At 39.2% G+C, this 54,127-nt stretch overlaps 3 protein-coding genes and 1 long non-coding RNA gene across 8 annotated transcripts; 1 reads left to right on the top strand and 3 right to left on the bottom strand.

Annotated features, from left to right (window-relative positions):
- The first annotated feature begins 12,410 nt into the window (after positions 1-12,410).
- On the top strand, positions 12,411-15,729 carry LOC125312683. The gene is made up of 3 exons (XR_007196771.1): positions 12,411-12,468; positions 13,593-13,604; positions 15,687-15,729. It is a non-coding gene; the product is annotated as an uncharacterized LOC125312683 (long non-coding RNA).
- A 13,722-nt stretch (positions 15,730-29,451) lies between these two features.
- LOC115749225 (CBL-interacting protein kinase 2-like) lies at positions 29,452-32,365 on the bottom strand. 4 transcript variants are annotated; one of them, XR_004016305.2, is made up of 3 exons: positions 32,279-32,365; positions 29,556-31,490; positions 29,452-29,522 (listed from the first exon to the last, which is right to left on the bottom strand). XR_004016305.2 is itself a non-coding variant. In XM_030685954.2 (2 exons), exon 2 carries the CDS (start codon positions 31,071-31,073, stop codon positions 29,640-29,642), a length of 1,434 nt encoding a protein of 477 aa, XP_030541814.2. In that variant the 5' UTR covers positions 31,074-31,490; positions 32,279-32,365; the 3' UTR covers positions 29,452-29,639. The 4 variants fall into 4 exon arrangements, 2 of the variants coding, with proteins under 2 accessions (XP_030541814.2, XP_048141973.1); XR_007199836.1 differs by having other exon boundaries at positions 29,452-29,553; positions 29,587-31,490; XM_030685954.2 differs by having other exon boundaries at positions 29,452-31,490.
- Positions 32,366-37,201: 4,836 nt separating this feature from the next.
- On the bottom strand, positions 37,202-43,291 carry LOC115749226 (prosaposin-like). Of its 2 annotated transcripts, none has more exons than XM_030685956.2 (6): positions 43,134-43,291; positions 41,703-41,798; positions 40,802-40,950; positions 39,505-39,702; positions 38,218-38,277; positions 37,202-37,589 (listed from the first exon to the last, which is right to left on the bottom strand). In XM_030685956.2, exons 2-6 carry the CDS (start codon positions 41,791-41,793, stop codon positions 37,431-37,433), a joined length of 657 nt encoding a protein of 218 aa, XP_030541816.2. In that variant the 5' UTR covers positions 41,794-41,798; positions 43,134-43,291; the 3' UTR covers positions 37,202-37,430. The 2 variants fall into 2 exon arrangements, with proteins under 2 accessions (XP_030541816.2, XP_048141974.1); XM_048286017.1 differs by having other exon boundaries at positions 41,703-41,800; positions 43,139-43,281.
- Positions 43,292-45,192: 1,901 nt separating this feature from the next.
- On the bottom strand, positions 45,193-48,049 carry LOC115749224 (WEB family protein At2g38370-like). Its single transcript, XM_030685953.2, is given in 3 exon segments — positions 45,193-45,794; positions 45,796-46,955; positions 47,660-48,049. Coding segments are annotated over 3 exon segments (1,686 nt in total). The 5' UTR covers positions 47,867-48,049; the 3' UTR covers positions 45,193-45,475.
- Between the last annotated feature and the right edge of the window lie 6,078 nt (positions 48,050-54,127).

Raw genomic sequence — 54,127 nt, 5'->3', positions numbered from 1 at the left:
ATTTAAAGAGTCAACACAGAAATTGATAATATATATCTCCCGTCCTCCCGGTTGACTCCCCCCACCCACCTTCTATGAACAACAAATAAGATTTAAATAAATCTCCAGTGTTAACATAATTGATATATGTAGATTCAAAGAATTAAATGATGAATTTAAATGTTCTTTCGTTGTTGTCAATTCTGCAATGTTGCATACAAATTTGAGCATTAAAAGTTTAAACTAAATTCGAGACGTGAGGACCAACTCAAAGCCCAGAATAAGATTATTACGGACAAAGATCATTCGATCTGAAACATGAAGTAGAAACAAATCAAAACTTGCCAACATGCTTAGATTTCTCTTATAAAATATTGGTCTTAAATCAAGAAATAGGTTGCAATGAGTGTGGACAGCCGGTAAAAATCTTTCTAGCGAGACAAAAGGAAGGTCTGAAATCAACTATTTCCGATAATATTATATATGCACATATATATGTATTTGCAGTTTTTGATTTTTCACAGGTCAGTATGTTGAAGATATGAGGTTTACGAAGTAGTAAAGCTTATCTTTTCAGTATTGCAAAAGCATTTGAGCGCCTTTAAGGGATGCACTGATTGATCCATAAATTTGTTAGTTATTTATCTATTTATTTTGATGTTTTACTTCATTATTACTTCATATAATCCATGTTCACTTGTTCCATATGCACAACAAAAGTGAATTTGATCTGTAAGTTTTTCTGCTTTGTCTCGGTGGAGTCACTGTTTGATGGAGCCTCTGGATTTTGGTGATAAGACCTCTGGATTTCGAAATCGTCTTAAAATTCTAGTTTGGATAATTATTCCGTTATAATGATATGATTCTCGCAATTTCCTCAAAATCACCATGAAAGTTATTAGTTTGATAATTTCTTAAATTAGGTGGGACATCAATTTAGGATGCTTAATGAGTTCAGGGATACTACTTATTCAGAATGAACTTCTGCCATAACAAAGATAGCAGAGGTTCCACCCCTCCTAGAATTTTTCGAAATGGGGAAACGAAATTCATGGGTGTGAAGTTTCTGGGAAAGTGATTGGCTTTGTATTCATTGGGTACTTGCATGCGCCTAGTAGTAGGAGTTGGGACTACTAGCATAGAAATTCTCTATTCTTTAAAACAATCAATGAGAATTTCGAAATTTGTAGAAATATTCAAATTGTGTGAACCAAGAAAATGTTGAATAATTGGCTAACCTAACTATTTTGTACATGAAATTAATACGTGCATATTCAAGTCTTAATACGATGGATACATCTGATTTAGGGGTCCAGTCAGAAATGCATGCAACTGATTTTTCTGAAAAAAAAAAAAAGAGCAATGTATTATCATGTTGGTAGTCATTAAGTATTCGTTGCTAAACCTATTACATTTGTTTTAATTAATTGCAAGTTTTCTATGGTTGACCATGGTATTAATTGTTCCTTTTAAGAGAAAAGTGTCGGAAAAGTCCTAGACATAGTGCATTTGTATCAATTTAGTCCTAAATATTTTGACCTAGAGTCAATTTAGTCCTTCCGACTAACTTTGGCCGGATATTGCTGACATAGATATTCTTTAATATTGATTCAACAATTTTTTTAAATTTTTATTTTTATTGTTCTATCTTTTTTTTCCCGTTTTGTTCCAATGGCCGGTGAGGGCGAACGAAGGCGAGGCCGATCCCCGTCGGTGGCAACTACCTAAGGAAAGAGACAAAGAAGATAGAAAAAAAAAAAAAGAATTGAAAATTTATAAAATATTATTGAAAAATATCCACATCAGCGCTAGCCGTGCCACATCGGCCGTCCAGCATCTACCTCAGCAATCTCTGACCACAATTAGTTGAAATGACTAAATTGACTCTAGGTCAAAAGGTTTGGGATGAAATTTGCACCATTAAAAAGTTTATGACTAAATTGGCACCAATACAATAGGTTTAAGACTTTTATGACACTTTTCTCATTACTTTAACCTTAAATTGGAATTGCTGCCTAAACGTTTTGCTTGCCTAGCTTATGTTAGATCCCATACATGGATGACTATATTACAATTTTATTCTAGATGTTAAGGAAGAGAACATCCGATGGGATTCCGACATTCCTATCAAAGAGTTGCCTATGACCTAGATATAGGTATTTATATATTTCTTCGTTTAATAACGTAAACTCTTGGAGCATACCTCCTTTAGCATCATCATAAGCCAAACTACCTTAGTGACATTTACTAATTCAAATTATTATTTAGAAAAAAAACATAAATGGTCTCCAAACTGTGGTCTCATTCATAACGTCGTCCCTAAACTTTTAATGTTTGCTACGGGGTAATGCTTTTCAAGACTGCTAGGGGTTAGGAATTTATTTAATAAGGTCCTTAAACTATTGGTATAAGTTCAATCTAATCTATAGGCCATATGAAAATGTTTAATATTGTCACTTTATTAATTTAAGTTGATAAGGTCCTTAAACTATTGGTCGGGAATTTATTCAACAAGGTTCTTCCATTTTTCCAACTTTGACACCTGCTAGACTTTTGTTTTTATTTACCATATCAAGACAAATACGGAGAGTTTGCAGCTTAAAGGTGAAACCCGGATTTTAACTCCTCAGGCTAGGAAGACCGAAACTCATGAATTTCTATTCACGAGTGACGGGCATCTTACAAAGGAACTCAACTTAGTCATGCATATGAATGGTTTCCCCTTTTGGATCCCGACTATGCTTCAAAGCAATTAATCGGGTTAAGAATACCATGAGTGCCATAACTTGTGTACGATGTTTACTTGAGTGCTATAACTTTCAAAACGTTCACCTAAGTGCCATAACTTTCAAAAATCGTTCACTTGAGAGCCATGTCGGAGCAAAATCGTTCACTTGAATGCTACAAGAACTTTTCCGGTCTGCCACGTTAGCTTTCCGGTTGCTACGTCGCCTTTTCCGGCATCTATGTCAACATGGCACTCAAGTGAATGATTTTTGAAAATTATGACACTTAAGTGAACGTTTTGAAAGTTATGATACTCAAGTGAATGCTATACAAAAGTTATGGCACTTCTAGTGTACTTTTCCCCAAACAATTAGTCAAATCATCTACAAAACCAAGAGAACGAAAACAGTTGCTTAAATTTGACCATTTGAAGGACATAGTATTTCCTATGTAGCTGCTCCCGAGTGCATCCCTCATCGCATTGCTTGGAAATTATAGGCTCTAGAAATCGGGTATGGTCCGGTCCAGTTCGGTAGCCACCCCTTTTTACCAAAAGACATAACATAGAAACCTATTGATTCTTTCTTAAATCCTTTTAGTCTACCATCTCTAAAAACCTTTGCAATCCGTCCAAAATAATAATTATCGGGAGATCGAGCTTTTCAATGTACATTGTTTATTTCCTTCATTTCGTTCTTCGATTATTTCCTTTTCTCTGTTGGTCCATGTTTTTCTTTTCTCTATCTTTACATTCGTTGACAACCCTTTTCGGATATTTTCAATCTTATTTGGACAATGCCAATCTTTGTAGAGACATTTGACTCATGCCGAGGTTTTCGTGGCACTACCGGTAGATCCCATGGCCAAGAAAGACCCCAAGACTTGCCGTGTCTAAGGGTTTCTTAAGGTTTTCTAGGACTCTCTAGAATATTTTCAAGGGAGGACAATATTGTAATTAGCTCCATCTCTTTAGAAGTTTTCTATTTATTGTCGGTGGTTAGATAGATGGAGATGCGATCTTAGCCATCGGATCAAATAAAGATCAATGGTTGTAATCCAAAGCCCTCTATTATATAAAGAGGTGTCATCCTCTTCAGTTGATCATCCACAAAAATAAATACAAAGTGCATTCCTCCCATAGTATTTCTACCGGATCCAGAAAAGGATTAGGTTAGGCGTTGATACAAAGGAAGCCTAAGTCGCCGCACGGGACGACCCCAGATTCAAAATCATATTCCCTAATAATCGAAAACAAGTTGACACTATGGGATCAAATATTCAACTAAGCATTAAGTAAGAAAAATATTTGCCAAGACCCAATTCCATTGCTGTTTTACAAATCAAAAACATGCGGGCAAACTTTTAGTGTTGACTATTGAGGAATCTAGACTAGGTATTCAAGTCATGTAAAGATGTACAATACTAATCTCAATCTAGTCAAATTAGTATCCATCTTTCCAGAAGGAAAAACTCTTCACGTAACCAATGTACTCAACCCACTATAACTAACTACCATAGGTCGGCACCTATAACTAGAAAAAGTTCAATCAAACAATTAACTCTATGAACCAACTCTTTAATTGAATTATATCTTTCAACCTTCATCATCCTAGAATGGGCATCCCACATGACAACGAGGATGAAATGGATCTCTAGCAATCATGAACCTAAAGCACAATGCAACAAACAGAATAGATAAAACATCATCGCATCTACTATTAGCCTCTTGCCTTGGGAAAGTTCTTGTTCATTGTAATAAAAATCGGCTCCGCATTTATCCACCTCTGCTTTTCGAAACCATTAAGTTGTTAATTCAAGAGTAACACGACTTGAACAACAAGACGAGAGTATATCACCCCAATAGGTGGCTCTATGTAATAAAAAAACGGCACCGTATTTATCCGCCTCTTGTTTCACAACCCCGAACTCACTATACGGGTTATTTAGGATGTATTTACACCCAATCCAGTAGCCACCCCTTTTACCAAGAGACATAACATAGAAACCTGTCGATTGATTCTTTCTCAAACCCTTTTAGTCTACCATCTCTAATAATCTTTGCAGTCCGTCCAAAATAATAATCATCATGAGATCGAACTTTTCAATGTACATTGTTTATTTCTTTCATTTTATTCTTGGATTATTTCCTGCTCTCTATTGGTCCACGTTTTTCTTCACTCTATCTTCACCTTTGTTGACAACCCTCTTCGAATATTTTCAATTTGATTCGGACAATGCAAATGCTTTAGACATGTGATACGTGCCGAGGTTTTTGGGGCACGACCGGTCGATCCCAAGGCTAAGAAGGACCCCAAGACTTGTCGTGTCCGAGGGTTTCTTAAGGTTTTCTAGGACTTTCTAGAATATTTTCAAGGGAGGCCGATATTGTAATTGTCCCTCTATCTAGAAGCTTTCTTTTTATTATCGGTGATTAGATAGATGGAGATGCGATCTTAGCCATCAGATCAAATAAAGATCAACGGTTGTAATCCGAGGCCCTATATTATATAAAGAGGTGTCCTCCTCTTCATTTGATCATCCACAAAAAAAAAAAAAAAAAAAAGTGCATTCATCCTAGAGTTTCTCTACCGGATCCGGAAAAGGATAAGGTTAGGCGCCGATACAAAGGAAACCAAAGTCGCCACACGGGTCGATCCCAAATTCAAAACCATATTCCCTAATAATCGAAATCAAGTTTAAATTGTGAGATGGAATATTCAATCAAGCATTTAGTAAGGAAAATATTTGCCAAAACCCAATTCCATTGTAGTTTTACAAACCAAAAACATGCGGGTAAACTTTTAGTGTTGACTATTGAGGAATCTAAACTAGGTACCCAAGTCATGTAAAGATGCACAATACTAATCTAAATCCAGTCAAATTAGTACCTATCTTTTCAAGAGGAAAAACTCTTCACGTAACCAATGTACTCAAGCTCCACTATAACTTACTTCCATTTGTCGGCACCTCTATTCAGAAAAAGTTCAATCAAACAATTAACTCTATCATGAGCACGTTGTATTCCTCTTTTAATTGAATTCATGATCTTTCGACATCTCCATCTTCCCTGGAATATAGGTATTCCCCACTATGACTACTGCGGAGGGATGGAAAGGGATTACCCTTGACACCAAATCCGTAGTCATCAACCTAAAACATCAACGCATTAGAAATCAAGAATAGATAAAACACAGTACTCATTTCTAACATCTAGCATTATCCTCTCGGCCTTGGGAAAGTTCTTGTTCATTGTTTTCACAGGTTCATCCGGAGTGGTAGATGTCGATCGAGCCCGCCGCAGGCGCTCTAATTCGTTGTGCGGCGCTTCGACGTACGATCTTTTTCCTAAATCAAGGAGCAAAAAACATATTAAACTATTAATTCAAAGGTAACACAACTTGAACTATAAGATGAGAGTACATCACCTCAACAGGTAGGTCTATGTAATAAAAAGCGGTGCCACATTTATCCTACTCTTGTTTGGCTACTCCCGAACTTACTATATGGGTCATTTAAGATGTATTTACGTCCGGTTCAGTAGCCACCCCTTTTACCAAGAGACATAACACATAAACCTATTAATTGATTCTTTTTAAAATCCTTTTAGTCTACCATCTCTAAAAACCTTTGTAATCAGTCTAAAATAATAATCATCATGAGATCGAACTTTTCAATGTACATTGTTTATTTTCTTCATTTCGTTATTGGATTATTTCTTTCTCTCTATTGGTTCTTGTTTTTCTTCTCTCTATCTTCACCTTTGTTGACAACCCTCTTTAGATATTTTCAATCTTATTTGGACAATGCCAATGTCTTAGGCATGTGACACGTGCCAAGGTTTTCGTGGCACTATCGGTAAATCCCATGGCCAAAAAGGACCCGAAGACTTGCCATGTCTAAGGGTTTCTTAAGGTTTTTTAGAACTCTCTAAAATATTTTCAAGGGAGGGCGGTATTGTAATTATCCCTCTCTCTAAAAGCTTTCTATCTTTTATCGGTGGTTAGATAGATGGAGATGGGATCTTAGCCATCGGATCAAATAAAGATCAATAGTTGTAATCCGAGGCCATCTATTATATAAAGAGGTGTTCATCCTATTCATTTGATCATCCACAAAAACAAATACAAAGTGCATTTCACCTAGAGTTTTTCTAACCGATCCGGAAAAGGATTAGGTTAGGCGCCGATACAAAGGAAGCATAAGTCGCCACACGAGATGACCCCATATTCAAAATCATATTCCCTAATAATCGAAATCAAGTTGACACTATGGGATGGAATATTCAACTAAGCATTAAGTAAGAAAAATATTTGCCAAGACCCAATTCCATTGCAGTTTTACAAATTAGAAACATGCAGACAAACTTTTAGTGTTGACTATTGATGAATCTAGACTAAGTACCCAAGTCATGTAAAAATGCACAATACTAATCACAATCTAGTCAAATTAGTACCCATCTTTTCAAAGGAAAAACTCTTCACGTAACCAATGTACTCAAGCTCTACTATAACTAACTGCCGTAAGTTGGCACCTCTCTTCAAAAAAAGTTTAATCAAACAATTAACTCTGTCATGAACATGTTGAATTCATCTTTTAATTGAATTCATGATCTTTCAATAGCTCCATCATCCCCGGAATGTGGGCATTCCCCACTATGACTACCGCGGAGGGATGGAAAGGGATCACCCTTGACAGCAGATCCGCGATCATGAACCTAAAACATCAACGCATTAGAAATCAAGAATTGATAAAACACAGTACTCATTTCTAGAATCTACTATTATCCTCTTTGCCTTGGGAAAGTTCTTGTTCATCGTCTTCACAAGTTCATCCGGAGCGGTAGATGCCGATCGGGCCTACCGCAGGCGCTCTAATTCGTAGTTTAGCGCTTGGGTGCACAGTCTTTTTGCGTAAATCGAGGAGCAAAAAACATATTATGTTATTAATTCAAGAGTAATACAACTAGAACAACAAGACGATGAGTACATCGCCCCAATAGGTGGGTCTATGTAATAAAAATTGACTCCGCATTTATCCACCTCTCGTTTTGCTACCCCGAACTCACTATACGGGTCATTTAGGATGTATTTATGCCTAGTCCAGTAGTGAACCCTTTTACCAAGAGACATAACATAAAAACCTATCGATTGATTCTTTCTCAAATCCTTTTAGTCAACCATCTCTAAAAACCTTTGCAGTCCATTCAAAATAATAATCATCATGAGATCGAACTTTTTAATGTACATTGTTTATTTCCTTCATTTCATTCTTGGATTATTTCCTTCTCTTTGTTGGTCCATGTTTTTCCTCTCTCTATTTTCACCTTTGTTGACAAGCCTCTTTAGATATTTTCAATCCGATTTGGACAATACCAATGCTTTAGACATGTGACATATCCCGAGGTTTTCGTGACACGATCGATAGATCCCATGGCCAAGAAGGACCCCAAGACTTGCCGTGTTTGAGGGTTTCTTAAGGTTTTTTAGGACTTTTTAGAATATTTTCAAGGGAGGACGATATTGTAATTGTCCCTCTATTCTAGAAGCTTTTTATTTATTATCGGTGATTAGATAGATGGAGATGCGATCTTAACCATCGGATCAAATAAAGATCAACGGTTGTAATCCGAGGTCCTCTATTATATAAAGAGGTGCCCTCCTCTTCATTTGGTCATCCACAAAAAAAAAAAAAAAATACAAAGTGCATTCCTCCTAGAGTTTCTTTACTGAATCCGGAAAAGGATTAGGTTAGGCAATAATACAAAAGAAGCCAAAGTCGCCGCATGGGTCGATCCCAGATTCAAAACCAAATTCCCTAATAATCAAAATCAAGTTTAAACTGTGGGATCGAATATTCAACTAAGCATTTAGTAAGAAAAATATTTGCCAAGATCCAATTATATTGTAGTTTTACAAATCAGAAAGATGCGGGTAAACTTTTAGTGTCGACTATTGAGGAATCTAGACTATGTACCCAAGTCATGTAAAGATGCACAATACTAATCTAAATCCAGTCAAATTAGTACCCATCTTTCCGGAGGAAAAACTCTTTACGTAACAAATGTACTCAAGCTCCACAATAACTTACTTCCATAAGTCGGCACCTCTATTCATAAAAAGTTCAATCAAACAATTAACTCTTCATGAACATGTTGGATTCCTCTTTTAATTGAATTCATGATCTTTCAACAGCTCCATCATCCCTTGGAATGTGGGCATTCCCCACTATAACTACCGCGGAGGGATGGAAAGGGATCACCCTTGACAACGGATCCCTAGTCATCAACCTAAAACATCAACGCATTAGAAATCAAGAATAGATAAAACACAATACTCATTTCTGACATCTAGCATTATCCTCTTGGCCATGGGAAAGTTCTTGTTCATTGTCTTCACAGGTTTATTCGAATTGGTAGATGCCAATTGGGCTTGCCGCGCTCTAATTCGTCGTCTAGTGTTTCGATGCATAGTCTTTTTCGTAAATCTAGGAGCAAAAAATATATTAAACTATTAATTCAAGAGTAACACAACTTGAACGATAAGACGAGAGTACTTCACCTCAACATATAGGTCTATGTAATAAAAAGCGATGGCACATTTATCCGCCTCTTGTTTGGCTACCCCGAACTCACTATATGGGTTATTTCGGATGTATTTACGTCCAGTCCAGTAGCCACCCCTTTTAACAAGAGACATAACATAAAAACCTGTTGATTGATTCTTTCTCAAATTTTTTTAGTCTACCATCTCTAAAAACCTTTGTAATCCGTCCAAAATAATAATCATCATGAGATGAAACTTTTCAATGTACATTGTTTATTTCCTTTATTTTGTTAGTGGATTATTTCCTTCTCTCTATTGGTTCATGTTTTTCTTCTTTCTATCTTTACCTTTGTTGACAACCCTCTTCAGATATTTTCAATCTTATTTGGACAATGCCAATGCTTTAGACATGTGATACGTGCTGAGGTTTACGTGGCATGAGCGGTCCATCACGTCTTAAGGTTTTAGGACCCTCTCGAAGACTTTGTAATACCGTGTCTCGAAAGGCTTTCTATCTATTGGTTTAGATAGATGGATGCAATCTTAGCCATCTCAAATAAAGATCAATGTTTCAATGGAGGGCGATATATAAAATCCCCCCTTCATTTGATCATCCACAAAAACAAATGCATTCTCTCCTAAAAGCTTTCTCTAACAAGATCCATAAATAGGTTAGGCGGTTAGATACAAAGGAATATGAGATGCAATCTTAGGCTACCTCGGATTCAAAACCATAATGATCGAAAATGAAACCAAGTTGACACTTTAGGATCGAATATTCAACAAAGCATTAAGTAAGCAAAATATTTGCAAGAGCGTGTTCACAAATCAAAAAGTGCGGAAACTTTTAGTGTTGACTATTGAATCTACAAAAACAAATGACAATACCAATCTAAATCCAGTCCCATTAGTTCCCATCTTTTCAAAGGTAAAACTCTTCAAGGCATTGATACAAAGGAGGCTATAAGTAACTACCGTAAGTCGGCACCTCTTTTCAAAAAAAGCTCAATCAAACAATTAACTATGTCCGGAACATGTTGAATTCCTCTTTTAATTGAATTCATGATCTTTCAACTCCTCATCCTTGGAATTCCCCATTATGACAACTAAGGTGGAGGATCCTGAATATTCAAAACATCAACGCATTAGAAATCAAGAATAGATAAAACCCAGTATTTTTGGCATCTAGCATTATCCTCTTGGCCGGAAGTTCGCAATGTCCCAGTTTTAAAGATGCCAATCGGACTGCCGAGGGCCTAATAGGTGCTTTGGTGCACGGTCTTTTTTTGTAAATCGGGGAGCAAAAAAACATATTAAACTATTAATTCAAGAGTAACACAACTTGAACAACAAGACGAGAGTACATCACCTCAATAAGTGGATCTATGTAATAAAAACGACTTTGGTCGCATTTATCCATCTCTTGTTTTGCTACCCCGAACTCACTATACGAGTCATTTAGGATGTATTTACGCCTAATCCAGTAGCTACCCCTTTTACCAAGAGATATAACATAGAAACATGTCGATTGATTCTTTCTTAAATTCTTTTAGTCTACCATCTCTAAAAACATTTATAATCGGTCCAAAATAATAATCATCATGAGATTGAACTTTTCAATGTACCTTATTTATTTCCTTCATTTCGTTATTGGATTATTTCCTTCTCTTTGTTGGTCCTTGTTTGTCTTTTCTCTATCTTCACCTTTGTTGACAACCCTCTTCAAATATTTTTAATTTGATTCGGACAATGCCAATGCTTTAGACATGTGACATGTGCCGAGGTTTTCGAGGCACGACCGGTCAATCCCATGGTCAAGAAGGACCCTAAGACTTGCCGTGTCCGAGGGTTTTTAAGGTTTTTTCGGATTTTCTAGAATATTTTCAAGGGAGGGTGATATTGTAATTGTCCCTCTATCTAGAAGCTTTCTATTTATTATCGGTGATTAGATAGATGGAGATGCGATCTTAGCCATCGGATCAAATAAAGATCAACGTTTGTAATCCGAGGCCATCTATTATATAAAGAGGTGTCTTCTTCTTCATTTGATCATCCACAATATATATATCTATATATATATGTACAAAGTGCATTCCTCCTAGAGTTTCTCTACTAGATCCAAAAAAGGATAAGGTTAGGTGCCGATACAAAGGAAACCAAAGTTGCGGCACGGGTTGATCCCAAATTCAAAACCATATTCCCTAATAATCGAAATCAAGTTGAAACGGTGAGATCTAATATTCAACTAAGCATTTAGTAAGAAAAATATTTGCCAAAACCCAACTCCATTGTAGTTTTACAAACCAAAAACATGCAGGTAAACTTTTAGTATTGACTATTGAGGAATCTAGACTAAGTACTCAAGTCATGTAAAGATGCACAATACTAATCTAAATCCAGTCAAATTAGTACCCATCTTTCTAGAGGAAAAACTCTTCACGTAACCAATGTACTAAAGCTCCATTATGACTTACTTCCATAAGTTGACACTTCTATTTAGAAAAAATTCAATAAAACAATTAACCCTGTCATGAGCACGCTGAATTCCTCTTTTAATTGAATTCATGATCTTTCAACAACTCCATCATCCCCGGAATGTGGGTATTCCCCACTATGACTATCGCGGAGGGATGGAAAGGGATCACCCTTGACAAGATATCCGCAGTCATCAACCTAAAACATCAACGCATTAGAAATCGAGAATAGATAAACACAATACTCATTTCTAGCATCTAGCACTATCCTCTTGGCCATGGGAAAGTTCTTGTTCATTGTCTTCACGGGTTCATCCGTATCGGTGGATGTCAATTAGGCTAGCCATAGGCGCTCTAATTCATCGTCTGGCGCTTCGGTGCATAGTCCTTTTCGTAAATCTGGGAGCAAAAACATATTAAACTATTAATTCAAGAGTAACACAACTTGAACGATAAGACGAGAGTACATCAACTCAACAGGTAGGTCTATGTAATAAAAAGCGGCATCACGTTTATCCGCCTCTTGTTTGGCTACCCTAAACTAACTATACGGGTTATTTAGGATGTATGTACGTCCAGCTCAGTAGCCACCCCTTTTACCAAGAGATATAACATAAAAACATGTCGATTGATTCTTTCTCAAATTCTTTTAGTCTATTATCTTTAAAAACCTTTGCAAACCGTCCAAAATAATAATCATCATGAGATCAAACTTTTCAATGTACATTGTTTATTTCCTTAATATCGTTATTGGATGATTTCCTTCTCTCCGTTGGTCCTTGTTTTTCTTCTCTCTATCTTCACCTTTGTTGACAATCCTCTTTAGATATTTTCAATCTGATTTGGACAATGCCAATGCTTTAGACATGTGACACGTGCCGAGGTTTATGTGGCATGATCGGTTGATCCCATGGCCAAGAAGGACCCTAAGACTTGCCATGTCTAAGGGTTTCTTAAAGTTTTTAAGGACTTTCTAAAATATTTTCAAGAGAGGGCGATATTAAAATTATCCCTCTCTCTGAAAGCTTTTTATTCATTATCGGTGGTTAGATAGATGGAGATGCGATCTTAGCTATCGGATCAAATAAAGATCAACGGTTGTAATTCGAGGCTCTATATTATATGTAGAGGTGTCCTCCCCTTCATTTGATTATCTACAAAAAAAAATACAAACTGCATTCCTCCTAGAGTTTCTCTACTAGATCCGAAAAAGGATAATGTTAGGCGCCGATACAAAAGGAAGGCATAAGTCGCCACATGGGTCAACCTCAAATTCAAAACCATACTTCCTAATAATTGAAATCAATTTGACACCGTGAGATTGAATATTCAACTAAGCATTTAAGTAAGAAAAATATTTGCCAAGACCCAATTCAAATGTAGTTTTAAAAATCAAAAACATGCGGGCAAATTTTTAGTATTGACTATTGAGGAATCTAAACTAGATACCCAAGTCATGTAAAGATGCACAATACTAATCAAAATCCAATCAAATTAGTACCCATCTTTCTAGAGGAAAAACTCTTTCTATAGCAAATGTACTCAAGCTCCACTATAACTAACGTCCATAAGTCGGCACCTCTATTTAAAAAAGTTCAATCAAACAATTAACTGTCATGAACACATTGAATTCATCTTTTAATAAAATTCATGATCTTTCAATAACTCCATCATTCCTAAAATGTAGGCATCCCCACTATGACTACCGCGGAGGGATGGAAAGGGATCACCCTTGACAGCAGATCCATTGTCATGAACCTAAAACATCAATGCAATATAAATCAAGATTAGATAAAACACAGTACTCATTTTTGGCATCTAGCATTATCCTCTTGGCATTGGGAAAGTTCTTGTTCATTGTATTCACAAGTTCATTCGAATCGTAGATGCCGAATGGGCCTGACGCAGCGCTCTAATTTGTCGTGTGTTGCTTCGGTGTACAGTCTTTTTTCGTAAATCCGGGAGCAAAAAACATATTAAACTATTAATTCAAGAGTAATACAACTTGAACAACAAGACGAGAGTACATCACCTCAACAGGTGAGTCTATGTAATAAAAATCGGCGCCGCATTTATCCATCTCTTGTTTGGCTATCCCGAACCCACTATACGGTTCATTTAGGATGTATTTACGCCCGATCCGGTAGCTACTCCTTTTACCAAGAGACATAACATAAAAACCTGTCGAGTGATTCTTTCTCAAATTCTTTTAGTCGACCATCTCTAAAAACTTTTATAATCGGTCCAAAATAATAATCATCATGAGATCGAACTTTTCAATGTACATTGTTTATTTCTTTCATTTCGTTCTTGGATTATTTCCTTTTCTATGTTGGTCCTTGTTTTTCTTCTCTCTATCTTCACCTTTGTTCACAACCTTTGTTCACAACCCTCTTCGAATATTTCCATCCGATTTGGACAATGCCAATGTTTTAGACATGTGACACGTGCCGAGGTTTTCGTGGCACGAACGGTCGATCCCATGGCCAAGAAGGACCCCAAGATTTGCCGTGTCTGAGGGTTTCTTAAGGTTTTCTCGGACTTTCTAGAATATTTTGAATGGAGGGCGATATTGTAATTGTCCCTCTATCTAGAAGCTTTCTATTTATTATCGGTGATTAGATAGATGGAGATGCGATTTTAGCCATCGGATCAAATAAAAATCAACGGTTGTAATCCGAGGCCCTCTATTATATAAAGAGGTGTCCTCCCCTTCATTTGATCATCCACAAAAAAAAATACAAAGTGCATTCCTCCCAGAGTTTCTTTAAAAGATTCGAAAAAGGAATAGGTTAGGCGCCGATACAATGGAAGCATAAGTAGACGCACGGGGTCGATCCCAAATTCAAAACCATATTCCCTAATAGTTGAAATCAAGTTGACACTGTGAGATCGAATATTCAACTAACCATTAAGTAAGAAAAATATTTGCTAAGACCCAATCCCATTGCAATTTTACAAATCATAAACATGCAAGCAAACTTTTAGTGTTGATTATTGACAAATCTAGACTAGGTACCCAAGTCATATAAAGATGAACAATACTAATATAAATCCAAACAAATTTGTAACCATCTTTCCAGAGGAAAAACTCTTCACATAACCAATGTACTCAAGCTCCACTATAACTTACTATCGTAAGTCGGCACCATTCTTCAAAAAAAGTTCAATCAAACAATTAACTCTGTCATGAACACGTTGAATTCCTCTTTTAATTGAATTCATGATCTTTCAACAACTCCATCATCCTTGGAATGTAAGCATTCCCCACTATGACTACCGCGGAGGTATGGAAAGGGATTACCCATGATAGCAAATCCGCAGTCACGAACCTAAAACATCAACGCATTAGAAATCAAGAATAGATAAAAACACGGTACTCATTTCTCGTATCTAGCATTATACTCTTGGCCTTGGGAAAGTTCTTGTCCATTGTCTTGAAAAGTTCATCCAGAATCGTAGATGCCAATCGGGCCTACCACGGGCGCTCTAATTCGTCGTGTGACGCTTTGGTGCACAGTTTGTTTTCTTAAATCCGGGAGCAAAAAACATATTAAACTATTAATTTCGGAGTAACACAACTTGAATAATAAGATGAGACTAGATCACCTCAACAAGTAGGTCGATGTAATAAAAAGCGGCGCCGCATTTATTCGCCTCTTGTTTGGCTACCCCGAACTCACTATATGGGTCATTTAGGATGTATGTACGCCCAATCCAGTAGGCACCCCTTTTACCAAGTGACATAACATATAAACCTGTCGATTGATTCTTTCTCAAATTCTTTTAGTCTACATTCTCTAAAAACCTTTGTAATCCGTCCAAAATAATAATCATCATGAGATTGAACTTTTCAATGCACATTGTTTATTTCCTTCATTTCGTTCTTGCTTTATTTCCTTCTCTCTATTGGTCCATGTTTTTCTTCTCTTCTATCTTCACCTTTTTTGACAACCCTCTTTAGATATTTTCAATCCGATTCGGACAATGCCAATGCTTTAGACATGTGACACGTGTTGAGGTTTTTGTGGCACGACCGGTTGATCCCATGGCCAAGAAGGACCCCAAGACTTGCCGTGTCTAAGGGTTTCTTAAGGTTTTCTAGGACTCTCTAGAATATTTTCAAGGGAGGGCCATATTGTAATTGTCCCTCTCTCTAGAAGCTTTTCTATTTATTGTCGGTGGTTAGATAGATGGAGATGCGATCTTAGCCATCGGATCAAATAAAGATTAATGGTTGTAATCCGAGTCCCTCTATTATATAAAGAGGTGTCCTCCTCTTCATTTGATCATCCCAAAAAAAAATACAAAGTGCATTCCTCCTAGAGTTTCTCAACAATATCCGGAAAAGGATTAGGTTAGGCGCAAATACAAAGGAAGCATAAGTTCCCACATGGGTCGACCCCAAATTCAAAAAACATATTAAGCTATTAATTCAAGAGTGACACAACTTGAACAATAAGACGAGACTAGATCACCTCAACAAATAGGTCGATGTAATAAAAAGCGGCTCCACATTTATCCGCCTCTTTTTTATCTACCCCAAACTCACTATACGGGTCATTTAGGATGTATTTACGCCCGATCCAGTAGCCACCACTTTTACCAAGAGACATAAGATATAAACCCGACGATTGATTCTTTTTCAAATCCGTTTAATCTACCATCTCTAAAAACGTTTGCAGTCCGTCTAAAATAATAATCATCATAAGATCGAACTTTTCAATGTACGTTATTTATTTCATTCATTTCATTATTGGATTATTGCCTTTTCTGTGTTGGTCCATGTTTTTGTTCTCTCTATCTTCACCTTTGTTGACAACCCTCTTCAGATATTTTCAATCTGATTCGGACAATGCCAATGCTTTAGACACATGATAAGTGCCGAGGTTTTCATGGCATGATCGGCCTATCCCTTGCCCAAGAAGGACCCCAAGACTTGTCGTGTCTAAGGATCTCTTAAGGCTTTCTAGGACTCCTTAGAATATTTTAAAGGGAGAGCGATAATGTAATTGTCCCTCTCTCTAGAAGTTTTCTATTTATTGTCCGTGGTTATATACATGGAGAGGCGATCTTAGCCATCGGATCAAATAAAGATCAACGGTTGTAATCCGAGGCCCTCTATTATATAAAAAGGGGTCCTCCTCTTCATTTGATCATCCACAAAAATAAATACAAAATGCATTCTTTCTAGAGTTTCTCTACTGGATCCAGAAAAGGATTAGGTTAGGCGTTGATACAAAGGAAGCCTAAGTCACCGCATGGGTCGACCCCATATTCAAAACCAAAATATTTGCCAAGACCCAATTCCATTGTAATTTTACAAATCAAAAACATGCATGCAAATTTTTAGTATCGACTATTGAGAAATCTAAACTAGGTACTCAAGTCATGTAAAGATGCACAATACTAATCTAAATCTAGTCAAATTAGTAGCTATCTTTCTAAAGGCAAAACTCTTCACGTAACAAATGTACTCAAGCTTCACTATAACTAACTACCATCGATCGGCACCTCCCTTTAGAAAAAGTTCAATAAAATAATTAACTCTGTCATGAACACGTTGAATTCCTCTTTTAATTGAATTCATGATCTTTCAATAGCTCCATCATCCCTAGAATGTAGGCATTCCCCACTATGACTACCGCGAAGGGATGGAAATGGATCATCCCCGACATGAGATCCATAGTCGGGAACCTAAAAGATCAACACGTTAGAAATTAAGAATTGATAAAACACAGTACTCATTTTCGGCATCTAGCATTATCCTCTTGGCCTTGGGAAAGTTCTTGTTCATTGTCTTCACAAGTTTATCGGGATCAATAGATGCTGATCGGGCCTGTCGCAGGGGCTCTAACTCATCGTCCGGCACTTGGTGCACATTCTTTTTTCGTAAATCCGGGAGCAAAATACTTATTAAACTATTAATTCAAGAGTAACACAACTTGAATAACAAAACGAGAGTATATCACCTCAACAGGTAGGTGTTTGTAATAAAAAGTGGCGCCGCATTTATCCGCCTTTTGTTTGGCTATCCCTAACTCACTATAGGGGTCATTTAGGATGTATTTATGCCTAGTCCAATAGCCACCCCTTTTACTAAAAGACATAACATAGAAACCCGTCGATTGATTCTTTCTCAAGTCCCTTTAGTCTACCATCTCTAAAAACCTTTGTAATATGTCCAAAATAATAATCATTATGAGATCGAACTTTTCAATGTGTATTGTTTATTTCCATCATTTCCTTATTGAATTATTTCATTCTCTATGTTGGTCCATGTTTTTGTTCTCTCTATCTTCACCTTTGTTGACAACCCTCTTCGGATATTTTCAATCTGATTTGGACAATGCCAATGCTTTAGACATGTAACATGTGCCGAGGTTTTTGTGGCACGACCAGTCGATCCCATGGCCAAGAAGGACCCCAAGACTTGCTGTGACTGAGGATTTCTTAAGGTTTTCTAAGACTTTCTAGAATATTTTCAAGGGAGGGCAATATTGTAATTGTCCCTCTTTCTAGAAGCTTTCTATTTATTATTGATGGTTAGATAGATAGAGACGCGATCTTAGCCATCGAATCAAATAGAGATCAATGGTTGTAATCCGATGCTCTCTATTATATTAAGAGGTGTCCTCCTTGTCATTTAATCATCCACAAAAACAAATACAAAGTGCATTCCTCCCAGAGTTTTTTTACGGGATCCGGAAAAGGATTAGGTTAAGCACTAATACAAAGGAAGCATTAGTCGCCACACAGGTCGACCCTAGATTCAAAACCATATTCCCTAATAATGGAAATCAAGTTAACCCTGTGATATCGAATATTCAACTAAGCATTAAGTAAGAAAAATATTCACCAAGACCCAATTCAATTGCAGTTTTACAAATTAGAAACATGCGAGGCAAACTTTTAGTGTTGACTATTGAGGAATCTAGATTAGGTACCCAAGTCATGTAAAGATGCACAATACTAATCTAAATCCAGTTAAATAAGTATACATCTTTCCAGAGGAAAAACTTTTCACGTAACTAATGTACTCAAGCTCCACTATAACTAACTGCTATCGGTCAGCACCTCTCTTCAGAAAAAGTTCAATCAAACAATTAATTCTGTCATGACCATGCTGAATTTCTCTTTTAATTGAATTCATGATCTTTCAATAGCTCGATCATCCTTGGAATGTGGGTATTCCCCACTATGACTACATCGGATGGATGGAAAGGGAACACACTTGACAGCAGATCCGCGATCATGAACCTAAAACATCAACATATTAGAAATCAAAAATAGATAAAACACCGTACTCATTTATGGTATCTAGCATTATCCTCTTGGCCTTGAGAAAGTTCTTGTTCATTGTCTTCACAAGTTCATCCGGATCGATAGATGCCGACCGGGCCTGCCACAAGCGCTCTAATTCGCCGTCTACGCTTTCGATGCACAATCTTTTTTCATAAATTTGGGAGCAAAAAATATATTAAACTATTAATTCAAGAGTAACACAACTTGAATAGCAAAACAATAGTACCTCACCTCAACAGGTTGGTCTATGTAATAAAAAGCGGCGCCGCATTTATCCGCCTCTTGTTTGGCTACCCCGAACTCACTATACGGGCCATTTAGGATGTATTTACGTCCGGTCGAGTAGCCACCCCTTTTACCAAGAGACATAACATAGAAACATGTCGATTTATTCTTCCTCAAATCCTTTTAATCTACCATCTCTAAAAATCTTTGCGGTCCGTCCAAAATAATATTATCATGAGATCAAACTTTTCAATATGTGATGTTTATTTCCTTCATTTCTTTGTTGTATTATTTTCTTATTTATGTTGGTCCATGTTTTTCTTTTATCTATCCTTTACCTTTGTTGACAATCCTCTTCATATATTTTCAATCCGATTTGGACATTGCCAATGTTGTAGATATGTGACACGTGCTTGGAGGTTTTCGTGGCACGACCGGTGGATCCCATGACCAAGAAGGACCCCAAAACTTGCCATGTTTCGAGGGTTTCCTAAGGTTTTGTATGACTCTCTAAAATATTCTCAAGGGTGGGCGATACTATAATTGCCCCTCCCTTTTGAAGCTTCCTATTTATTGTTGATGATTAGGTAGATGGAAGATGCGATCTTAGCCATCGGATCAAATATAAATCAACGGTTATAATCCGATGTTCTCTATTATATAATGAGGTGTCCTCCTCTTCATTTGATCATTGACAAAAATAAATACAAAGAGCATTCCTCTCAAGTTTCTCTTTACCCAATCCGGAAGAGGCTTAGGTTAGGCTCTGATACAAAGGAAGCCTAAGTCGTAGCCCGGGTTGACACTCATTTGTCAACATGTGGCCCATGCATAATCCCTGTTTAGATCTAGTTTAAAAAATAACTTATCACATATTCTACTTCTATTCCACTGGAGTTGCATCCTCAATATCTCGAGGCACAAGTCTTAGATGCACTTATTTTTAGGACTCAAGTATATGAACTCGCATATTCTTGGTGAATAAACTTCTGTACCTTTAGAAGTCACATCATCTCTCTTCTTCTAAAGAGCTCTCTCTCTCTATCCTTTGGAGATAGGTATCCCTAAACCATAACCCAACTTCACACACTAGTTTTCCCTCCTAGCCCCATTGCGTTGGGAGCCCCCTCAACCCCCAAACCCAACTTTGTCTTCTAGTGGAACCATAACCCTAGCTCATGCCCATGGCTAGCTCACCTCAAAGAGGACAAGGACGATTTTCCCCTAGTCCCACGAGCCCCCTTCAATCCATCCTTTCCTCCTCATACTTTGGGTCTCGGGTCCTTTGGAGTCTTGTATAAGAACTAACGGAGATCCCGCCCTCTTTCCCTACTTTACAAAGGAGTTCCTATCTCTATGGATGGAAATCTTTGTAGGTGTCAAATCCATATCGGGATCTGTTTCCCTCTCTGTAGTTGATGGGTAAGCCGCCCTTTCCCTTGCAAGTTGTGTAAGAACTTCGTTAGTGTATTGCTTTTTGCTGAAGCAAGTTTGACTGTGTAAGATGGAAGGTGTAGTAGATAGTGAAATGCGATTAGTGGCTTTGTGTAAAATGTTAGGGGACATATGATCCGAAAATGATGAAGTTGTGATTAAAGAAAAAGTCCCTAAAGAGAACGCGAAGAAATGCGAATGGATCCTATATGACAAGTTAACAATGAAATCTAATGTTAACTACCAAGCCTTCTTTAACACTATGAAGAAAGCGTGGAAGGTGGAAGAAGTGGAATGTGTGTCATTGGACAATAGTATGTTTTCTTTTAAGTTTACAAATGTAGCTAAGAAACTGAGAGTAATAGAGGTGGGACCATGGTGCTTCGCAAGAGACCTTCTCATCCTTAAACAATGTGAACCAGATACACCGTAACATTGGTATACTTTCACCCATAATACTTTTTGGGTTCAACCGATAGGGATACCAAGAGGAAGGGTGACAGAGGATGTATTGTACAATGTGGCTAGGAAAATTGGGGAAGTGAAAGAAGTGAAGGTTGAATCCAAGGGCAGCAACCTAAGGAGAATAGCCAAGGCCAAGGTGTTGTTGGACCTATCAACTCCATTAAAGTGAACCATTCTTACCTTGGGAAACAAAAAGCTTTGTATTGACTTTTGGTACGAAAGACTGCCTAAGTTTTGCTACACGTGTGGAGTTATTGGACACTATACAACGGACTACAAAACACACCCCTATGAAGAGTCCAGCAAGGCTAACAACTCTAATAGGAAGTTTGGGGGCTGGTTATGTGCGGAAGTAAGAGCTTGTAGTCCTTTTTGGGAGCTATATTATGAAGAGAAAGTGCTAGAGATTGAAGATGAAGAAATGATCCCCGAAACCCCAATTCACACAACTCATATAGACAACATTGAACCAAAATCCGGGAAAGCATTCGTCTCGGGGCTGAAGGAAAAAAGCCTTGCTATGCTAGTCCATAAGGTTAGAAAAAGAGGGTCTGAATATTTCTTAACCTCAATGAAGGCTCAACAAAATATAAACGAAAATGAAAGAAAAGGATCCTCCTCCAACTACTAGGAAAAAGACAAAGTTGCTATGAGATCCCAATCACATAAGAAGATGAAAAGAACTTGCCCCTCTAAATAGCAAGAGTATCATGGAAGCTCTTTATATGAAGAAATGTTACTCGAGATACCGATCTTACCGGCCGATGGCGATAATGAATGGGCTTTGGTGGCTAGCCCTAATAAGCCACCGGGGATTATATGAAAATAGTAAGCTGGAATTGTCAAGGTTTGGGTACTCCCCTAACAATCCAATATCTTCGAGCCCTCGTGACTCAAGAAAAACCCAACCTCGTCTTCTTGATGGAGACAAAAAATAAAGAGGAAGTAGTCATTCGAGTGAGAAAGTCCCCTAAATTCCAGAATTTAGTAGTGGTTAATCTCGAAGGCATTGCGCGAGGGGGGGGTGGTGGTGGTGGCAATCTTCTGGGATGAGGAAGTGGAGTTAGAGATGGTGGAGAGCACTAAAAAACTATTCGACCCGAAGTGTAGAGTGAAAGAAGGAGGAAACTGGATGCGGGTAACTTTTCTTCATGCCCCTAGCGATTTTCAGCAAAGACTAAGGCTGTGGTAGGAAATTCGGAAGATTCGGGAGAGGAACCCGCTTCCATGGGTGGGCATAGGGGACTTCAATGAGATTTTGTACCATTGGGAGAAACAAAGGTATCATAGAGCCGACCATTTCAAGTTAACAGCCTTCAACGATCTTATTAATAGCGTTTTTTTGTTGGACTTGGAGAGTAAAGGTTGCACATTCACTTGGTCTAACAACCGGGAAGGGGAGGCGCTCGTGAAAGAAAGATTAGACATGGCACTTTGTAATATAGAGTGGAGGGTTACCTATTCAAATGCGGAAGCTTACGGGCTACTAGCTATAGGCTCGAATCATAGCCCTATTCTCCTCATTCTCGACCCATCTATCAAGAGAAGAAAAAAAGAATTCAAGTTTGAGTCGTTACGGTTAGAAGATGAGGAGTGTGAAGAAGTAGTCCGAAAATCATGGGGTAATCAAAAAAACAAAGACAAAGAATTTCCAAAGAAAATCACCAGTGTCATACGAGCCTTAAGGAAATGGAGTAAAAAGAGACACCCAAATGCTAGAGCCTAAATTGAAGTCTTAAAGAATGAACTAATAGCCATCACAAATAGCCTTGGGACCCCTCTCACAGGGAGACTTTTAACCGCATGACTCAATAGCTTGAAAGATTGTGGAGACAAGAAGAAGCCTACTGGATGATGAGATTAATTATTAGCTGGCTCAAGGAATGTGATAGAAATACTAAATACTTTCATGCCACTACAATTCAAAGGCGTCAAAGAAACAAAATCTCAGCCATGCGTATTAGCAATCATGAGTGGTGCCGTGAACTAAAACAACATAGTACTAAGAATTATGAGGGCTTATTTAAGATGATGGGAACTAGGAATTTTCAATCAGTTTTAGATTAATGTCCACTACTTGTCCATGAGAATACAAATGTAGCCCTAACAGCCTCGGTGACCCTTGAGGAAGTTAAAATAGCGATCTTTCAGCTTGGAGCCACCAAAGCCCTAGGTCCGGATGGCCTAAATGGCCAATTTTTCCAGAGCTTTGGGGGGGAGATACAGACAGACGCCTTTCACCTTGTTAGAGATTTTTCAATTCGAGATATTTTGATGTATCTTTGAACTAGACTCAAATAGTATTCATCCTTAAATCTCAAACCCGGAAAGCATTTCCCTATATAGGCCAATCAACTTGTGCAACTTTGGTTACAAAATCATATCCAAAGTTATGGCTAATAGGCTCAAACCTTGGCTAAATGATATCATCGTGAAGGAACAAAGCGCTTTTGTTAGTGAGACAAATACAAGACAATATTCTAATCGTGCAAGAAGTGCTACATCAGCTAAAAACTAGGGAGAGAAAGAGGAAGTTCCAAGCCGTTTTGAAGCTACCTATGCAGAAAGCCTACGATAGAGTGGAATGGGACTTCTTGTGTACTTGTATAATAAAAATGGGCTTCAACGACAAATGGGTCTACCTTATTAAGCAGTGCATATCTACGGTCTCCTACAATATCAAGATTAATGGTGAACCTACTCCATATTTTCAGCCTTCTAGAGGAATTCATCAAGGTGACCCGCTCTCTCCATACCTTTTCATCATTTTGGCTAACACCTTGTCGTCTCTATTAAACAAAGGGGTGGAGGATGGATCTTTGAAAGGTATCAACTTAAGTAGGAATTGTCCTACGCTATCTCATCTGTTGTTTGTGGACGATGCGATCTTCTTCTTGGATGGGACAGTTAGAGAATGCCGTAACCTAGCAAGCTTACTTAGTCAATATTGTCTAGCCTCGGGACAAGCCATCAATCTCAACAAATCGAGGGTTTTCTTTAGTCGGGGCTGTCCAAATCAACTAAAATCTAATATAGCCTCGTAACTAGGAGTCCCTCTCTTTGACGTAACCGGGAAATACCTAGGCATACCTTTTGATTGGGGCCAAACAAAGAAAGACATGTTCGCATGGATTCTTGCAAGAGTGAACATGAAGCTTGAAAGATGGAAAGAAAAGTTGCTATCTAAGGCGGAAAAGATATTTTGATCAAAATAGTAGTCCAAGCCCTTCCTCAATAAGCTATGTCGATCTTCAAAATACCTATCGTGTTTTGTAAAGCGTTATAACAAAAAGTTGCCAAATTTTGGTGGAAAAAGGATTCTGCAAAAGATGGAATCTACTGGAGGAAGTGGGAAGTCCTGAAGATGAGCAAAATGGAAGGTGGACTGGGGTTTAGAGATCTAATAGCTCTTAATAAAGCGATGTTGGGCAAGCAAGCTTGGAGGCTAGCACAAAACCCATACTCTTTATGGAGCAGGATTTTCAAAGGGATTTACTATCCAAACGGAGATATCTCGATGGCTAAGAGAGGGTCTCGACCCTCATGAGGTTGGTAAAGCATACTTACGGGAAGAGATTCAATTGAAACGGATGTTAGATGGGTAGTGTGTGATGGAAAACAAATTAGGATTAGGGAGCATAAATGGCTGCTCTCTAGGGCGATAGGGGGACCAGTGAATAGAAAAGATCCTTATATGGTGGCTGAAAATATTAACCCAATTACTCACTCTTGGAATGTACCATGTGTCAAAATGCCTTACCGTCCAAAGAAAACCTATTTAAAAGGAAGCTTGCCCCAGATCCTTGGTGCCCTATGTGTCGACAAGCCCCGGAGATGTTGGAACATTTGTTTTTGCTCTGCAACTAGGTCAAGGATATATGGATAGATAATAGAGTGAGGTTAAACACTAACCCTTACTCGGTCCAGAGGTTAGACAAGTGGTTAATGGAAGCACTTACCGACAAATCAAAACTCCCCGAAACCCGCTCTTCTGGCTAACATCCTCTAGCGCATGTGGAAAGAATGAAATAGCATGGTATTTTGAGGAAAACAACCCAATTCAAGCGTGATAGTGGATGAAGCATAAATAGAAGTGACAATCTTTGCTAGTGGACAGCCCGGGAAAAAAAAACGATGAGAGGAAAGGGGGTAGAGATACCCGATGTTTGGTCACCGCCGAGACCCGGTGTCTAGAGTTTCAATGCTAATTGTTCATGGATAGCGGGCGAACAAGGCAAATTTGTGGCCGGCATATGTAGAGATAGTAAGGGAGTCATCGTCATGGGCTTTGGGAAAGAGGAGAAAGCGTCATCAGCTTTGGAACTAGAAACCCTAGCAATAAAAAACACACTTTGAATCCTGGAGAGCGAGAAGGAAAAAGAAGCAGGATAGGCGGTTTTTAGTGGATTTGTGGGTGAAATCATACAAGATAAGCTAAGGGTAGATATTCTGATTGACAACAAATATATACCTTATCTGTTACGAGATCCGGAGGAGAGTCCTTGGGCTTTTAGAGGCTTGTTTGAGGAATGCGGGGCCACTATGGCCCAACTTGGCAAAGAAGTAGTGATTGTGGCCTATATCCCATGCGACGCTAATAGTGCAGCCGACTAGGTAGCGAAGGCCCATCGTAAAAATCGGCTCCCTTCAAATTGGATGGCTAAACCCCTCTCAACCCCTATGGGATTTATTTTGTTGCGAATATGTGAACGCTAGTTTTTGTAATTCCGTTTCAATCGAATGAAAGTAGTACCGTATTTTCGACCAAAAAAAAGAAGAAATACTTCCGTGCCTTTAGACAAAGACTAACATGCTTAGACTAAGACAAAATAAATTTAAATGTGTTAAAAATAAGTACCTAATTATGTGTGGGTCTTGATGGATTGAGAACATACCCATTTTTAGATTCATATTCACCATAGAAGTATAAAGCATACGTATTAATCACTTTTTGCGACCGTTTTCTGCTTTTGCTTTTCATATAATGTCGGGCTAACTCTCCGCAAACAACTCCAAAGTGTGCAGTGGGTTTATTTCACACAAGCCGTAATTTTTTTTTTCCTTGAATAAATTGTTGGTATTTATGTTATCCATTCACTTGGAGTAAAAAATTGAAATTATCGTTGGCCTTTCTTTTTTTTTCATAGTAGTCGTCTTTTCATTTCCCTCTCTGTTAAAAAAAAAAAAGAACTTATTTCCTTTTTAACCAAAATTGAAAAAAGGTCCCAATTGGCAACTACAACTCAACATTGTATTGATTAGATAAGCATTATAAATAATAATGCTCACCTTCGGTACTTCTCCTTCTGGGGAACGGTCCTCACCGCATCTCCCGTAGCGGTGCCGCCGCAGCCCGAGGACCGCTGCCTCTCTGGACGTCTCGCTTTTCCTCTGCGACATTCTCAACCCTCCTGACGCCGCTCCTCTGCACCCACCCACCACCGGCACCAGCGCCGCAACCGCTGTCTGAAACTTCTTGTCATGCTGCTCAGCCTCCGATTCTTCTGCCATCCGCCGTAATTCCAAGCGTGGTGTGTTCTGATTTCCCCTTCTCCTTCTTCCTTTTTCTTTTCCTCCTCACACGGGTGATCCCTTTCCATCCAAAATTGCCATGTGAATGCCACCCTCACACGTGGAATCACCTCCATGTTTTTTTCACGGAGAATAGCGAGCAGAATCACCTCCATTTTTTTTTTTTTTTGTGGGAGACCAGCGTGCGGAAGCACCTCCAAATTTTTTTTTTTTTTAAGGAGACCAGCGAGGCTCGAGCAAGCTCATCCCTTGCATGTGGCCGGCGAACGGCAAAAGAAGAAAGAAGAAAGAAAAAAGGAAAGCAAAAATGAAAAATAATTAAAGGGAAAAGGAAGATGAAGAAGAGCAAGGAAAAAAGAGTTGGGGAAATGATTTTCTTTTTGAAGGTGCTTTTTCTTTACATTGACCAAAATAGGTTTTTTAACTAGTTTATATTTTGTGATCATAGAAAATCCGAATTTTTTTCCTAAAAGTAATTTTTCGTGAAACAAATGAAGCCTTTATCTTCTGATTTATATGGATCAAGAAGTTCAATTATTCCAAGTTCATCGTCGCAGCACAAACAAATTTTCACAGTACCTGATTGACAAAATATATGGCATGGTGAGTAATAGCTCAATGACTTAAAACGTTGCATAATGGTATAAATTTGTAAATCTTCCCTTCTACACTAAGGACGCGCGTCATGACATCTGCTTATAATTTGGCTTTGATAGCATGCTAGCTATATGGCACAGGCTCGTATAAACGGTACTCCTAAAAGCTTTAGAACTTAAAAGTGAGCGATCAAAATGATTTGAAACAAAGCTGTGCGTCGTACGAAAGTCCCAACATTCTTAATATACTTTTCCCCACAAACCACATAAATCACATGTTGTAGGCTCTACGTGGATATATGTCATCTGTCTTTTCCAAAAGGGATAAAAACATGCAAGAGAAGATATTGTTTAGATTCGTCTAACGTAAACTTAAATTCATAACTCAGAAACTGCAATTTTCTTCTGGACTGCAATTGATTATGTTTATCACATGAACTAAATTGGAGAGAGAAAGTGAGAGAGCTCAGGCGACCATCATGTCAATGGTTGAATGAGCTGCAGCCAACAGGGGACCATCGTCGCAAGCAACGTGCCATGGTCCCAAGCAATGCCCATGGAGGTCACTCGCTTCTCTCTCTAGCTCTTTTTGCTTTTGTAATATACTTTCTTTCTGATTTCGATATCCAATTCAGGTACATCCCATCCTTGGAGCACGGATATTAGTAAGACACAGGTCTAACCAGCAGAACAGTGAAACTTTGTCGAACACCTAAAGATCTTTAGAAGTACATAGCTAGTAGTAACACATAAAAAGTCATTCGGATGAATACAGAGAATGGAGCTGTTGCCAAAGCTGCATGAATGAAAGATCATGGCCCTGAATGAAGAGATGAAACCAGCATTGTCCCTTTCCAAAACGAGCAAAAAGGTCACCACTTAGTGACACTCTCTAAGCATCTACTGCTGTCTAGACTGTATGCAGTTGCAATGAGATGAGGCAAGTTTTTACGAACCAGTCAATCATCCCAGGTATGGCTGAAGAATCCTATGAACTCCAGTGATGTGCTCATGATTTCACAATAAGTTGCTCTGACAGGCAAGGCACAATAGCACTTAATCAGACGTTAGACAAGCATCTGCAATTCAAGAAACAACTGCAAAATGCTCAATTTTATTTATTTTTTTGTTGCATAGAATATAGAACTGTGTATTTATGAGCTGGACAGAGCTTATAACCGAGCAATAAGATTGAGACACATTTGGCAACATCACTAGATGGCAAAGTTCAGGAAGTGAAACTTCCCTTACAGTTTCATTGCTTGCAATTGGAGACTGGAATTGAAAGGCAGAACTGTGGAACAGAATCGAAATTTCAGATGATAAATGGTATCCACACCAAAAAGATAGTGTTAAGTTGATGAGCTAATGTCAAGCCTCCTTGTCAAGAATAACAGAAGCTATGTATGCTGTTGCAAAGAGTGACTTTAGAAAGGCAAAGACACAATTTAGCCCGAAGAGCACGATGGATGCATGCTACTCCCAGTACTAATGACAAGCAAATTAGCTAATAGAAAGGCGATTTCCACTTCAGGGGCAGAAACAGGGAAAAATATGAAGATCGGGATTCCAATGGGGAACTCTGCAAAATAGGAGACAAACATGTACCAAATTGTCAAGCAGCTGAATTGATCAGAAGATCAAACGAATGCTTTAGAGAGACTGGATCGGACTCTGGTCCTAGCAGAAAAGTATAATCAAGTCGAGTAACTTTCGATAATTGGTGGTACATTGACAAACCATGGTCCTAATATGGATAAACTTGACCTTATGTTAGCTCAATGAGTAGGTGATAGAACTTGCAATTTAAGATAAAGGGGAACGTCTAAGATATAGAAAGGAGAAAGTTCATTGGTGATACCACTCATAATGTGGACTTGGTATTACAGAGAGGAGAAAGTTTATTGCTTTATCCAAAATTCAAAGTTTGAAAAACTCCTCGCTATGATACTATCAAAGTGGAGAAGCATGATCTGGATAGTGATTTATGTTAGCATGAGACATGGTATCATATACACGAGACACTTTTCATTAGAGAGTGTCTAGAATGCTGCTTTTTCTAGAGAAGTATATGACCAGGCTATATTATCATCCTAACTAGAGATACCGCCTTCCTAAAAAGGGGAAAAGGGAATTGTGAGTACCCATTTGCCCATGACCAACACAGTATCAGGACGCAAAACACCAAATGCATTGTTGACAATCAAAGTACAATAAGATGCAACACAATGTAGTAGAGTCAACTTCATTGAGTCTTAATAAGTACCATTATATGTACTTCCAGACCGCTTGAACGATAGCAACAATCACATGAACAGGATCTGACAACAAACATAAAACACCACAAAGCTAGAGAGTACTCATGGATAATCCTGCGACGAAGTGACAGGCAAAGGCGAATCTTGAGAAGGATACGATTCTTCTTGTTCCAAAAGCAGCTGGTGCGGCAGTGGAGGTGGTGGGGGCGGCAGCGGTTGCTCCCCTTGCCAGGTCCAGACAATGTCCTTGAGAGCCGGTCTTATTTCCTCCTTCAGAACCTTCTGATACTCCATTGTGTCCCCATTTGACTTCTTCATCTCCACCAAATGAAAAGCCGGAGTAATCTCAAAGATTTCAGCATCAAAACCAAGGACACCCTTTCTTCCAGCCTTGGAGCCTTCGAATTTCATCACTCCAGCATCCTTCTTCTTCACCTTCAGCCTCAGGCGCTTGGCTATATCCTCGAGCTTTGAGATTATAGCAGAAGCTGGTTTATTCACCGTGAACCGAACTTCCTTTCTTTGATCCACTCCCTCGAACAATCCAGACAAGTCAAATCCTGCAGAATATGATATGATATCAAAAGCATTCAGGTTGCTAAGTTGCGACGGTTCCTGCTTTGACTCCATAATGGTATTTTCAACCCCATCAGGACCGAATAATGCATCAGCATCAAGAGGCGGCGGTTCTTTCACTTCTCTTACGATACATATACTTCTGGAGTCTAGACCTTTCCGGAACCAAGAGCTCTCCATAATCTTCATCATTGAAATTCTCGTGTTTGGGTTTGGATCTAAGATCTTCGAAAGGAGTCGACGCACATCCGGTGCAAACCAGTTTGGAAATTTGAATTCTCCTTTTCCAATCTTACGATACATCTCCATGAGATTAGAGTCATGGAAGGGAAGGTAACCAGCTAAAAGAACAAACAAGATCACGCCACATGACCAAATATCAGCTTTGGATCCATCGTAACCCCTTCGATTGATCACCTCTGGAGCAACATAAGCAGGGGTCCCACAAGTTGTGTGAAGCAACCCATCTTGACACTTTGATTCAGCAAGGGCGCTCAACCCAAAGTCTGAAACCTTCAAATTCCCATTCTCATCTAAGAGCAGATTCTCCGGTTTCAAGTCCCGGTGACAAACACCTCGGCTGTGACAATAATCTACAGCAGCAATCAGCTGTTGAAAGTATCTCCGTGCGACGTCCTCCTTCAGTTTCCCTTTGGCTACCTTGTCGAATAGCTCCCCACCTTTAGCATATTCAATGACAAAGTAAATCTTGGTCTTGGTGGCCATGACCTCGTAAAGCTCCACCACATGTGGGTGCCTAATTAGTCTCATGACCGAAATCTCTCGCTTAATCTGATCAATCATTCCAACTTTCAAAACCTTCTCTTTGTCGATCATCTTGATGGCAACACTCATGCCCGTGCTGATATTCCTAGCATAATAAACCTTGGCAAATGTGCCTTGCCCAAGTAATCTTCCCAATTCATATCGGTGCATCAGAACACCCCCCCGGTTCTCCATTTCAACTGAGTACTACACTTGCTTTAATAAAAACTTTGTACAATATAACCAGCTACTGATGTACAGAAATTAGAAGCATAAATGCTCAACCATCTTCGCAGACATCGTACTTCAACATAGCATGTTCTCTCAACACACACTTTACACTGGGCATGTGAGAAACTAGGATGACTGATTTATCAACTAACTCCCCAACCTCATCCAAGATAATCAAGGTCTCTCCACATAGAGTTAAAGGCCCATCAACCTTAAGAAAAGGATTCTCAACTTTCAAGCACATCTTTCAGCATTCCCAGGTTTTGGTGATTTCCTACAGAATACCAAAGAAGGGACGTACTCTGCAAAATTGAGCGTCTGAGGGGATAGCAGAGACCTAAGACTAAGCTCAAATCTCCTGCAATATGCTAGAAATATATCCTGCGACAGGAAAAAGGTAGAAGAGAATATAGTCATTGTTGCCAAAACAGAAGTAAAATATAAAGACACAAAAGATGACGCTGAAAGAGAGCATGACTGACTGTAAAAAGTTTGAATGCCAATAAAGCAAAATCTTGTATTCGTGAGATATGCAACATCCAAGAGCTACACCAACTTCCGAACCAATAATTAAGTGGAGCCCTTTGCGAAAATTGAGACAAATACTCCAAAAATGTGGGACATTACAACATGAGAGCAGATTCGAATTATAAGAGAACAGGCCATATTGCCTGAAGAACATGGGACATTACAACATGAGAGCAATACGAAATATTAGGCATGACATTGATCACTTCTCCTAGAGAGCCTCTGGGAAACAATTCAAAAGCTACGGTAAAGCCAAATATGCATTGCAGCACATAGTTGGTCTCTTGAACATCCACAACAAAAGACAGCTCAATAAAAGCGAAATGAAACAATTAATGGACCAAATTCTATGTCGGACTGAACGATGCCCAGAAAGAACTTTAATTCAAAGAAGAGAAAACTACCCAAGCTTTCCCCAGCAAAGAAAGATCTTCGAATTTTGAACAACCAAAATGCACAGAACATTGACCAATAATATGCCAGCTAAATACCGTAACAAGAAAAGCAAACCCACATCAAACAAGCGAACGATCGACCAAAAAGGCCATACCCAGAAACCGAAACCTATTAAAAACGAGAATTTTGAACTCCCCAAGAATTTTTTCAGGACAGAAATAGCAAACAAACGAGAAAAATCATACCTTTACAATAACATAGAAGAGTTCTGACCCGTGTATCAACAAGAACCAGAGGAAGAGGAGGATATTGAAGAAGAAGAAGAAGAGAAGCTATGTAATGACAATGAAAAAGTGAATGGCAAGAGAGAGCCAAAGCTTAAAAATCCCATATAAACAGCAACGGTAGACCTACCAACAAAACCACTGTTCAATCGATAATGTCGAATATTCACTCTTTGTTCCTGATCGCAGCTTTGAGGACGGGATCGAAACGTGCAGGGTCCACTGTATTGCATTTGGCATCTTGTGGATTCAAAATCTTGCCACCTGTAAGTTTCCACGTTATGGCGGTTCTAATAGGAAAAGTGCCATCCCTTTCCCTTTTTTGGTGAAAAGGGTCTCTTTTTGGCTCAAGATTGCCGTTTGGTTTTGGTTCGGTGTTAATATTAAACGGGGGAGGGCAATTCTCGTACTACTCGTCTTGAATTCGTGACTGTCAAGGTTTCATGACTTTTATTTTGTTCTATCTTAGGTGGTACAAGCGAAGAGGAATAGCTGTGTTATCCATTATAGTTAGGGATTGCTTGATTAGTTTGAATTGTGCTTCTGCTAATTAGTAAGGTTTCGTTTGTTCGATCAAGCATAAATGATTTAGAATATATTTTCTTCAAGATAATGACTTTTATTCGCACAAGAAAAAAATGAAAAAAACGAGATATGTCTTTATCATCCACAAAAATATTGACATATAAATTATTGTCGATAATGAAAACATTTCTTGTTGATTAATTATTGCAACAGGTACAAATGATTATTTTCAGAAAAATATTTTATAAATCATCAAATTTTCGTAAAACAAACGGGGGGCTAAGATTATTGATCACCAACACTACCTAGGCTCCGTTTGTTTTGTGAAATAAATGAATAAATTGAAAAATATTTTCCTGAAAATGATCGTTGTCATCTCTTGGAACTATTAACTAATGAAAAATGTTTTCATTATCAATAATAACTTACTTTTGAATGGTTTTCGCACATGATAAAATATATTAGTCATTGATTCACTTTTACAAATGGTACAAGCAATCATTGTCAGAAAAATATTATCCAAATAGTTCATTTTTTCACAAAACTAATGCATTCTTAATCTTCATATAATTATCTCATCCTCCCTTCGAGAGCTTATGAAGAATGGGAAAAGAAAATAGGCACATGCGATGGCCAAATATATCTGGCAATTTGAAACAAATAAAGGTTTTCCAAATTTTATCTACGGTAAATATTTTGAAAAATAATTCATTTTTAATTATAAAAAATTTTGTGGGATCACTTTCAGTTATTTAAAAAAAAAACTTAAATTATTTGATGTAAACATAATTTAATATTTATGTACTCTAACACTCTCCTTATGTATAAGCTGGACTTTGACTTGAACAAATAAAGCCTAGAAGATTTGAACTCGAGATCTAATATTCTCATATTATGTGAGGCTTTGTGAGACCGTTATTAGTTGTTCTAAAAGTTTTTAACAGTAGACAATAATATTACAAAATGCTACGGGAGTTCATAAGTTCGTCTCATGTCGACCGACGATAGCTTACCCGGCTTACCCACATGCAAGGCATAAACCGTGGTCGTAATCGCATTTAATCATCGATCTAATCTTAATTTGAAATCTATGCGCTCTTGAACTTGTTTGACACGTACAATTGATAAAGGGCAGACTCGAATTTTTTTGGCTGTCCTCTCTTCTGATGTCCGTTTTGCGAAGCTTCCTCCTCCTCTGATCACTCGGCTTTCAACCGCTAGTCAAAACCGCCGGTCTCAGCCGCTAAAAAGTCTCCACCAGTGAGTAAACGACACGTGAGGTTGTTGGGAAGTTTCCTCATGCTCGGACTCTGGGCCGACGTGGCTTCCGTCCGCATTCACGTGGCGTGCGTCCGAATGCATTCCCGATTCCGACCGCACGCATGGTGTCCGATCACGTAATCAGACATTCCCAATACGTCATGTCAAATCACATAGCCGTCCAATCCATGTCGTTTTGCATCATTCTTACGTTTGTTGGGCGAAGAAGAGAATTGAACAGGGCGTAATCGACCCTATGTTTTGAGTTGGCTCGCGTGCGGCATCGAGACTGATTCAAATTTCTCCAGCCTCATTCTGGCTCATGGCATGTTCCCACGTTACGGAAAAAGATATCGTGTTGTCGTAGCGTTATATTCGACAAAAGAAACGATTTAGCCCACTTAAGAAATTGGTAATTCGGGATATCGACTTTTTGTATCCACTGTCGAAACTTGACAATCGGGATTTTCCGGTGGCTGATGAGCCGAGTTGCACTTCGAGTGATCGAATCTTGAATTTCACATAGGAGTGTCCATCGTGAGAGGTTAGATAGATATACCACAACTAGATATGATAAGGTCTTTTTCAAGTAAGCTGTCAGGATGTAGTTCATACTTCCCATCGATACGAAGGCACGTGAGTTGAGCGAGGGTCTTAAAGGGGTAGCGCCTTCTAGACACCGAGACAACTTTTATAGTTTGAGTCCGTAATTTTTCATTAGCAATTTTGGCTTAAACTCATGGATAGCTACAATTATATATGCTCCTTTTCGTTTGTAATTGAGTGATATAATGGGAGGTGCGCTGTTTTAATTATAGTGGAATCCTCTGCTAGGACGTAGCCATAATTTAAAAGTCAATCGGGATAAACCTTGTGTCGATTTCTCTTTTTCGTTTTATACTTTAATTCTTTTTCATAACAGTAGTAAGCATTGAACCGTTCAATTAGATGGTTAAGACTTCTTTGGGGCGTTGAACTAACGAGTATAATTTTTAGCTAAACAAAAGAATATTTAAAATTTAGCCTTTCCCAAATACCATTTATTAAATTAATTATCATTAGATTCAAATTGCATATAATTATATTCAGCCCGAGACAAATTATAGTCCTTGTGGTCGGTTACACCGAACGATGACAGACGTGACGACGATTTTAGTATTTTTCCGAAAAAATGGATTAATTAAACATTGACGTCTTAAATAATTTATATACGGAATTATAAAACCAATGTAGGAGGAAATGTCTAGGAGAGGTCGTAACTGGCGACGGCCTCTTCGTTGAATCTTGCCTCGTCTTTTTATTCAGTGTTCTAATCGCAGAACTTGTCTCTTTCGATGTTGCATCATATGTGCATTTCATTTAATTTCATCTTTCGGAAGTTGTAATATTGAATTAAGCTCGGATCTAGTATTCTCATCTAATGGGAATGCAAATGATAGATACACGTGATTAGAGGTGAACATGGTTTGAGGGTAGACCGGTCCAGTTCAGATTTTAAAAATCGAGGGATCGATTCCATTAGATAGATTGCGGGTTTCACCGGGAACCCGGAATAAGTCTTTTTGTTTATTTTGTCTATGTCTTCACTCGATCTTGCGGTATTCCATGACATTTGATGATAAATTTGTAATCCGAGTTTTAAATTATGACGATATTTACGATTAAGGATTTTACTTCATTAATATTTCATATTCTTTGTGTGTCTCCATAAGAATTGTGATCAGTGAGTTGTAATAGCAAATGATGGTCATTAAATGTGATTCACTGTATCGTTCAATTAAAAATGCGATTAAAACTCGAATAGATCCCGAAATCGATTTTGAAACCTATAATATGGTAGGTTTCAGATTCCAGGGCATACATGATAAGTTTTAGGTCATAAATATTGGAGAACCGGTTCTGACGAGTAGAATTCAGGTTCTAAGTGAAATCTAGATCGACTCTAAAACCACTCACATCTACATTTGATGCAATAGGAACCAATCCTTGATTGTTAATTGCATATAAGGTTGTCTTGCACATCATTGCCCCGATGTTGCGCCCAATGATCTGGTCACCTAATCCAACAAGCTTTTGCTCCGTGTCCTACGTTAGAGAGCAACAAATACGGTCGAGCAGGACAAAGCTAGGGGACTATGATTCTCGAGGGACCGATCCACTATGTGTTGTAGGATTGAACATAATAGATCGATTGAACAGGAAACCACCTAGATCTAATGGAAACGGTTGGTTTGGTCCGATTTCCTATTCCATACAATTGAAACCGATTATGGTCGGTTCGGTTTCATAGATAACCGGACCAAATCAAATATTATATTTTTTAGAAAATTGCTAAATGTAAACTTTAACCTAGACCTAAGATGTTTAGGATGTCTAGTATGACTTTCAAATTTAGAGACTACGCGATGCAATTGACGAGAGATGATCCGATAAATATGTCTTTCATAAGAAAAATTTAACGATAAATCACAAAAAAAAAAAAAAAAAACATTGGATCGGTCCAATCCGATTCTTGATTCCAAGGTGGGACCGGATCGGAAACCGATCACCCTTAACCTGTCATATCTAAATGCATTTTGTCGTAACTCGTCTCTAAGTTGCCGGGTTGCACAGACATTTAGAGGGTGGTGATTTCCTCATACGAGCGGAGACCATCACAATCATTTGGCAAGAACCCTAGAGTCCTAGAGATGAAACCCAAATGAATTATCAGCCGAGGGTAATGGTGAAAGATTGAGAGGGAACAAACAGAACTCCCAAGTCAGCGGATCTGCAGACCCAACTGCCCAGGGGTTGGCGCGGTGATTAGGCATTTGTTAGACGTTCCGCCTCAAGAAGCGAGAGATCCGAAAAGTTCAGCGTCAACCCCCACGTTGCCGATGGTGGGGCACAGCCGACGAGAAGAATCCGGTTGCCGACCGACCCCGGATACCCCAAAGATATTGACAAGAAAAGGTCAGCAAACTGCAGAGATGCTTCAATCTTCTGAGAGAAAAGTGATTGAGAATCTTCACAAAAGAAAATTGGAGATGAACTGCAGAAAAGAATTTGACTTGGGCGTAGTCACAGTCTGCAGTAGCAAAAGCAATAAACCACATATAGAAAAACCACACTTCCAGATTCGTATTGATATTTCATGCCGAGAGATATTTTACAAACGTGTGAAAGTTATGTTAACTTTCAAATTAAGTTTGCTTTTTCTGTTCATTCTTGGGTAAAGCACTGTCTGTCTCCAATCATACTTGTACGTATAGTATACAACAGAGAGCGAAGAATGCAGACGATGTCCACAGATGACGTTGATGCTTTTTCATCTCTAGAGCCGCATCTAAGAGGAAGCAACTCCAGATGAAGTTCCCAGCACCGCTGCGTTGCTGATGGTAGAAGCTTTACAGGCATGCAAAGTGGTGCATATGTCATTTGTTTCCAGGAACTGCTCCGCGTTGGCAAGAATCAGCGGCCCGTACTCGAAAACCATCTTCTTGCACTGGCCAAAAACATAACCAGGAGAAACCATTACACAGTGTGGAGCCATGGCACGGAGAAGAAAATTTTGACAAGCTATGGCCTAGGAAAGTCCCAATGCTTGGCTCGGGATTATCTCTAGTATTCAATTCGAGTAAGCACAGCTGGGAGCTTTCTTCTGCTCTCATGCTAAACAAAACGATTACATTGCCTCTCAAATTCCAGTTGTTTTCTAGACAGCTCATTTGGATACCCTATGGATTTGGCTTTATCTTCTCTGCCTCTCCATGCAAATTTTTTTTATCAACACCTGAAAGTATGCTTGTAAAAGTTGACTACTATTTAGACTCCTACAAAAGGAGATGAAAAGAGAACTGGTTTCAAATGCAAAAAATAAAGAGAGAGGACCTTGTTTGTCCCAAGCAGACATCGAAACTAGTCATCTATCCTCTCTCATCAGCAGAGCCAATATTGACCAGATTTCCAGCAGAATTGACTGATCTATTCCAGTCAATATCTACTAGAGAATTTCACTTTTGGCTAAACATAAGGAGCTATATATCAAAGACTTAATTCTCATTGAAATGGTAAACAGCCAATGGCTAGTAGCTATATGAAATGGTAAACAGGAAAAAATCTTAAATTCTTACCTTCTTCGCATAGTTTTCCATGGTATTACAAGCCTTCAGGAGAATCTGAATTATGTCCATCTGAAAGGAATTTTTTCATCAGAAGAACAAGAATCAATAAAGGGCTGCTGGATTTGTTATAAAAGAACTATGCCCATCCGTGATAGATCAATAAAGGATGCCTTCAAAACACCAAGCCTCTAACATCGTTGAATTCATTAGAAAACTGTAGGACACTAGCACACAGGAAGACAAGATTTCACTCTTATCTAAAATGGAAAAGAACTAAAGAGTTCTTTTAATTTAGCCTCGTGCATCATAAATTGCAAGAAAATTGCAGCACTAAACACTATCTATAGTTTTGCTCAAAAAAACATGGCAATATAACAATCAAACAATTGCACTTTCTGTTTTCATGCAATTCGTCTTATTTATCAATGTTGACCTTGTAATATATTTTTGCAACACCAACAAAGAATCAGTCTTTAACAATTTCATATATACAAAAGTGCACAATAAAAGGCATGTCGAAAGGTCAAATGAATGTACCATCGACGAATGGCCCAAACAGCAATGTGCTCACATTTTCTGTTTCATGGAACATTTTATAGCTCAAACTGTAAAACCGGCATTCGAAGTTTCAAAACTTCCACTGTGGAAGCAAACAAATCAAAGATGGATCTAACACTCATGCTACTCTTCACATTTGGTAATTTGTATGAGACTCCTATTGCACAAAAGTAAAATAGCACATACGAAAATTTCAACGTCTAACTTAAGCTTCAACTTTAAATTATCTAATGAAAGAGAAACTAGGCAAGCACAATCGGAAATGGAAACTATAACAGTACAATTGACGACAAAGAATCACCAAAAATTAGCTTTTCAATCTAGCAATAGAGGAAGAAAATGCATTGTTGAAGGATGGAAGAAAACCATGCTTCTCTCATTGATTCCAACCACAGAGGTGAGACAATGTTCGGTCTTTGCTTTGATAGTAATTATCACAGATTTTTGCAGGTTTTCAAAAGAAGTCTTTATGAATTGCAGAAATTTGTCTTGCTTCAAGAAAATATTTAACGAAGACTCACAATGGTAACCACAGTTGGGCTTAGTTTTAACTTACGAAATTAACTGATTCGCAAGTAGAACTTGACACACACCTCATGTGGTGTCATCAGCCATAAAACAAATCAATTACCCATAGACTTTGCATTCGATATCAGAATTGCATATGCAAACAAACTAGGCATGAACAAATTATCAAAGCAACAGTAATTAGGCTAGATGCAGATAAAAAATAGTGACCTGTGTGTCGGGGTCCTGTAATTTATCCAGAACTTCTGAAACAGCACGATGGCACATTTCACAGCTATCATCCCGAAGTTTTGAAGAAAGGAATGCCACTTTGTCACACAGGTTGACCTTCGTACAGAACTCTTCCGGTTCTACAGAGGATATCTCTGAGAAGAAGAGATTAGCATAGGAGTCGACCAAACTGATGCACTGCAGATACATTGACAGAAAGGCTTAGTATCCATGAACTAGAGGAATGAAAGAAAAAAAATGCTAAGGAAATAACTATTCTGTCACCAAATATATATACTCTATTGAAGCAACATTCCACTCGTGTGAATTTTCGACTTTTTGCTACAGGAAATTTAACCAGCCATGAATTTCACAGAACAATGTGTTCTGACGACATGATAGAGGCAGTTTGCTAGCTCTATGCTAGTACGATATCCATATTATCTGCATGTGATGGATCAGAACACTTTATCAAGACTAGTAGTTTCACTTAGTTGTCAAACACCAAGTACACAGTTTGTCTGCGATTAAGAGGAAAATATCCCAAAGGGCAAGAACTAAATCAAGATTTAAGCAACTACGATAAAGCTAATTCAGAGCTCAATCTCCATGGAGCAAAGTCAGGAAAAGCCGTAAAAGTTGAACACTATAGGTAACAATCCATCAGAAATGAATGGGAAAACTGGGTTAAAGATGTTCCATGACATAGCTACCACTTCCGCTGTGGTGACTGAGCATTAGGTCCTTAAGGATGACCCCAGACTTCCCATCGTCTAGTTTGAGGTCAAGTTAATTGCAAACATAGTAATTGACATGATCAGTAGAGACACCAGGCTGGAACTCCTTGACTACGAGACTGCACGATCTTAACCCAGAAAATCTGACAAATTTGAGTCCAAGCACAACCACGAAAAATATTCTTGTGCAGAAGACACTGCCATAAAAGGGTACTAGTCAAGAGGAAAATTTTATGATTTTTGGTTCCCACCACCCGAATCAATGCTAGTTTCACATTTTGATGTCACAATGCAACTTTATGTAGAAGATTAGCCTGTCAGCATTGTAAACCCTCTGTAAGGACTCCATTTATTTAGATTGAAGTTTTCTTCTACCATTCCAAAACAGGAAAAAAAAAAAAAAGGAAAGAAAGAAAGAAAGAATATGAGGATGACGATGGAGTGGAGAAAATAAAGAGGGACCTAGAAGATCAACGGTGAAAACATGAGGAGAAGAGGGCAAAGAAAAACTTCATTGTCATCATGCAAAATAAATAGCTAGAATAAGAGAGGAAGAGTACCTCTTGTTCAAAAGATGCCAGATGGGAACAGCTCTTATGAAGAAGTTCAAGAATCTCAGTCTGAGTTTTATTGTCACCAAGGTAATTAAGTGCCTGAGCAGTGTACTCCTCGCAAAGCGTGCAGACGTTATCATTCCTCAAACCTTTTCCTGAAAGATGAACCACCTTCTTGTTAACATGTCATTCCACAGCATTGTCTCATAAGTTTCAGCAACTAAAATGACATGTCACGCTAAAATACACCCAAAAAAATGGAAGTTACTTTCAAAGTATGATTCCTCATGTTAACTGCAACAAACTTTGAACGATTAACCAACAGCCTAGCCTTTCAAATATACCAAAGACAAGAATAACAGGAAAACTGACAGTGCTCAGATTTGTTTCAAAGAGAACTGGATCAGTAACACCACGTTTAATACCTACAAAAGGAAAAATTCATGCGCATATCATTGTTAATTATCAAATTGATCTGCTTAAGTATTTCTTGCTGAAGGCATCGTCCTGCGACTGAGGTCTGTTGAGCTGGCACCTCAAGCAACCTTCATGCAGTAATTGCTCAAAGGAAACTCTACACAGTGAAACTACAATATCAAAGAACATATGCACAGAAGTAACCACACTTGTGCACAAAGCAACCACCTGAGTATCTGCACATTCTAATTACATAAATAGAATCCTAGCAATACCACTGAAATTAGCAGCTTGTATTGATATCAAATGAAATGAGTGAAAGACTGAGGCCTGCGGTGCTACCTCAATCAAAGTGAAAACAGAAGAAGACAGCACAGGGAAAAAAAGATTAAGCACATAAGTCCCAACACTAAGAATCACATACCTACGAGTTGACTAGACTCAGAACAGAATAGAAATGTATCAAAGCAACATGATGAATAACAATTACCTCCCACAATTGAGCGAGTTAGTTGTCTAGCATCAGAGATGCAGGTTGTGCTCCACAGAAGAACAAACAAGAGACCTATTTTCCCATCCATGGCACCTGGAGAGCCAAATAAATTTGAAGCACCATTAGCATCCAAGACGAAACAATAACATAATATAACAACTTTGAATGATCATGACCATCAAAATGTAAATGCACATAACAAGATGCATGACAACTTAGTTAACTGCAAAGGCAATATTCAAATGCAATGACTAAGTTTACTGCAAAAGGCAAGATACACATGCAACAAGAAAGTTAACTGCAAAAAACAAGATTCAAGCACAATCACCTAAGAGTTTCAATCTTCTGCAGATTTATTGTAGGAGAGACTTTCTTCTTCTTTTTTTTTTTTTTTAACTTTTCTTCTGTCCATTTTGACTACAAGTATTCTTTTCTGGCATTTTCTAAAACCTGTATTATTCCCAAATATAGGACGACCCATGTTGTATTTGCAGCAAGGGAGTATAAATTAAATGGACCTACTATGGTCTATTAACAAAAGCATGTTCTAAATAACAGGCACCATCTGGGCAATGATACCATTATAACATCATTCTTAACAATCGTATTTGTGATGTCAATCCAATCAAGTCCCACGTAAAATTGAGTCTCTCCTGAGGCAAAGTCTACTCAACGACAAACAGCGAGGAAAGTATTATTTTGGAATAGTCACATGCTTAATCCAACTCTTCACATGGTCTAAGCAAGTAATAACAAAGCAGTTGCTACAACCTGGGATGTCTTGCGACTTGATACTGCCAATTCAGTTATGATTCACACAAACGACGATAAAATCAACATCAATCTGACAGAATTTCAATCAGTAAACTGACCGGAAGTACTGGAACAAGATTAAACAAACAAAACAAATCAACCGAGCGCAATAGCATCGCAGTTTAATCATCATACAACATATGTTAGCCGACAGAAGACTCCAGTTGCTCAACACCCTTAACTATCTCATGAAAGGCAAGCTTTGCCCCGATTGGCAAAACAAAACTAGGACACCATCAACAAGAACCAATATTTAACAACTTGATTCAACCACACAAGCTTCTGAAGCTCAGAAGAAAAGCAGTAGACTTTAATTTCAATCTTTGATATTCAAATAAGACACAGTCCTAGTCCAGACTTCTCGACGAAGAAACATCAAAATCAGCGAACGATCATCGAGAAATCCCCCAATCACCCCCAAGACGCCAGGCCGAAGACACCCATAAAGCCAAAAACACGACAAGAAGTTCTCGCGCCAAACAGGTTCAAGTGTCACGAATTGTGAACCCGAAAGCCAACGAATCGGTGGGAAACGCAAAAGAATCCGACTATAGCTTTCGATCGACCAAAGGGAGCTCAAAACCGACAACGCAAAACAATCAGACAAGAGATTACCTTCGTCCCCCGAACTGGGGTTTTGTCGAGCAGAGCTACGATCGTGCACGAGCGAGGGAGCGAGAGGAACAAAGGGGCGACGGGTGCTTTGGAGTGCTGGAAAGGCAAAGCCGTGGAAGCGTGTGCTTTATCGTTCCATTCGCCGTCTACTCTAGAAAAAGTCGCCTCCGATCAAACAGGCCCAAAAAATAAAAATAATAATATTTTATTTTATTTTGTTTTTTGGGTATGGGAAGAATTTTATTTTGGCTTTTGGGACAAAATTTCAATTCAGATGAAGTTAAAAAAACAGACAAAAACTCGGTTCCTCCGCTGATTGTTGACTTTCCGACACAGTAATCATCGACCCAAAACTGGTCATTACAGCAAAATTTACATTACAATTACTTCGCCACCATGTTTCCGAGATTTATCAAATCGATCCGTGCTCGTATGGTGAGAAAATCGCTCGACCCAAAATTGACCATAAAATTTGCAGCACCTGTAATTTGAAAAAAGGCATGCCTGATCCGATTAACATCGACAATGCGAGGTGGCCGGATCGATTTGGTTCCGATCAAACCCCTTTACCTCGAGATAGTAATACAGGGCACCTATCCATTTGCATGACAAGAGGTAAGATACGAATACAGAAATAAGAGAAAAATCATAATACGACCTAACATAAGTCGCCTACCTTTAACATGTTGACACGAAATTGGCACGTTTTGTTGAAATGTAGCCACCTTTAGACAATATCTCGAAAGTGGCCTCGGCCAAACAAAATCATTAACTCAGAATTGGAACCTCATCATAGAATTTTCCACTCCCACTGTTCCAACATATCTATCAAATGACTCAAATCTTCTGGGTACTTTTGAAAACCGATCAATTATGAGTCCCGGCCCTTTGATCGAAATCAATCGACAACCGCAAAAGCAATGAAATATTGGGTTTCGTTTGTTTTGTAGAAAATGAATAATTTGAAAAGTATTTTTTTTAAAACTCTAATGCTTGTATTATTTAACATAATTAGTTAATAAAAATATTTTCGTTACCGATAATAAATTAACTAAATATTTTTGTAAATAATGAAAATATTTTTCGTTTTTCTAGTAATCTTCTTCTTTTTTTTAAAAAAAAATATTTTTCAAATTATTTATTTTTTGCTCAAAACAAATTAACAGTCATGTCAACCATATTTCAAGTACGTGGCTCTAAAAGAACCGAGAGAACATAATCTCAATTGCCATTGCATGTACAAACCTTGAATACAATGTATTTTAATAACTCTTCTATTAAATAGAAAAATATCAAAATTTCAATTATTAACACGTTCAACATTTCGACGCATTACAATATGCATGTTCATATTGATATAACAAATACAAAGATATCACGCTACAAGAAACAAATTGCAAAGGTAGATCTACTTTGTCCTATCAATTCCCCCATCTAAAGGTGAAAAATTTATAAAGAACAGAGAATACTGTAAATAGTTCAAACACATACATGTTTACTTCAATGTTATGCAAGGTACCCTTTATTTTTTTTACATCGTACTTTGCACAGGGCACGCGCCATGTGATATATGGTAACGGGTATGTTACCAAATCCCAAACCTAGTTTGTACTCATTGGTTTCGAAATTTTTGAAACCTGGAGCATACCATTTCTTGGATTTTTGTGGGTTTGTGAGGTTGGCTGCGTGCCAGGAGAATAGTGCCATTTCCTAAGACGGTGTGAAAGTGACACGTCCAGTGGATTTTCGGAAAACTTTGGTCGCCAGGAATACGATTGGAACCGAAGCGACCCAAGTGAAAGTGAGCCTGCTTGTACCTCAAAGTTTTTCGGGTTAGCAGGGATGCAACTGTGTAGGCAATGTTGTCTGCTCGGGGTTTCGACGGTTCGGAGGATGTATTTTCCTCACCTGAGTTGAGTCAATGATCTCACCAAGAAGACAAGTGAAATCTGGAACCAACAATGGCCAGCAATTGAAAGTTTGCTGAGTTCCAGCGAAAATTCGGTGAGTCCGGCCCGAACAGTTCAATGCGTGACCAGCAGTTCAGACAATCCTTATTAGCACAACAACATTCGGTACTTGATTCTTAAACAGGAGCAAATGCAAACAGGATCATGTACAAATCTGGAGTCATCATCACCAATCCCCACCTTGGAATCTGGGAACACAATTGCATAAACCAGCCCTAGCCAAACAAACTAAGAAATTATATCTCACTCCAACAGGATAATAAAATACGAAAACAGAAGTCCGAATAGCGAGAACGCTAGCCAAAACATGGGTTAGAACAGAAACTGCGCAGTTAGCAATCGACTAATTGAATTCCAGACATCCCCATTGATCTAATTAAGCAATGGTTTCTGCTTTTTCCTATTCTGCTTCGCCAACAGAAGTGAAAACCGCGCGAAGCCAAATTTCCTCCTCTTGGAAGAGAACTGCTTATGACCACATTCCTCTCTAGGCTTTCGAGAAATAGGTACATCGTTTTGCTTACTAAGCATTTGAGCCAGCGAAACCTTCCGTTTCACGCTCTCCTTTCCAGACAATTTCCCTGACTCAAACTCCTCAGCTAGAAGCAGCTTATTGCTCAGTATCTGTCCAATCGAGAGCGTCGGCTTTAGAACGGGTTTTGACACCTCAATGTCATCCACATTCAGTTCACCCACCCTCAATAAGGCGGGAATCCCTCCTCAGGTGAGAGGGGCCAGAATTTTTAAACTTGGTCGAGTTATGTAGTGAACGTCTTCTGCGACCATGGTCAGACCTCCATTTCCGAAGAGCCTCCTCAACTGCGAGCTTTCCATGATTAGCAGCATCCACTCTACAAAGAGCTTCTTCTAAAGCCTTCTTGCTTATTTTTACTTCCTCTGTTGCCTCCTCTACCCTCTTTAGTATCTCCGTTTTAGAAATGTTTGCCACATCGACTTGGAGCATCATGCTCAGTACTCTCTTCTTAGATTTTTCTTCTGCTTCGCGAGCTTGGGAGGTTAGTAAAGAGTACTCCTCAGATGTTAGAGTCACTTCACCTGTTGAGCTCTCACTCTTTGATAAAGCCTTAATTTCAGCGAGAGCAACAGCTTCTGTTGCTCTAGCAGCTTCCTTCATTTTTCTAGCTGCAACCAACCTCATCTCGGCTGTTCTAATTTTAGTTTTAGTCTGCTCAATCTCAGATATGGCTCTCTGAACCTCAAGCTTCGCAGCTTCTGCCATTATCTTGAACTGTTCCGCCTCAGAGCTCAAGCGATGGAACTCCCTTGTAAGAGCAGAAGGGCAATCAGGTGAGTTAGTTCCTGCTTCTTTTGCCATTTGCATTTTTAGTCTCGCCTGGTTTAGCTCTTCCTCGAGTGAAGATATCTTCGACGAATTCTGAGTCAACCTCTCCCGAGTCTTCTCAAGGGAAACCCTTTCCTTCTCTAGTTTCCTATTAAGCGAATCTACAGAACCACGGATATCGCTGAGATCATTAGTGGTCCTGGTAAGGTTCAACTTAGCTTGTTTCAGTTCCATTAGGATTAACCCCGGGGATGAAGAAGGACAGGAAACTGGGCCGCCCAATCCATTCAGCGAACCGCCTTCATAGTGATTTTCCTTTTCAGCTTCATGTTCCATAGGATCAACATTTTCATTATTCACACTGGTCTCAAGCGCGACATTCATTTCAGATGTTTCCTTCTGAAGCTTTGCTTTAAGTTCTTCAACAATGATTTTTGTTGATTCCAACTCCTTCAAGACATCCAAAGTCTCCCGCTCCTTTACAATCAGATCCTTCTCCAGCTGTGACGCCTGCTCTTCCAGTTTCACTAAGTCAACCTCTTCCCCGTTCTGTTCCAAATAAGAAATAACTCAGAAGACTAGAAATTATCAACAACTCTTGTCTTCTCAGTCCCAAAGTACTAATGGACAACAACCGATATGGAAGATAGCGATTTCATCATGCACGTAGTATGTTTAGTAACGCAACAAGCATACTCGCAATGCATATTCCCAACCAAATCAGAGAACACAAAACAAGGAAGCTCATGTGCACATGCTACAGGCCGAAACAAAGAGGAAACAATGCTGTGGAAATGAATAACAGGGCAACCGAAGCAAAAAAACCCAGCCACGAAGAACACCATTTTCACTACACCACTAAAAAAGCAGCCCGATTACTCAACAGAAACTCACAGACAAACTGGGAACCAAGTCTGGCCGAGCTCTCAAACAGGAAGTTTCCCCGATTCACAGCTAAATTGAAACGTCGAAACTGATCAATGTGAACTTATTTCTCAACGAAATCAGTTGCATCCAAGCCATTTTACATATAAACTCATCAAACTCCTATCCAGGAGCTAGTGTTCAAGTCCAGACCAGCCATGATCTCGTGGCTCCTTAAAAACAAAAAGCTTTCTACTTTACTCAAAATGAATCGCCCAACCCATCAACGAACTACAGCAAAAACAGAAAACGGCAACTGCATTCCCAAGGCAAGCTCAAAGTAAGCACCCAGAGAGAGAGAGAGAGAGAGAGAGAGAGAGAGAGAGGACCTGAGTTTCAGGGGACTTGAGAAGATGAGAGGGCTTCCAGAAACCGCTCCCGCCGAACCGACTCACCGCCTCCTTGACGGACTCGAACGGAGCCGACGTGTCGATCTCCGCCCTCACCCCTCCACCATTATCACCGGCATTGCCGGGCTTCACGCCCGAACCGGCCTCCGGGGCCGGCTCGGGACGCAGGGCTAGGGTTTCAGCCATGGGAAAGGAAGGAAAAACGAGAGAGACGAACCCAGAAACAAGACAAGCAAGAGGACAAAATCAAGGATTCACGTTCACCAAAATCTGGCATTCATCGATGTCCGCGAGCACAGAGAGAGAGAGAGAGGCGAGTGGAGGCAACAAGCAAAGAGACAAAGCCCACTATTAAAAGACGGTGTCGATCCCTCCTGCTTCCCAGTGAATGCTCGAGAGCACTCTGGTCCAGTGTCCGTTGGGATTCCTTCTTCTTTTTCCCCTACCGAAAATGCCCCCGAGAGGAGCGTGGAATTACGGGGCCATTTGCTCTGGGCAGCGGGCGTAATTAGAGGGGGAAACCGGGGGGGAGGCCGAGACAAGGGGACAGCAGGCGTGGTGGGGGCGGGGTGGGTCCCACTCGGAGTGCCGCTTGTCCGAAACGGGAGAGACATCATCGTATCTTGAATCCGAGGAGAGAGAGAGAGAGAGAGACAGGAGTCGCAACGGCTAGCACCCTCAAAAGCCTGAGTCAACGGCTAACTACTGAGGCCGAGACCTCTTTCTGAGTTTTGACCGAGTCGCGCGCGTTCGTCGTCAACGCAGGGGGCGACACCGGCTTCTCAAGTGTAGCGAGCTCATGCGGCCGAGCTGCGGGCCAAAGCGACCATCCTCGACACGACGCGTGACGAGCCGCTGTTTAAGATGGTGTCGGGCATGCCTGAGCTTGTTGATTCCAGAGTTAGGCAGAATCCGAGCACAACGCATGCTGGTTTGTTCGGGGCTGTGGCACGACGGGCGCTGCATCTCCAGCCGGCTTTGGCTTACTCTCGGTCGCCAGTGGCGACTCCCCTTCCCCATGATTCCATCGTAGCTTATAGTTTGGTCCAATTTAGGAAAAGCAGAGGTCTGCCCACCACATGATTATACAAGCAAAATTTCTGGATCAAGGCAAGCCTAAAGATGGCCGGGGAGAGCTTTTTCTGTGAGGCATTTTCCCAAGCTCAACGTGGTCGTGCCACGGCCGATTTACCACGCCGCGATGATTACAATGGATTGGTTTGCCCATTCTACTTGGGGTTTGGGGGCGAATAAAATGTTACACCTCCTTTCTTTTTCTTTTTTTTTCGAGAGTTTTAAATTTTTCTAGGCTACTCCGTGAATATCTAGACACTTTCTTGTGAGATGTTTTTTCTCTAAGAACGTGTGTTTAATAGATTGGCCAAATTTAATATTTTATAAAGATATCTAGTAGGGCTGAGTATAATGGATCAACTGAACTTGGAACCGCCTAGACCGGTCAATTTGGTTCTATTCCAAGAAGTGCCGGTCCGATTTTCGATTCTTTAAAATTGAAACTGATGTCCGGACGGTTTGATTGTCATTCTGAAGAATTTCCTGTTGGCGTCTCACGCAGTCAAATCCCCTGGTTTTGGCTGATGATGGGAACGCTGGCTCTGGCTCATCCAAACCCCAAGCGGAGGATTTTCCTTAAGCTTTGTCTAGCTCAAGTTGCAAACTCTGTTTTCCATTTTTCATTCTTTTTTTTTTCGGTGCTTTGCGCTTGTCTCATTAGTACTCTTGCAGACTTTGTAAGGTAATTAAGAGACATTGGACTCGCTACAGTAAAGCTACTCTGATCTTTAATATAAGATCGCATGTACAAACATGATTGTCCAGTGGACAATCATGTAATAATCAATTTTTCATTTTTCAATGATAGGAGCAAAATATGCCCTTCTTTTTGTAGGAGTGATGCGCACCTTGACCGGTTCCACTGGATCGCTTGAGAGTAGGACTGGTCCCCGGTTCTGGAAATTGGAAATCGGTTCGGTCCCCAGTTCTGGTGCGGGCGGGGACCGGACCGTAATGGGAATCGATATGCCCTAATATCTAGGAAGTAGTTACCCCTCTTTGTTAGGCCTATAGATAGCCAAGAAGTGCTCCCATATGGGTGTGCAATTCGCGTAAGAAGTTCTCCTGATCAATGTCTTAGAGATAGTCTCTTATAAAAAGAGTGTTTTCTTTAAGCGAGATTTGTATTTTTCCTCAATAAGTGGTACTTGAGCAGGCAATTGGGGATCGTGAGCCCATCGACCAAAAGACGCCATGCGTGAAGACAGTGGTCCGGGACCATTATGCGTGAGCAAGCGGGTAGGGACCGAAATCCGTCGGAGTTCTGCCAATGGACAGTCAGCAATAGTGACTGAATGATCTGGGACCAAGCTTACTTGGTATAGTGCTAGGCATTATAATCAAAGTTACGATGGTGGACATTTCGAGTTCGGTTGGCAATGTGGAGAAAACTCAACAACTACTTGGAGTACTCGAGCGCAGTTTTAACTGCCAAGTAGAAAGTTGTGAGATATTGTTGACGGTAGCAACACCATTCTACCCATCGACGATGAGGAGCTGAGGAAGTGGAAGATCAAAGGCGGATAATGCTCTCCACATTCTTGCTGTTGTAATAGAAAAATGAGTTGTTGCAGCACATACGAGACTCGAATGAAGAGACCGGAAAGCACTCCAGATTGCTATTTCTGGTGGGGAAAAAAATCCCATAATGTCTTCTTTGGGATACGCTTTTCTTTAAGCAGATTCAATTGATTGTTGTCAAAAGAATATCCATGGCAATAGTGCTTGCCATGATTTCCGTTGACACCTTACAAAAGGGTGCAACGGAATCAATGGATGTGAATCTTGAGGAAATTCTTGATAAGAAAGGAATCTAGCGAGATTATGTTACCATCGAACTTCAAACAAATCATGAGTGTGAGGACCCCAAAGGAGGCATGGGACGCTTTGGCAGCATTGTACACGAGGACGAATCGTGCCGAGTTACAAAGATTGGAGAACAAGCTATTGTCGATGTCGCAACAAGATATTATGTTGAGTTAGTATTATCATTTATGGGTTGAGGCCGGAATATAACAATACGGTTGCGGCCACTCGTGGATGGGTGAAGGACCAGACTATGACTGAGTTGGAGAATAAATATGCCAACCAAGAGGCTTTAGACAAACAAATGTGTAAGGTCTCGGCAAAGGATGATGAAATGAAAGTGTCATCTTCAGTGATAAAGAACCAAAGGAGAAATGATGTTGGCACTAGAAATGACAACCTAAGGGAAAGACATGGGGACCGGCAAAAGTGACCAAAAGGGACAAGCGCTCAACCAGAGAGAGCCCGCCGGGATCGCGACAAGGACGACAATGAAGACAAAACAAATATAAGACAAGACGAATAGCGCTACATCTATGACGAATTAAGTTACTTTGCTAGATTTTGTTGGTTCAACCGAGTAGAAGAAAATGCCAGTACTTCGAGCGTTCATTGTAGTGAAGGAGCGCTCTCAACTGCATGGCTTTTTTTTTCTCTGTCTTTTACGTGACAATAATGTGGCTAAAACATGAAATATAAAGCTAAAATGACCTCGTTTTGGTCATAATTTGAATTTCTAATACAAATATATTAATCATACTAAAAAGCAAACTAAAAAAAAAAAAAAAGGAAAACTCAAGTGAGGGCCTACGACCCTTGCCGCTGCTGCCCTACCATCATCGGGATGGGCAAACGATGGCTAGTGGGGGTCATAGGGCCCCGGCCATTAGCAAGTGACCCTCGCCAACTATAAACGAGGATCGTTGGTAGAGGGCCTAGATCTGGGCCTCGACGACCCCTGCTAGCCATCCCCTCACTATGGCCGGCACTTCCCAGTGATGGGGCAGTGAGGGTTGCAAACCCTCACCTACGTTTCGGTCTTTCCCTTCTTCTTCTTCTTTTCCTTATTTTTGTCTTATTTGTAATTTTTTCTAAAAAACTTAAATAAAATTTATATTAAAAGATGATGTTTTGGTTCAAAACGACGTCATTTCAGCTACATCAAGGTCACATAGGATAGAGAAAATAACATAGAAGTGAAAGTCAGCATTTTCAGTTAGCTAAGTAGGACAGAGTTAATGGAAAGACTTGTTTGTATTAATTTGATAAGTTTTAGGACTTAATTGCATTTTTTTGGATAGTTTTAGAACTTAATTGCCATTTCTCTTTGTGATTGGAAGAACCTACATGAAAAAGTATAGAAGAATGTAGAGTTCATATTGACTTAGAATCAAGGTGTTATGTCCTACTTAGCTAACCTACCCGTGACAATTTATCGACACATTTTTTTTTCAAAGATTCTCACTTTATAAGAACTTGGTTGACTATCAATCTTAAAAATTATCTCTACAGAATATCCAATCATGCCAGATATCTTGATTAGTTGATTATTGTCCGGAAGGCAAGATTCTTTTCATAGCTAAAGCACTTAATTTGGGGAACCAAGATTTGATTTCATGGGTGACCAAATCTAAGGGATCTATAGCTATTCAACATCAATGGCTACCTTGATCTTCTTAATAATCGTCGCTAGCTTGGAGATTGATCCTCTAGATGATTGTCCAATAGAAAGTTTGGATACGGAGGACTATAGTACGAGATCAAGGCGTTGGGGGGGGAGAGAGAGAGAGAGAGAGAGAGAGAGAGAGAGAGAGAGAGAGAGAGAGAGAGAGAGAGAGTTAATAAGTCCTAATCTTGGAGAGAGCTTTATATTCTTTTGTCATCCGAGAGCATACGACTGTAAGCATTTTGAGAAATGTCGATAGAGTGGCACTGTATTTAGTGAAAACAGAAGGACTATAGCCCCGCGTTGAACTTAAGCCCCTTCGACTTGGCTTTGTGTTTAGGTGTGAGATAATGAGTCTTATCAACTTGAATATAAGTAGCACTAGTTTCGAGAAGAAGTGCTTAAGTATAAGCAGCACTTACTACTGTAACCTTTCAACGATTGACTAGTAAAATCTAGTCAGTAGACTTTTAATATAGGAGAGTGGACGTAAGCTTACACCAAGCCGAACCACCGTAAAGCCCTATGTGCAAAATCTTCTATCTCTATGCTCATACCCACTTTTTACTTGGTAGAAACTTCTGCATTACTGAATATTATCATGACTCTTATCATATTCACACTGTCCTGCTCATATCCAACTTGACCTTTTTTTCTGGATTGAAAAAAAAAAAAAACTTGACCCTTTTTTGAATTCTGCATTACCTTGTCAAGTTCTTGTAATCGCCTTTTCACCCCTCTCTAACATTGTTAGTCAACATCCCTTTGTTGGTAGTGTCATTTTCCCATAAAATCATGTAACAATAAAACAAGAAAAATATAATTAATAGTTAGACATGACAAACATCATTCAAACATAACAATAGCATATAAATACTTTTTATTAGACTCGACCCTACATCCTTTTTAATTGAAAAGCGTCTAGATAAGCCAAAGTCAATTTAAATGATTATACAATATATACGAAAGGAAAAAATAAAAATTCACGGTCAAGTTAGTGGTGCTCGATATGCTGGGGTTCTCTCTCGTTTTTCTCATTTCAAGGGGAAAAAATCAACACAAATAAAGGAAAATGTGTCAAGAAAGGAGAAGGCAAGGGGCCAAAATATGCATTTATGCCTTCATGGACCACATCTGGGTGGTACTCAATTTCTGCATTAATAGTGCATCTGGTCGTGCTCAGACCCCTCTTCATGCAAGCAATCTCTTATGGTCCATGTTCTATGGCAAAATCAATTCTATGTAGGTTCGCGATAGCTATACGTGAGGCATAAATAGCATTTACACTAAAAGAGAAGAACATACAGAACTGTGGACAATGATTTTGTAAGTCCCGCTTTAGAAATTTTGGGATTCTGACTTTAAGCTTAAACTATCCAAGTGATTGGAAAATTACTTGTATTATGAGCCATCGAACGAAGAAACTACTCAATGTAGGAGCCTAGGCTCGAAAATACCATGTTGGAAATTAAGACCCCGAAAATTTGGAGGCAAAAGTTTACTTTTAGTCCTTGAATTTGCTTGTTCATCATGTCATGAACTTGACAACACTTGTGACATAATGAAAAGAGTTTTGCACGTATTTTACTCTCCCCATTTTCGATTGGATGTCGTTATGGTCCTAGTCTCGGCAACTCTTCACGCCAACAGGATGGTCACATGGTATCATAGCGCGTATGGCATCATGGCATGGCATATGATGATTAATCACTTGTACTTGAATTGATTGTCAACTTTAAGTGTCCCTAAAGTTAAAATTGGGGGCCTTAATGTAGAATCCAACTCAAAAAAAATATCATTTGTCCACTTCGTATATGTCACTGGTCCATGTTTGACATTTATAAAAGAAAAAAAGAAATCCTTACGGAGTTGGTTGAGTAGCCAAGCACTTGGCTCGAACA

Source organism: Rhodamnia argentea, chromosome 10 (assembly GCF_020921035.1).
Source record: "Rhodamnia argentea isolate NSW1041297 chromosome 10, ASM2092103v1, whole genome shotgun sequence".
In the NCBI taxonomy this organism is placed as follows: domain Eukaryota; kingdom Viridiplantae; phylum Streptophyta; class Magnoliopsida; order Myrtales; family Myrtaceae; genus Rhodamnia; species Rhodamnia argentea.
This window is presented reverse-complemented; position numbering and strand designations above follow the sequence as displayed.

Bases quoted from the DNA above. Each gene is read 5' to 3' on its own strand.
- LOC115749225 (XM_030685954.2), bottom strand. From the start codon at position 31,073: ATGGAGAACCGGGGGGGTGTTCTGATGCACCGATATGAATTGGGAAGA.
- LOC115749226 (XM_030685956.2), bottom strand. From the start codon at position 41,793: ATGGATGGGAAAATAGGTCTCTTGTTTGTTCTTCTGTGGAGCACAACC. The intron at 39,703-40,801 runs GTACTCTTCCTC...ATGTATCTGCAG, and splicing joins TGGCATCTTTTGAACAAGAG to TGCATCAGTTTGGTCGACTC. The intron at 37,590-38,217 runs GTAAGAATTTAA...GTTTTTGGCCAG, and splicing joins TGGAAAACTATGCGAAGAAG to TGCAAGAAGATGGTTTTCGA.